Raw genomic sequence first — 72,089 nt, forward strand, 5'->3', positions numbered from 1 at the left:
ACACTGGTTACTATAGAAAGTTTATTAAGAGCTATGCACAAATCACAACACCAATGGAACAGTTATTGAAAAAGGATGCTACATATTGTTGGAATGATGATTGTAAGAAAAGTTTGGATGTTCTCAAGGAAAAAATGGCATCCGCTCCCATTTTGGTCTTCCCAAAATGGGACATTGAATTTCATGTACATGTTGATGCGTCGTGTATCGCGCTGGGCATTGTACTTATGCAGGAAAGCGCGGAAGGCATGGATCACCTGATCACGTTTGCAATTAGATCGCTGTCCAAAGAAGAAAAGAACTATTCTACTATTGAGTGTGAAGGCTTAGCCATGGTATACGTGCTCCAAAAATACCACCACTATCTACTTGGGGTGCACTTCAAGATGTATACCGATCATTTTGCGTTGAAATACCTGGTGAATAAGCTTGTGTTGGGGGGGCGCATATGTAGATGGCTGTTTTTGTTTCAAGAATATGACTTCGAGGTCATCGTGAAGCCGGGACGCCTAAATGCAGGACCAGATCACCTATCACAAATTGAGACCGGCGAGGAACCAAGAAATTTGGAGGAAGGACTACCTGTTGCACAACTCTTTGCAGTGCGTGTTGCGAATGGCCACTTCGAAGATATAATCCATTTCTTAACCACAGGGATTGTGCCACAGGGATATTCATTCCAATAGAAGAAGGAATTGGTGGTACGAGCAACAGATTTTTTGTCATCGCAGGGCACCTCTACAAAATGGGAAATGATGAGATATTACGAAGATATGTACCTGAATTTGAACGAGGATAGATCCTCACGGAAGCACATGGGGGGGATGCAGGAGGACACTATGTGGGACAGGTGATGGCATAGAAGATTCTTTGCATCGGACTATGGTGGCCAACCCTCCATCGGCCTACCCATGGTGCACGAACCATGGGAATGTATAAATAGAGTGAGGCTTTAAGTGTAGAAGTGAGTTTTGAGTTTTGATCTTAAGTGATATGGGTCTTTGAAAGCGATATTCACTCTGAGTCTGTAAGTCCGAGTCTTGGGTTGTAGGAATAGGAATAGGCTCTGCAAGTGTGTGCGCAGAGGCCTGGTAGGGTCCGAAATTGTGTGCACGGACCCTTGCAGCTGAGTGCGCAGGGCTGAGTTGGGATTATAATGGAACATAAGTTTAATAAAAGCTAAGTTGATTATGAAATATTGTGCATCTATTCATAGATCTGTATGTTTGTGCTTCTGTTATATATTTATGCATCTTCTTACAGTTTATGATTGTGCACACTTGTTATGAATGTTGAATCATTGATAAGAATATCGGGCCCACAAAATTAAGTTAAGATTTATAATAATAATGCAGTAAGGATAAAAGATCTAGACCACGCCTCTTTGCACTCTATATAGAGCTACACGAAGGTCAGACATCTATAGTGCGAGCACGTAGGATAAGTACTCAAACTTCCCAGACTTCATCAAGGCATCCCTAGGGTGCAGAAACCTAGTTCTAGCACCCTCCCGTACCCTCCCGTACTACCTCGGGTGAGACCTCAGTCCACGCACCGCGGACTGTTGCCGAAAGGGCCAGTAGTTTCAGGATTTGTTTAGCTAAATCACTTGGACCAGGATCTGCCTAAGGGATGTCTGATGTCGAAACACTAAACACTAGAATCCTACGAAGAAGGAAATTGAAGATTGGATGGATCAGAAGCTTCACGAGTTCGTGACACAGGAAAACAGAACTCCGCAGATATCTAAGAAGAGGTGGCTGGATCGCTACGTATATACAGAAATCCACGAGATATTCTTTGCATCCTTCTCTTCAGAGCTGTATGATTAGATCGCAAGGTTAGCTGACATCCAGGGGAGGTATAAGCTCGATCAACCGATAGTGTGGACTCCGGAGTTAGTGCACAGACAAGAGGCATCAGAAGATAAGATCGTGCGAACCGTGGACCATTGGCTCGACCGGATAATAGGGGGATTTATCACTGATTTCACGATAGACCGTGAGCTATAGTGAATCAAAATGATGTTTTCTCAAGGGACTGTGAGGTAGGTACATCAAATCCCTGAATACCTGGATTAAGATGTTGTTATGTGAAAGGCAGGTTATGCGAATACATTAATGATAGGAATGACATGGAGTGGAAAGATATACAAAGGGATCGAAGGATTAGGGAAAAGTCCTTTAATTTCACCTTCGCGAGAAAGCGAGGAAGAGCATGCTCGGGTTTCTCCGAGAAGTGCGGTCAGTTTGATAAAGCAGCGCATTCCACAATTATCACCTCCACTTATGCCATCACCTGCTTCACTTACTTCACCTCCATCTTCACCCACCCCACCTCCATCACCCCCATGGTTTAGGATGGCGAGTGCGATCAAGCTACCTGTATTCAGAGGAATAGGGAATGAGGATCCAGACTAGTTTTGGTTCGTGGTAAGAGCAATGTGGGAAGCACAAGGGGTCATGGACGACAACATTAAGGAGGCCACATTGGTGAGTGTGCTACAGGATTGTGCCCTGACATGGTATATCAAGCACTCGAATGATCACCCAAATGCAGGAATAGTAGAGATCCAGATTGTGTTGAACAAAGAATTTAGCCGGTCAAAATTAGAGACTCAGTCAATCATTGGATTTAAAGAGATCGTGATGCTTCCAGGCGAGACCCCGTGGGATCTGGATTAGAGGTTGAAAATTACGATCTGCGAGGCTTATATGATACTAACGGATGTGCAACACCGCACGTGGTTTGTGGCATCTCTGACACCACATCTAAGGATGGCGCTGTCACAACAGAAGCTTTCAACCTAGGCCGAAGCATTGGAAATGGTGATGAGGTTGCATGAAACACCGATACAGGATCCAGGGTTGGAATTCCAACAAATCCACATGCAACTACAAAATCTATGCTTGGAGATGCAGAGCTTGAAGCAGGATAGGGTACCCCGGCTCAAGACGCGCGAGGAATTGTGGTGCATAAAATGTAAAGGCCATGTCCATGACAAGGATCAATGTCCAGTATTTGCGAACTACTTGGTAGGAGGGGGACCAATTCCGTTGAGACTAGAGGCACAAGCAAGGCCAAGTAGGGCACCCATGCTCTGGTGCACGATCTGTCAGGTGGGAGGAAAGCACACAACGGACAACTGTCATTTGTTGCAAAAGTATACACAGACTCCCCAACAGCTGTTTTGCAATTTTTGTAGATCGGTGGGCCATGACGAGTGTACTTGTCGTAGCTACAAGTTGATGATGGAGCGAACCCCAGCATATAGAATGCAGACAAAAACACGAGGCCTTGACCCAGCCGTGGGGATGACGTGCGTTGGATTTCAAGGGTGATGTCAGGGACGAGGAGGAATGGGGCCAAGAAGGGGTCGTGGACAATTAATCTATTACAATTGTAGAGGGTCAGGGCACTACACTCGCGATTGTACCAACCTAATGAGAATATCTTGTTCATACTATTCTCAGTTTGATCACGAAATGGTAGATTGTCCTATGTTGATTGCACAGATGCATGAGAAAGGGGTACTACAGCCTACTTTGATGCAGAATATTCAAATGATGACATCCAAACCACGCGAAGAAGACCCAAATATGAATATGGTGCTCAAAAGTGGTGCGACCACAGGGGAAGATAAGGGGAAGCAGCCGGAGGGAGATACATGGGTTCTCAAGGTGCCTACAAAGGAACCTGAGTTTGACTTGGATCGTGCAAAGGAGACATTTATGGAAGCTAAGAAGAGCTTCACGGAGGCTTATACTTCAGGTAGTAAGGATCAACCAGAACTGGGAATGGATCCTTCTATGCTTACTACCTTTTTAGAGACATGCATGAAATTTATGCGCGATAATCAGAACCTGACTAAGGATTCTAGTGTTGCACAAAAATTTCCTTCTTCGTAGGATTCTATTGTTGCACAACAATTTCCTTCTTCGTAGGATTCCAGTGTTCCGACATTAGACATCCCTTAGGTAGATCCTAATCCCGGCAATGGAACTTGGGTCAGGTCGCAACAAGCCAATAGCACAATATATGGTTAGAAAGATATATCTGAGAACTACAACTTTGGGAAGAGAAACATCAGTCTATGGACCCGTGGTGCTCCCATTTTTCCAAAAAAACGTCGTTTAGGGCCTCAAAATGGCTTCGGAATTTCAGGACCCAAAAAACTGCTAAAAATAGTAAACTGTGCTATAATTAAGGAAACTGAAAAGCTGAAAGAAACAATGGTGGGGGTCCAAGTGGACTTGGTGGGTGGCCACCAATATCCACCTAGATCATTCCTCCCCCCTTAGGAAGCAATGGCCCCCATTGCGTTGAGTTCCTCCATGAGATGAGGAAATTTCTACTGAACTTGGTCTCTGGTGAGCCACTTGCCCTGGTGAAGGAGTTGGCCTACTTTGACAACTCGATACAATTGATATGTTGTTGGTAAGTGTGCTTGATCTATGTGTCCATGAGCCGATCAGTTGCAACTTGTTCCATGCAATCTGGATTTAACTCTGTGGGTGTGAGTTGTTAAGCAATGTCGGATGTGTCTAGTAATGGTGGAAAGTATGGCCGAAGGTGGTCCACATTGAACACTGGGTGCAGGCCAAGGAATGGGGGAATGTTGAGCTCAAATGCATTGTCTCCCACAACCTTGGTAATGGTGTAAGGACTATATCAGAGTGGTCTAATTTTTCGATAGGCTCCAGTAAAGCATTCCTTTTGCAAATGCAACCAAACTTTGCCACCCACCTCAAACTTGTGTGGCACCCAATGTTTATCATGTCGCTGCTTGTACTTGTTATTTGATTTCTCCATAATTTCATGGAACTACTGGCAAATATGTTGGATGTGCTCAATGAAGCTATTGGCCTTATATGTTTTGGACTGGACATGAGCCGAATTTGTGTAAGTAGCTGCAAATGGCATGGCCACATCAATGGGACATAGTAGCTAGAATCCCAAGATCACCTGAAAAGGGTTGTGGCCACTCTAGATGTGGAGAGCCCGGTTGTAGCTATGTTGAACATAAGGGAGGCTCTCTTCCCATGTGCGTGGATGCTTTGAGTTGTACATGTGCAAAATGTGTATAATCATCATGTTGACAACCTCTGTCTTGCCATCAGTTTGAGGATGGAAGGTTGTGGACTTATTGAGTTTGGTGTCTAGCATCGACTAGAGACTGGACCAAAATGTATTGAGGAACCTGCTGTCCCGATTTGAGATGATAGACTGTGGGATCCCAAAGTGTACCCACACTTATTCAAAGAAGAGTTTAGTAGTGGCTTTTGCTGTGATATTCTTCTTTTAGGCCACCATAATGGCCATCTTCGAGAACCTATCGCCGACCACAAAAACACAGCCTTTTTTATGCTTAGTGGAAGGAAGGTCTGACATGTAATCCATGGAGATGGATTCCCAACGTCGACTCGGGGTAGGTAGTGGGGTATAGAGGCCTTGCTTCTTGATGGTCGGTTTGGCAATGGCATAGGCAGTGCATGATCCGATGTACTTCCCGACATCCTGTCGAAGATTTGGCTAATAGAAATACTTCTGCAATACTGCCACCATTTTCTCGACCCTAAAATTCCCAGTAGCCTAACTGTAGTGTGCTTCCCAAATCATCTTGGCACGCTCGCTTGAAGGAACACAAAGGTGACCTAGGTGGCATAACAGGGCATCCTGGAGGTGAAAATCGGGAACCTGCTGACCCTCTAAGAGTGTCTGGTATGTGTGGCCGAATTTTGGGTCACTTTTGTAGAGAAGTGGCTAATCATAAGTCTCGTGCCCACAAGAGTTGAGCACGGTGGTTAATGTCATGATCGGTGGTCGACTAACGCAATCTGCAACAATATTGGTGCTTCCCTTCTTATACTTGATATTCAAATGGAACTATTGTAGGTATGTGGACCACTTCTAATGGTGATCATTATACAATTTCCCTTGGGTATGTATGAACTTTAGGGGTCGGTGGTCTTTGTGGATGACCGTTTCCTTCCCAAAATGTAATGCTTCCATTATCGGCAAGCCTGCATAATGGAATACATCTCTTTGTCATAAGTGGGATACTTTCAGACTGTGTCTAAAAGTGTCTCACTGTGATATGCCACTGGATGCCCGTGTTGAGTAAGGACTGCCCCAATAGCATAGTCAGAGGCATCTGTCTCCACCTCAAATGGTTGTTGCAAGTCTGGTAATGCGAGCACTAGTGCCGAGCAGAGGCAATCTTTCAACTTTGTGAATGCCTTCTGTCAAGATTCCAACCAAAAGAATTTTTCTTTTGCTCCTCTTTTGGTGACTTGACTCAAGGGTCAAGTGATATGAGAAAATACCAACACGAACTTGTGGTAGAAGTTGGCAAGACCTAGAAAGTTGTGGAGTTCTATTAGAGTGGATGGAGATGGCCAATCCCGAACGACTTGGACCTTGGCTGGATCCACATGCACCCTCTATTCATCAATAATGTATCTCATATACTGAACTTGGGTCATGCCAAAAGTGTATTTCTCCAAATTGACACATAGCGTGTGTTGCCGCAGTGTTTGGAGAACCTGTCAGATGTGGTGGAGGTGCTCTTCCCAACTCTGGCTGAAGATTAAGATGTAATCCAAGTATGCCACTACAAATGAGTTGGTGAATGGCTACAAGATGTCATCCATTAGCCTCATGAAGGTTTCAGGAGCATTCGTCAGTCCGAAAGGCATAACCAACCATTCGAAAAGACCCTCCTTGGCTTTGAAGGCAGTCTTCCACACATTGGAGGGTTCAATTGGTACCTGGTGATATCCTGACTTCAAATCAATCTTGCTGAAATATTTTTCCCCCTTCAGTTGGTCTAGGAGGTCATCAATCCATGGGATCGGGTACCTATTATGGACTGTGATCTTGTTCAGTGCCCAATAGTCAATACATAGTCTCCAAGTCCCATCCTTCTTTTGTACCAACACTATCGGGCTCCCACAAGGTGACGAACTCGAACGGATGTGACCTTTCTATAGTCGCTCCTGAATCTGCCTCTTGATTTCATCGTTCTCCAGAACGGAGTGCTGATAAATTGGCCCATTGGGTAGCGGCGCACCTGGGATCAGATCGATGGAGTGCTTGACATGACAGTGTAGAGGAACCTTTGTGGGGGAGGTAAAGATGTCCTTGTACTCCTTCACGACCTTGTCCATCTATAGTTGTCATGCAGAGGGGCCCTGTCTAGAGGTCATGGCCACCATCTTCTTCTTTCCTTGAGGGTGTATCATCAGGAAAACAAATTTCCCAGTTTTGGAAATGAGCTTACTGAATTGTTTTGTAGTAACCAAAGAGATGGTGGTAGGCGGTGCTACGTTTGGTATCTTGTACAACTTATTTCCCAAAGTAACAATAACAACACAAGGCCTTGATTCATACACAACATGTCACTTCCACAAGTATGGTTGTCCTAATAATACATCACAAACTTCAAGGGGAGCAATGTCACATAATACCTCATCCGTGAAGGGCTTGATGTTGTATGGAAGGAGACATTGTTGGCTCACGCGAAGATCCCGTCCTTGTTGAAGCCACCCGATGGTGTATGGTTGTGGATGTGTTGTGGTCGGTAAGCCCATCCACTTCATGACCTCTGCTGAAATGAGGTTCTTTTGGTTCCTATTGTTGACAATGAACTGTAACAGGGAGCCCTTTACCCACATCTAGGAGTGGAAGAGACGCTCCTCCTCCTCTAGATCTTCGGGTTCCTCCTTCTAGATCTTTGTGGTGGCAACAATGGCATTGGGCTCTGCATCGATAATCTACTTCCCTTTGTCATTCCCCTTGTTGGGTTCTGACCCAGAGTCAAAACATGCACCTGATTCTAAAACTTTAGCTCAACCACTAGTGATTGCTTTGCCCGACACTCACTTGTGTTGTGAGTGGAGCTCTTATGGAACTCACACCACTTTCCCGTGTCCTTTTTTGGCTTCACGGCGTTGTTCTTTTCTTGCAGATTGGGCAGGTTGTCTTGGGCTACCCTGCCTTGGCTTTGTCCTTTGTTCTGTGGTTTGGGGGCACCTTTCCCTCGCTTCGGATTCTCAGATCCAAAGTCTTGGTTCTTCTGTTTAAACTTTTGCTCGACCTTCACGGCATATCGATATGCCATGTTGAGCGAGGAGATGTTTAGGAATTCTATTTCTTCCTGGATGTACTTGTGCAGGTAGCCGCAATATTTGAGTACCAAATGCTGCTCTGAATCCTTGATAACCAACTTTATGCGAAGGGTAAGAAAAATATTGGTAAACTCTAGCACGTCTTGGTCCCTTCCCTGCTGTAGCATGGTCCACCTTATGTATTGATCCTCATAGCTTCCGATAGGGTACTACTACTCCTTGATGGCATCCTAGAATGAATTCCAAGTGGGTGCGGCTGAAATTAGCGAGCCTATGCTTTCATCCTTCTGCTCACAGTAGGTTTCCCACCAGTCCTTGACATGGGGGGCTCCTTTGAGAAGAGCAAAAATAATATTTTCCTGACTGGAAAAACCATGAATAGAAAAATAACCCTCTAGCAGATTTAACCATTTATCGACGGCATCTACATCTATCTAGCCCTCGAATATGGGGATTTCAAAATTAACTTGAACCTTAAACGGTGTGGCGTTTCCAGAGTAGCTGTTGCAAGAAGATGCATCGCCTTTGGGTAGCCGCTGAAGGATTTGGGCAAAGCTATCCATCATCGCGTTTCTTTGTCGCTTGAGGGCTTCTTCGAGCAAGATTTTGATAGGATCTCCTACCCCCTCATCTTTCTTTTCATCCGCCATGGGAGTCCGTCAGGATTTGTGAGGCTGGTCTTGCAAAGGTTCGACCAGTTCAAGCCCTAACTCCTTATATCTCGACCTTGTTGGGGACATGCAAAGAAAAAATAGAGAAAATGCAGACCGCTTTGATACCACTAATCCATATTTAAATAGGAATGCAACAAATTAGAAAGATAACCATAAACACAAAGATTCAGTGGAAATAATACTTCATTTTATTAATGTAAAATACTGAAATACACTTACAAACAGAAATGGAAATAAACCAGCTAGGGCGATGGTAGCTTATCTCTGAGAAGAGATGTGGCGGCGACATGCCTTTGAACTATGTTATACTGAGGCTCAAAGACCTATTTAGTGTTTAGAAACAATGGAAGACGCTAAACATCCAAAAACCTAACCCTAGAAGATGAAATGCCAAGCTGTGGGCCGCGTTTGGGTAAATTGGTGCATCAACTTCCCGAGGTCATAAATTTGGCATACGATCTTCGTTTGATGCACACAATATCTCGTTAGAAAGATCTATCTGAGAAATACAACTTTGGGAGGAGAAACATCGGTCCATGGACCCATATTGCACCCAGTTTTCCCAAAAAAAGTCGTTTAGTGCCTCAAAACGGCTCTGGAAGTTCAGGCCCCAAAAAACTGCTAAAAATAGTAAACTGTGCTACAATTAAGGAAACTGAAAAGCTAAAAGAAACAATGGTGGGGGTCCAAGTGGACTTGGTGGGTGGCCACCATATCCATCTAGATCAATAGTACCTTCACAAACTGTAAATACAACCTCATTCAGTACCACCCCACCTATAATATCCACCACAGTTCACTCCACAAAGTTAGTTATACCTAAACTTCCTCTCCAACCTAACCTTCCAAGTTCATCTTCTAGCACTTCTGCTACATTTTCTAGCACTTTAAGTTCATCTTCAAGCACTACCACTTTACCTCCTAGCCAAGCTACAATATTAGCCACGGCTGCCAGATATGCTCCTTTGACCTTACCAACTCAAGTGCATGCCATGCCCCAAGACTACCAAAGTAAAATCTTTCAGTTTGATGGTACTGGTCAATATACTGCACAACAACATGTAAATAAAATGAATGATTATTTTGAATTACATGAAATTGATGAAGAAGATGTACAAATGAGATTATTTGCACAAATACTAGTAGGAGATGTCGAGAAATGGTTTAAATCTCTACCTGCTGGTCATATTGCTCATTTAACTGTTTTCCATATATTGTTTATCAATAGATGGGAAAGAAAGAAAATTCCTTTACAAATATTGTTTGAATATGAAAACATTAGAAGAGCTCCTAATGAATCTGTTCATGACAATTGTACTATGTTTAACAGTATTTATAATGCAATCCTTGCAAATATCAAACCTCCACCAGACTTGGCACTAATCAAATTTCCTGATGTTTTTGACACTGATATGTCTTACCAATTGAGAGAAAGAAACCATCGAACTTTAGAACAGATGCAAAGTGATGCAGTTAGTGTAGAAGCTAACTCTTTGGATAAAAGAGCTAGAATGAGGAATGATAGGAGAGTTACCATTAAGGAAGAACCACCCACTTCAGATGTTAAGATAGATATTTTAGCTAAAAGTTTAGAAAAGTTAGTGGATAGATTAGAGAATATGGAAAGAAAAACTCAGTGGGAAAATCAGCAAGGACCTCAAATTAGAAATCCTAACTTTAGGAAAAACCCTAATACTGGAAAATAAAAAGAAGGTACACCTGATCAACAAATTAGGCCACCTTTCCAGGAAAATTATGCTGAAAGTTCACAACAGCTTGAAGAAGACCAGGACACCCTGATAAACTTGATGGGAGTAAACAATGAGGATGCCATTTCCCTTACCCAGGAAGAACAAGAATTGTGCATGTTACAACAATTACAATTAGAATCTGAAGAGTCCTTTGACTTAAAAAAAGGCTATGAATCTGCTATCTATAAATTCCACAAACAATATAGCCTTAGAAGAAAAAAGAACACAGAAGTTCCTACTAAGAAATCACTCCAAACCAAAACTAAGAAAATAGCAAAAGCTCCTATGATGAAAGTTCTACAAATTCTACCTAGAGGAACTCATGAGCCTTCCAGCCAAAAATTGTAAACATGAATTCAGCTGAAACTCAAACTTCAACTTCTACTCAAACTATTCCTAACAAGAAAATTGAAAGCAAAACGGTTGATACACAAACTGAATTACCAAGTGCTAGTAAAGAAGACAAAAACACACAAACCCAAATTGCTAAAGATGAAATCATTCAACTAGGCAAAACTCAAATGCCATTCAATATCAAAATTGAGATAGCCAAATTGAAAATACTAGTTCCTTTAACAGAGCTGGTGAAAAATGAATCATACAAAGCAAAAATTACTAAAACACTTGACATAAGTGAAGGCGAAGATGTTGTAAACCTTAATGATGATCAACCTAAGTTATTATTTGGTCCATAAGTGAATGGAAAACATCAACAAAGGGGTATTCCTCCATTCTACATTAGCTTAAACGTTCATGATAAAATCCTACATAATGTTATGTTAGATTCAGGAGCATCTCATAACCTAATGCCTAAAGCAGTCATGGAAAGATTAAACTTAGACATCACTAGACCCTACAAGGACCCCTTTTCCTTTGATTCTAGTCAAGTCAAATGCCTAGGCCTAATAAAAGATCTGTGTGTAACTCTAGTCCAATGCCCAGCAAAAGTATTGTTATGGACATAATAGTTGTTGATATTCTACCTAAATATGGTATGTTTCTATCTTGCTCATGGGGAGAAAAATTACAAATATCTCTGCAATTAGACATGTCATATGCTACCATTTCTGTATTTGGACAACAAAGAAAGCTTTACAGAGAAACCTTGATGAAATACATGGTAAGTAGTTCAGAAAGACCACATAATTACCCTATTTATTCCATGCATTCTGATCCAGACTCGTTTGTCTTGTATAATTCAGACAATGGCAAAGATGAAATCACAACATTGGAAGAAAAACATAAAGAACCTGACAATGATAATATATTTCATGAATCTAGGTGGCACCTATATTTTGATGGTTCAGTGAACAGATTAGGACCAGGTGCAGGAGTTCGGATTCATAACATGGAAAATAATCATTCTAAAGGTCATGCCTTGAGATTAAACTTCAAATGCACCAATAACATGGCAGAGTATGAAGCTTTAATCTTAGGATTGCAAATTGTAAGAAATATTGGAGCCAAGAGAGTTTCTATCATGGGAGACTCGGAATTGATCATAAAACAAATTAAAGGAGAGTATTATGTGAATAATCCTAGACTTAGTCAATACAGAGAAACTGTTCTAGATCTGATTAAAGAACTTCTTGAAATTGATTTTGCTATTATTCCTAGGAAACAAAACAACAAGCTCACATTTTGGCTACTTTTGCTAGCACTTGTAGATTAACTTTTCAGCGCAATCACTAGTACACTGCAGAAGTAAGACACAGGCCTGTTATACCTGATAATCTGAAATATTGGCATATTTTTTCACAAGATTCTCAAATCTATAATTTTATGAATGCTGAGGGAGAATTCCAAAACTGTAACATAGATATTGATTGTACAATAGATGACATCATAAATAGTGAGATAGATATAAATGTTGTAGATATAAATAAACCCACTAAATTCACTAAAGTAGAAATATATAACTTAGAAAAAGTAGAAATAGAAGAAATAGTTACTGATGATTTTAAGATTTTAAACCTTAAAAATAACTTTTTTGCTAAGGGATTAGCCCCATTATAAGATTTGTTTGATTCAAATGATGTAGCTAGAAAACAAAAAATGGAGCCTTTAAGATCAGACATAGAAAAATGTAATATAGGAATAGAAGGAAAACCTAAGTTGATTAAATTATCCAAAGCATTACCTCCAGCTGAAAAGTTGAAATACATAAGTATGTTTAAAGAATTTCAAGATATCTTTGCCTGGAGTTATGAAGACCTCAAATCTTATGACACGAGCATTATTCAACATAAAATACCCATCAAAGAAGATCAAAAACCATTTAAACAAAATTTTAGGAGGATTAATCCAATTCTTATGCCATTGATTGAAAAAGAAGTAAAAAGATGTATGAGGCACAAATCATAGCACCAATTAGATATTCAAATTGGTTTTCTAACTTAGTTCCCACTAGGAAAAAAGACAGGGGAAATAAGACTTTGTGTTGATTTCGAAATTTAAACAAAGTGTCACTAAAAGATAACTATCCTCTCCCCAAAATGGACCACATTTTACAGAAGGTGGTAGGATCATCTAGAATCTCATTACTTGATGGGTTTTCTTGGTACAATCAAGTCCTAGTCCAACCCAAAGATCAAGCAAAGACTGCATTTACCACTCCCTGGGGTACTTTCATGCATTTGAAAATTCCCTTTGGATTGTTGAATGCTGGAGCAACATTCCAAAGAGCAATGGACATAGCTTTTGCAAAAGAAATCCATGACATTTTAGTCATTTACCAAGATGATATCATAGTATTTTCCAAATCAGATAATGAACATCTTGATCACCTAAGAAGAGTATTCATAAAATACAGAAAATTTGGCATATCCTTAAACCCTAAAAAGACACTCTTTGCACTAGAAGAAGGTAAACTCTTCGGACACATAATTTCAAAAGATGGAATTAGAATTGATCAAGATAGAATAGAAGCAATCCTAAACATCAGTCATCCTAGGAACATTAAAGAATTGCAATCATTCTTAGGTAAAATAAATGTTCTTAGAAGATTCATTTCTAACTTAGCAGAACTAATTAGATATTTGAATAACATTTTGAAACAGGATTCAACACTTAAGTGGATAGTAGAGGCTAAGCAGTCTTTTGAAGCAATCCAAGAAGCCCTTACTAAAACACCTGTCCTCATAAGTCCTAATTTCAACAAAGACTTCATAATTTTTTCATTTGCTTCAGAACACAATATTGTAGCAGTCTTGTTGTAAAATAATTATGAGGGTTATGAACGACCCATTGCCTTCTTCAATAAAGCTTTGAGAGATGCTACACTAAAGTATAATATAATGGAAAAAAAGATCTTTCTTTAGTGAAAGCCATGAAGGTTTCACAGTATATATTTTGTACTCTCACATAATAGCATATGTTCCAAACTCAGTTGTAAAGGACATACTAACTCAGAATGGGCTGATGGAAGAAGAGGCAAATGATTGCCACCATACTAGAATATGACATTGAGATCAAGCCTACAAAATTGATTAAGGGCTAAGGTTTAGCCAAACTCATGGCTGAATCAAACTGTCGAGCCTTAAAAATAAATTTCATTGCTGCTATAGATGATCAGGAAGAGATGGAAAATCCACAAATCAGTGAATCTTTCATAGATTCACCTTGGTATGCAGACATTATTTTCGTTCTACTCAACTTATAAGCTCCTCCTGGCTTTTCTAGAACTAAAAGTAGATTCCTAAAGATGAAAGCAATGAAATATTGTATCTTAGAAAATGTTTTATTTTGGAAAGATAATGGTGGCATTCTGTTAAATTGTTTATTAAAAGATGAAGCTGACAAAGTCATGCAGGAGATTGTGGGGGACACCTATACTGGAAAACAACTGTTGATAAGATTTTAAGGGCAAGTTTTTTGCTGGCCCACCCATTTTGTAGATGTCAGAAAATATGTGACCTCCTGTCACAAATGCCATATATTTGAAGGAAAGAAAAAACTATTACCTTTACCCCTCACACCAATCTCCACAAAAATTTCGTTTCAGCAATGGGGTCTAGACTTCATTTGTGAAATTCACCCACCATCCTCTGCCTAACATAAATGGATTTTGAAAGCCACTGGTTATTTCACCAAGTGGATAGAAGCCATCCCTTCTAGACAGGCCACAAATTATGTCATCATTTCATTACTTGAGAACACCATCCTTTCTAGATTTGGATTCCCACAAAATCTCATCACTGATAATGTTGTTGCCTTCAAATCCAAGAAAATGGTAGACTTTTGTAACCGATACCACATTACCCTTGGCCATTCCACGACCTATTACCCTCAAGGTAATGGACTTGCAGAATCCTCAAACAAAAGCCTTGTTAATATCATCAAGAAATTGTTAGAAGACAATAAGAAGACCTGGAACAAAAAGTTGGTTAATTCCTTATGGGTAGACAGACTAACTACAAAAAAGTCCATTGGCACATCTCCTTATCAACTAGTATATGGAATGGATGTTTTTTTTCCATCCTCTTTAAGAGTACCAGTGATGAAGATGATCCAGGAACTGCAGGTAGAATCCAATGATATCCAAAGGAGGATAAATTAGACAACACATTTGCAGCAAACTAGGGAAGAAGTCTATGACAAATCCCAAGTGATCCAAGATAAAATCAAAAGTATTTTTGACAAGAAAGCCAAAGATGATGATTTTTACATAGGTGAAAAAGTACTCAAATGGGATTCCAGAAGAGAAGAAAAAGGTAAACATGGGAAATTTGATTTCCTATGGCAAGGCCCTTACATCATTTATGGTTACAGAGGTAACAATGCATTTTTCTTGAAGTAGTTAGATGGAACAGATCTACCAAGTGGACCAGTCAATGGTAGAATGCTGAAGCATTACTTTTCCCCAGATTAACATTAGTTCATTTGTTTACTTTTCTCATTGTACATAACATTGCAAAGTTTAGATTGGATTGGATGATTACCTTTTGAGGTTGAAGCCCGAAGAGAAGGCCCTAAGCTTTGAAAGGTGTAACATCAAATGTATGAATAAAGCAGATAACATAAAAGTAGTTACAAGGTAGGCACAATCAAAGTTTCAAAGGCTACTAATCTTAAATTTCTTGACATTTCACCAAGAAATGCCATTCCCATGTGGAGCCACTATTAGGGTCCTATAATAATAGGGTTCATAATTTTGAATTGGCTATGATCATCTTGTAATATTGTACATACTTTTTCTTTCTACAAAATGTTTTCCCATATTAAAAATAAAAAATGTAAAGAGGGTAAGTCTTAAAAGATAAATCAAAGGACTAAAAGAAAAGGATCAAAAAAGAAAATAAAATATGAACCCCACCAAAAAGAGATAAAAAATAGATTATGAAAGTGATGCAAATTCAAATGCCACTACTTGCAGCTTGTAAAAAGTGCCACAATCCATGATGGTCAAATATTTTAATCTTGATTCGTTCATGCTTTAAATTTCATGTTGATCGATAGAGAATAAAGATCTAGCCAAACTGTTTAATCTTGGCAGATCAGTAGTTAAGTAGAGAATAATAATGAGCTCAATAGTTTAATCTGAGCCATTGGAAAGTCATAAGGTTAGAATTAGATAGTTTGCTTACAAAAGAAAAAGAAATAAAGGGTCAACAAGCTTAAATGCACCTAGTAAATGAAGAAAAAATGTTAGGGTGAATGATGGGTAGGCAGAAGCAGTTTTCACAAGGCATGGAGAGCATCAATTCGCTCATTTTATATTACTAACTTCCTTCCAAACTCATTTTCCCTTGTAAGAAAACCCCTTCCCTATTCATTTTCCCTTGTTCTAACACATTCTCCTTCCTGATTTTCCCCTTATTCTAACCCTTTCCCTTTCCTAAAAACCATTTCCTTAGCTTAAAAACCCATTCCCATCATTAAAACCCTTCGCTTAAGGTAATCAGTAGGCCCCATGCAAAAATTCCCCCCCCCCCGATATTATTTAACTCATCCCTAATGTTTTTCTAACATTCGCTCTCATATTTCCCCACAACCCCTTTATATTATTTTAACCTATAGTTTTGATATGTTTATTCCCCGCCATATAACCCTAACCCCCACTATATTAAACCTTTGAAATATGTATTATACCCCTCCACATACAATATCCCCAGGTCCCATTTCATTTAAACTCTCGCTATCATTTAAACCTTCGCCTATCTATAACCCAACCCCACACCCCGACTCATCCCTCACAACTCCAGCACGTGATAACCCTTCGATCACCCACCTCCAGATCCAATGGCCTGCATTCCATATCGCGCACTTTGATGTCTGACTCTTAACATCACAAAAGCACATGAGATTAGCAGTTTTCCCCCCCCCGCCTTTTTGCTATGTGGCAGCCCCACATTATATTGCGTCCTCCTAAATAATACCACCCTACCACTCGAAAGTGGTGTGATAAACCACCTTATCACCTCCTCGCGACAGATGAAACCACCCTGCTATTTAAACTTAACCCCACACCTAAATATTAACTACTGATTAGTTAAAAACAAAAGAAGTTGCCCTTTTCAATCTTTTCACTATTATTCTATTAGAAGTTGTAGACAGAACCCTGCCGACCTATTCTAAAGCCCAGAAAATCTGTTGAACTGTTTTAAGCCATTTACGACCAAAAGACGTTGCAGAATCCGATTTGAAGTAGCATAAAGACCATTGAAGCCTCATAAAGCCTCCCCTGCCCTCAAAGAACCCTTATGCATACTAAAGCTTCATTTTCTAGGTGTTCCTGAAGTGTCGAAGTCCTGTACTTAAGGCTTTGCACAACATTTTTAATAGGTTAATCTTTTAAACGAATTAAAATCCTTGCCAACCTAAAGAAAACCATTGTTGCATCCAAAACCATTTCGACAGACTGTATTCATCTTTTCACACTATTCAGAGGTCCTAAGCCTACGTTTTAAGCTAGATAGTGATAAATTGAATAAAATAAACTAATCTATGGCTTCCTAGAGCATTTTGGATGCAAAACCCCTACAAACTCCTCACCTAAATATTGGCCACCTCCCATTGGCCAATAAAGATTTTCAGATCAAAGACACAACCTCCCCTAGCAATCTGTTAAAACTCCACTGCTTGAGAAAAGATAAATTCCTCAACTAGAATGATGAAATTCAGCTATGGGAGTCAAATTTACCCAAATACTTGTTCCCACATGTATACCAATTCCCTAAAATAATCCACCTATGCCAACTCTACTATATCCCAATTCGAAGAGACATAGTCTCTCCTAACCATCAAATTTTGTTCACAAGCACTATAGGATGAATAAATGAAATGTTGCAGATCCATTCAAAGCCTAACGAAACCCCATTTTCTATTGAAAACCTTATTGATCTGTACCTAAATTTGGACCTTCCCAAGAGATGCCAAACTTTTCAAACTTTCCTCCTAGAAAAAGTTCAAGTTCCTATAGACAACCCTCCATATTCTGCCACCCTTTTCTCTGAGAGAGACAGATAGATTGTAACCATGATGTTCTGTATTCTAGTATATACCACTAATGAACATGTAGATAAGCCTATACTTGGTTTCCGTTCTATTTTTTATCCAGGCATGCCTCCAACTACAATTTTCAATTTTTCCCAATTCCTAGCAGACATAATCCATGATCAATTGATCAGATTGCCAGATGAAAGAGTATTCAAATACTATTTAGTATTGTTCCATATGTTTCTATACTTCCAGTCAAAAAGGTTTACAGTTAACATCCAAAAACTGGACACTAAGGGCAATCCTAGATTTGTTATCTTTTGGACACCCTTAATCCAAAAATATTCCACTGTTTTCAACTACAAGGATTTCATTGATTCATTTGTTCACCTAGTGGTTAACATGCTAAGCAGTAGCAATCAACCCAGGATCAGTGTTGAAATAAAGAGAGTTTTACAGTTTTCAAAACACAGTAGAACAGGAGACTGGTATTTATACTAGAACTACACTAAAATTAGGGTATATGGATGTCAACTCACTCCATATAAACTGTCTAAATATCTCCCCACGAGGATATTTGCACTAGAATATATCAGGAAGATCATAAATTCAGATGATGTTAATTTTCTATTAGCCAGGAAGAAAACACAGTTTAAAATCAAGAACCAACTTTGTTCCTTTTATCTACAATAATAGGGAGGCTAGAGAGGAAGTAGAAAGATGTTTACAAGAAATGAAGTTCAGTGATATTTTCAAATAGCAGTATGATTCTTTGGGTGTCATAAAGAAACTAAGACTCAAGTTTAAATTGAGTTGTTTTATGTATGAGTCCAAGCCAGAGATTGAAAGATATGCCAACCAGTCAGAGTGGTTGGAAAACACCTTACTAGATATGGAGCAGGTGGATACTAGTTCCATTCTACCTACTCTAGCCCTCTAAGACAGAAATGAAAAAAGGACTAGAGAAGAAGGTTCTTGCTCAAACAAAGATACAACAGATAACAAATTTGAAATAATGTATAGTAAAAGAACAAAGCTGAATCCAGTAAATGAGCAAGAAGAATTAATTGATACAATTCAGATCATTGATACAGACACTGAAATTAAAGAAAATGCACTTCCACCAGTTTCAAAGGAAACTCAATAGCCTTCAACTTCTAGCGCTCAGATCATACATAAGCAGCGTAGTGTTGAAATCCTTTCATGAAGTGAACTAATGAACAATTAAATAAACATCAAAGAGAAATACAAAGATATTAAGGCCAGAAATGAAGAAATAAAAGCTGAAATATATTCACAGTATTTGAAGTAGACTCCTGGCGGCCACGACAGATTGCTTTGTACATTTGATTATAAGACAGGAAAAATGCAGATGACCTTTTTGCGGCCTACAGTACAACATCCTAAGTTAGCAACATAGTACAAAAAGACAGATTATGAGATTTCTGCCAAAGATGTTCATCCTATAGACTAAATAGAATTTCATAAGCAAGTAGGAGAAATGCTATACTCGACTATGACCGAAAAGGGTATGAGTGAAAAAAATCTTCACAATTATTTGGAAAATGTAAAAGTATAGTTGAAACTAGAAAAAGCATCCTCATAGGCTAAAGATAACAAAATTAAATCCCTTGAAGATTTGGTTATTGAAATGGGATATGATCCAATGAATGTAAAAGGCACAAAAGAACTTATTAAGAAAAAGAATGCAGGCATTGTTGCATTGAAGAAGAAACTAAAATTGCCTCCTACTGAACATCCACAGACCAAGGAAGTTCTAGAGAATCAAAACTGAAAAGATGAGATGATGAACTTGATTCTTAAGTTAACTGCTCAATTAATAGAAATGGAAAATGAGATGGATAAGTTAGTGAAGGAGAAAAAGGCCAGCATGGAAGCAGTGACTTTCACTACTATTCCTACAGATACTACAACAGTTCCTTCTACTCTAGCAACTTCAGTAGCCACAACAGTTCCAGTAGCTACAACACTTCCCACTACATCAGTTACAGAATCATCTACAACAATAGCTCATCCTAGTGATGAAGCAGGTAAATTAATAAAATCTATGCAGGATATGTCCATCCAAACAAATGAAATAAATAGACTTAAATATCAAATAAAAAGTCTAGATGGTGAAAAGAAACTAGTTCAAATCATGCATAAGGATGAAACACAGAAGTAAAACAGATTGATTGAGAGAATACAAAAGTTAGAGAAGGAATTGACATTGAAATAACCACTTGCCCAAGCAAAGCAGCAGATGTGGGCCAATATCATTAACTCTGTTAATGATATTTGGCCATCCATCCAAGTCATCTTTGAGTGAAAGGATTTAATCAAGGAAGCAACTGAAGCTATTCAAAAGGTTAAGAACTTGGTAAGAAGCTAGAGGAGGCCAATGAAATCTTTAAGTTTCTTAATTCCAAGAACAAACAGGAATTGGAAGAGATTGGCATAAGTGATAGGATTGAAACAGTTCTAGAAGTAAAGAAAGTAATCACCAAGAGGAACTTGATGGTGCAACTTGAAGACACATGTCAAAACATGGAGCTTGCAATAACTAGATTTATGGTGAAATTTGATGTTTTGAGGCATAAAGGTCTGCCTAATCCATTGGTCATTAATGACAGGTTGATGAGGCATGAAGACTATGATAAGAAAATAAGAGAAGTGGCAAAGGAACAAGCAAACAATTCAGCCATGAAAGGAATTCCAACAGGAAAAGTTCCCTATTAGACTTTTGAGAATCTCCTGTACCTCCAACATGAGGTAAAATATCTCTTTATCAACAAACCTACATTTGCCAAATATACAGAGGCTGATGAAATCTTCAGAAGAATGGTAAAAATTAAATTACCAAATGTAGAGTCTTGGGAAAAGTTGAATGATTTACTGTAAAAGTGAAAGGTAAAACAGAGTAACACATCAGTCAAAGAGTATCAGATGAAAGACATAGTTTAAAAGTCAGAGGCAGATTAAAGGGACAACCAGCGTAGAGCAAAAACAAAAGAGAGAAAGCAACAAAAGATCAAAACAAAAAACAACAAAATCAGTAAAAGTAAGGAAGAAAAGGCTTTTGTCTCCTAGGTGTCTCTATCTTCTTGCCTGAAGATATTTCTTTTTCCTTGAATAATTCCTAAATCAGTTTAGGATATTTTGTAATATTTTTTGTATAAATACTTCACAATTCGAAGTATTGAGTGTGGATTGCTGAACCTTTCTATATTTGTATTGATTTGAAACCTAAGGGTTTACTGTAACATTTTCAAGTCAGCAGACTGGACTAAGTAATAAAGGCATTGCATTACAGGATTGATGTGTTGGGCCACTTCAATGAAGTATCTTTCATTTGTTAAATTGTTATCTTCTTAAGTATTTCACATACTCACATGTTTTCCAAATTTGGATGTAATTCCTCAACCAAAATGATGATATTCAGCTATGGGAGTCAAATTTACCCAAATACTTGTTCCCACAGGTATACCAACTCCCTGCAAACATCCACCTATGCCAACTCTGTTATATCCCAAGTCAAAGAGCCATAGTCTCTCCTAACCAGCAAATTTTGTTCACAATCACTACAGGATCAATTAATGAAATGTTGCAGATCCAACCAAAGCATAATGAAACCCCATTTTCTATTGAAAACCTAATTGATTTGTACCTAAATCTGGACCTTCCCAAGAGATCCCAAAATTTTCAGACTTTCCTCCTAGGAAAATTTCAAGTTCCTACAAACAGCCCTCCATATTCTGCCACCATTTTCTTTGAGAGAGCCAAATAGATTGTAAACATGTTGTCCTATATTCTAGGATCTACCACTGATGAACATGTAGATGAACCTATACTTGGTTTCCTTTCTATTTTTCCCAAGCAAGCCTCTAGCTACAGTTTTCAATTTTGTCCAATTCGTAGCAGACAAAATCCATTTGTTTCTATACTTCCAATCAGAAAGGTTTACAGTTAACATCCAAAAACTAGACACTAAGGGTAATCCTAGATATGTTATCTTTTGGACACCCTTAATCCAAAAATATTCCACTGTTTTCAACTACAAGGATTTCATTGATTCATTTGTTCACCCAGTGGTTAACATGCTAAGCAGTAGCAATCAACCCAGGACTAGTGATGAAATAAAGAGAGTTTTACAATTGTCAAAACACAGTAGAATAGGAGACTAGTATTTATACCAGAACTACATTGAAATTAGGGTATATGGATGTCAACTCACTCCATATAAGCTGCCCAAATATCTCCTCATGAGGATATTTGCACTAGAATATATCAGGAAGATCATAAATTTAGATCATGTTAATTTTCTATTAGCTAGGAATAAAACACAGTTTAAAATCAAGAACTAGCTTGGTCCTTTTATCTACAATAATAGGGAGGCTGGAGAGGAAGCAGGAAGATGTTTACAAGAATGAAGTTCAGTGATAGTTTCAAATGGCAGTGTGATCCTTTCGGTGTCATAAATAAACTGAGACTCAATTTTAAATTGAGTTGTTTTATGCATGAGTCCAAGCCAGAGATTGAAAGATATGCCAACCAGTCAGAGTGGTTGGAAAACACCTTACTAGATATGGAGGAGCAGGTGGATACTAGTTCCATTCTACATACTCCAACCCTATAGGACAGAAATGCAAAAAGGACTAGAGAAGAAGGTTCTTTCTTAAACAACGATACAACAGATAACAAATTTGAAATAATTTCTAGTAAAAGAACAAAGCTGAAACCAATAAATGAGCAAGAAGAAGTAATTGATACAATTGAGATCATTAATATAGACACTATAATTAAAGAAAATGCACTTCCATCTATTTCAAAGGAAACTCAATAGGCTTCAACTTCTAGTGCTCAAATCATCCAGAAGTAGCATAGTGTTGAAATATCTTCATCAAGTGAACCAATGGACAAAGAAAGAAACATCAAAGAGAAATGAAAAGATATTAAGGCCAAAAACAAAGAAATAAAATATGAAATATATTCACAGTATTTGAAGCAGACTCTTGGTAGCCACAACAGATTGCTTTCTACATTTGATTATAAGACAGGAAAAATGCTGATGACCTTTTTGCAACCTACAGACAACATCCTAAGTCAGCAATAGATTACAAAAAGATAGATTATGAGATTTTTGCCAAAGATGTTCGTCCTATAGACCAAATAGAATTTCATAAGAATGAAAGAGAAATGCTATACTCAACTATGACCGACAAATCTATGAGGGCCCAAAAGCTTCATAATTCTTTGGAAAATGTAAAAGTACAGTTGAAACTAGAAAAATCATCCTCACAGGCTAAATATAACAAAATTAAATCCCTTGAATATTTGGTTATTGAAATAGGATATGATCCAAAGAATGTAAAAGGTACATAAGAACTCATTAAGAAAAAGAATGCAGACATTGCTGCATTGAAGAAGCAGCTAAAATTGCCTCCTACAGAACATCGACAGGCCAAGGAAGTTCTAGAGAATCAAAACCAAAAATATGAGATGATGAACTTCATTCTTAAGTTAACTGCTCAATTAATAGAAATGGAAAGTGAGATGGATAAGTTAGTGAAGGAGAAAAAGCCCAGCATGGAAGCAGTGACTGTCACTACTATTCCTATAGCTACTACAACAGTTCCTTCTACTCTAGCAGCTTCAGTAGCCACAACAGTTACAGTAGCTACAACACTTCCCACTACATCAGTTACAGAATCATGTACAGCAGCAACTCATCCTATTGATGAAGTAGGTAAATTAATCAAAGCTATGCAGGATATGTCCATCCAAACAAATGAAATAAATAGACTTAAAGATCAAATAAAAAGTCTAGAGGATGAAAAGAAACTAGTTCAAATCATGCATAAGGATGAAACACATAAGTCAAATAGATTGGCTGAGAGAATACAAAAGTTAGAGAAGGAGTTGAAATTGAAAGAACCACTTGCCCAAGCAAAGCAACACCTGTGGGCTAATATCATTAACTCTGTTAATGATATTTGGCCATCCATCCAGGTCATCTTTGAACATAAGGATTTAATCAAGGAAGCAACTAAAGCTATTCAAAAGGTTAAGGAAGAACTTGGTAAGAAGCGAGAGGAGGTCAATGAAATCATTAAGTTTCTTAATTCCAATAACAAACAGGAATTGGAAGAGATTGGCATAAGTGATAGGAATGAAACAATTCTAGAAGTAAAGAAAGTAATCATCAAGAGGAACTTGATGGTGCAACTTGAAGACAAGTGTCAAAAAATGAAGCTTGCAATAACCAAATTTATGGTGAAATTTGATGTTTTGAGGCAGAAAGGTCTACCTAATCCATTGGTCATTAATGATAGGTTGATGAGGCATGAAGGCTATGATAATAAAATAAGAGAAGTGGCAAAGGAACAAGCAAACAGTTCAGCCATGAAAGGAATTCCAATAGGAAAAGTGCTATATTAGACTTTTGAGAATATATTTTACCTCGAGCATGAGGTAAAATATCTCTTTATCAACAAACCTACATTTTCCAAATACAAAGAGGCTGATGAAATCTTCAGAAGAATGGTAAAAATTAAATTACGAGATGCAAAGTCTTGGGAAAAGTTGAATGATTTACTGTAAAAATGAAAGGTAAAACAAAGTAACAGATCAATCAAAGAGTATCAGATGAAAGACAGAGTTTAAAAGTCAAAGGCAGAGGAAAGGGATAACCAGTGTAGAGCAAAAACAAAATAAAGAAAGCAGCAAAAGATCAAAACAACAAACAACAAAATCAGTAAAAGCAAGGACAACAAGGCTTTTATCTCCTAGGTGTCTCTATCTTCTTTCCTGAAGATATTTATTTTTCCTTGAATAATTCCTAAATCAGTTTAGGATATTTTGTAATAGTTTTTGTATAAACACTTCACAATTCGAAGTATTGAGTGTGGATTGTTGAACCTTTCTACATTTTTATTGATCTGAAACCTAAGGGTTTATTGTAACATTTTCAAGTCAGCAGACTGGACTGAGTATAAAGGCATTGCATTACAAGATTCATGTGTTGGGCCACTTTAGTGAAGTATCTTTCATTTGTGTTATAGCTCCATTTCAAGGAAAATTTTAAGGATGGAAAATTTTCTTGAATTTTAAAAACTTTGGCGAATCTCACTAATCCCTAATATACAAACTATAAAATGTTTATTGATATATTTGTAAAATTATTCAAATTTATAATGATTTTATATATAGTCTCTATATAATCTTGGCTATTTTTAAGGTAAAATGGTTTTATATTCTAAAATTTGGGCGAATAATCTTTTATAAAAATTGGAAATTGGCGAATATTTTTTGTGGAAAATCATGCAAAATTAGCCCACTGGGCGAACATTAGCCCCTAAAATTTTCCATCCTCCATTTACCACCCTTGGTACTTATGATGCTTGAATTATGGCCTAGTGCAACCCCTCCTTCCAGACTTGGTCCAAATATTTTAAAAATAGTGTTTTATTCCCTGTACGCTACTTTTCCCTAAGATAAAAGCATGTACACACAGGTTAGTCAATACCCAACCCGCGTATATGTCTTAAAACACTTTAAAAAATTAAATTTCCTTAATTATGGGTAGAGTTCACGGGTTTTACCTATTGTTTACGTCCTAGTGCTCATGGCCCAACTGTTTCCCAACTAAAAAACTAATTGGGAGAAGTATAAATAGACTTCTATGGGAAGGCCTTAAGGAGGAGAAGAGATAGAATTATTATACTGAGATTATCCCTAACCGAGTCTGAATTATCCCTGTGCTTCATGCACTTCCCCAAGTTTCAGGAAACCCTTGTTTCCTTGAGTGTTGATATTGTCCCACTTGCTTGAGATATCATGGTATTGGTTATGGAAGGAGGTTGTTGAAGACTGGGACTGGACAGATCCCGCTTCGAGCCGGAAGAAGAAGACTCATGTGAATTCTCTCCGTGTTAGTTATAGCTTTCTACAATAAAAGGAAGCGTTGTCTTGTTCCTGAGATTGACTTTGTTTATGCATCAGATACTGTTGTAATTCATGTATGAATGTTATTTTGATGTATAACTAATCATTTGCTTATATGATATAAAGTTGATTTCATTAAAATGCTTTATCTATATGCTGCTATGTATGTTTGAATTGGTTGATTTGTAGATTCAAAGATCATCAAGAGTTGCAGAGGGTCTGAACCCTACTGGAACTACCCAAATGAAGGACATCCGGGTATGGTCGCTATCGCATATTTTGTTTATATAAGTATGTTGCCTAAGTTGTATGAGTGTTTCTTACTGTAGTTTGCACTTTCTCTATTGGGGTTCCAACCCAAATCCCTAGGGTACTTATTCCCATAACAGAATTGGCGACTCCACTGGGGATAACAATCTTGTTGTTCCTAGTTTGGGTTGTTCAGTGTCAATCAGGGTTCAGTTCTTGGTTTGCTTACTGTGACAATATTATTTCGTCCAGTAGAAACTCAGACCTTAAGTCTCATCTTTTTGATCTGGCTTTGTTTTTTATTTTTCTTGCAGAACTCAGTATACACACTTTAGTTTGTTTACAGTAGCGTACACATGCTTGTTTCTGTGAAGTGAACCTATGTATACACAAGTTTCCTTTATCAGAAGTGCATGTACATGCCTCTGTGCTTGAACACAATTGCGTATACCCTTTTTTGCATGCTTTTTTCAAATCTCTCTGCCTAGAAAGATTTGTTTCTTGGTCTGTTTGGTCTCTGAGTGGTCAATTTCTGTCTTTAGAATTTTATTATTCAGTGAGCTTACTGTTTTGAATTCTCTTCCGCTTTAAAAAGTTTTGGCCAAGGTTTGCTTTTGAGTGAGTTTTATGGTTTGTGTTTTGACACACAAGACTTCTTATAGAGGTTCTTGATTGTTCTGGTCCTCCAGAACAACAAATTGTTTCAATCTTAGTGTTAAGCCTGACTGTTGGTTTACTTTCTTTGCTTTCCATCATTTTGTGGCCTTACACCTTTTCTTGCTTTTTGAAAGTTTCTTTTGACGAATTTGAAAGTGTTTCTTTCCTGACTTCTTGGTTAGTTTTTCAAAGCTCTTTGCTGTTGTTTGGGTTGTTTAGTGCAAGTTGGAGCCTTTTTTGTTCAAGTTCTCATTCGTTGTCGAATTTGAAACTTGCAAAGTTTCCTTGTGCTTTTCTTTCGGTTTTTGAGTCTTAAGTTGCATTTAGAGTTCTTTCGAAAGGTTGTTTTCATTGCTTCTTGAAAAAGAAAAGTCCTTAAAAAACATTGTTTTTGTTTTCTTTTGCTGAGTTTGATTTTGGTTTCTTTTGATTCTTTGAAAGTGAATTGTGACCTTTTTTTATTTGTCCTTATTGTTTGGAGAAGATTTTGCATTCTTTTAAAACACTTAAGTTGGCTTATTAAAGTTATAAACAATTGCTTTCATTTCTTTTTAGAGTAATCTAGGATCTTGCATCTTCATGTACACCTTGCATTAGGGTAGTTTTGCATTATTAAAGCATCTATAGTCTTTTTAGTTTTTGTGAGTGTGAAGTTTGCTTTAAGAAAAGAAAAGAAAAAGCTTTTGCTTTATAGAAGTTTCGTAGAACCCAAGTAGAAATTTCTTTTCATCGAAGAACAAACGATTGCATTCATATAAGTTAGTTTTTCAATAATTTCTTTTGCGTCATATAAACACCATTGGTTTCATTTCATTTTATCCCTTTGACTTAAAAGAACGGCCATTTAAAATCAAGTGCTTCATAAAATAAACTAGAACTTTTTGAATTGTCATCAGAATACACCAACAAGTTTAGGTTTATTTAGGGCCTTGGATTAGGCGAGAGGAGAGTGAACTCTCTAAGGCCGCTCTAAATTGTAAAATATAGAAGTTTGATTAAAGAGAAAAATCCAATAATGTTAGGGAGACCGGGAAAGCTCCGTGACTGGGAGTTAAGCACGAGGGTTCGTGAAGATAAGGATGAGAGATACCCCATCTCTTACTTGTCGGATCCTACCTCATGACTGTTCCGCTCGGCTTCTGATATGAGTTGGTGTCCATAGTTTCCTATCCTAGGGATCCACATAGGTGGCTGTGGAAGGGAATCCCTTGGCACCTGAGGTTGACATTGCATCACATTCAGCAGTACTTCTAGAGGGCACCCTTATGAAGCTTGGGGGCTTGCATTGGCAAAGGTTGTTTTCTGGAGGTCAGCGTAACTACCTCTGATACCTTTGCTAGTAGGCCTGGGACATAATTACCCCAATCTATTTTCAGAAGGCCCTTATTATTAACTTTCTTGTATTTTGGTGTCCGGACCTAATCACCTGGAGCGGAAATACTTAGAAATTTTTTGATTGTTAATATCTTTAGGGAAATTTTAGTGAGTGTTCTGTGCTCCTAGTTGGCCTATCTTTTAATTTTCTTGAGTCTTTAAGTAGATTTTATAAAAATAATTCAAAGTGGCTGATCGACCATCTCGACGGCCTTGGAGACTTCATGGGATTTCACCTACGAGTCCAGAGCCTTCTCCTTGAAGGCATAAGAGCGATTCTACCAGTGGTTTCCAACCAATGGCAGCAGGCGCATTAGAGATTGATCCTCTACTTCGGGGCATTAGTTCACAAGATAGACCTGGTACTACTACAGAGTTAGAGAGGAACACACCAGTTCTTTCTCGAGTGCTCTTCCAGTTGTAAGATAGTATTGAAGTAGAAGAGATTTTAGAGTCAGTTGCAGCTCCGAATTCTCCTCTCCCTCTTGATCATCCAGACGTATCGTTATACGTTGGAACTCCAACTCACAGGCCTTCGAGCCTAGGTCCACACACATCTATCCCTTCGATGACCATTGCTGGAAGCATGGCATCCACAATGAGTGTTGCGAGCATGCAGACTCCCATATCTGTGTAAGGAGGAGGAACTATTTCCATCCCTTCTAACACTCCCAACACATCTATATTTGGGTCTACTTCTATTCCATCAACAAGTGGAATTTCTCAGCCTAATGCATCCAGTTTTGGATTTTTCCCTTTTGGAATCCCCTCTCAAGGTATTCCTTTGGTTCCTTTGAATATACCATCAACCGCCTCCACATCCATGATGAGTGGATCAGCTTCTTTTCAGGGTTTCCCATTTGGAAGTGGTCATATACCACATTCCAATCCGACAATAGGGTCAATGCCTTTTCCTTTTACAAGTCAAGGTAGTAACCCCTTTCAGAGTTGGACAAACCCTGTGATTAGTGGGATAGGAGTTGGGAATCAATTTTTCGGCCAACAAGGGAATGTGTCATATTCCTTGGTTAATTCATTTCAAAGTTTTTCACCCTTTGCTAACGCTTGGAACCCTTATCAGGGGCTATTAGCTCCTTTCAATACTTCGTTAGGGGGTAACTTCACCAGTTACGGAGGATTTTCGGCAGGAGTTGGTCAAAATCTGAATTTTGCTGGACCACAAGGATCACCCTTTGGTTCAGTAGGTTCTACAAGTTACTTCGGGAAATCTGGTGCCTTTCAAAATTCAGGTCATTCTTTTTAGACCTATGGGAACCCCGCCCACTTCGGATGGAATTCCGAAGGTCCTCCACGACTTCCTTTCCTGACCACCTTAATCTGCTAGACTTGACTAAATTGACGAATGATCCAATTAGGTACAATCTGGCTTGGCCTCCGATCCCAACTAAACTTCCATCAGATATTCCAAAATTCGAAGGGAAGAATGGTGAAGACTCGGGAGACCATGTGACCATGTTCCACTTATGGTGCTCATCCAACTCCTTGATTGATGATTCGATCAGGTTGAGGTTATTTCAGTGAACCCTAACCAAGAATGTGGCCAAATGGTATATAGAGTTTCCAGGGGGCACCTTTACTTCTTTCACTGATTTGGCTAATATTTTCTTGAACTGTTTTCAGTTGCCTATCCGCTATGAAGCCGAAACTGAGCTTCTGGCCAATTTTCATCAAGTCACAACAACGCACATTTCGGATCATATCCAGGAATGGAGATGGAGAAAGAGTCTTATCAAAGCCGAAATTATACTAGAGTTATGTCTCTAATGGTTTCTCAAATCTTTGCAACCTGAGATCTCCAAGGATGTTTCTCTTTCCGGTGTTTATTCGGAAGTGCAGGCTATTTTTCGAGCCCAGCAATTAGAACTGATATATTCTCAATCTAGGACTCTTTAGAAAATCCTACCTTATGTTCTTAGATCCAAGGTTGATTTGGCCAAACTGAAGCCAAGCCCTCACATGATGGTATAGTTGGATCAATTGACGCAAATACGGTGAACCTTTTGAACCAATTGCGGTTGTTGTCTCTACAAACTACTTCTTCTAACCAGGTAACACCATCTACACCTTCACCTTCCCAACCTACCTCCATAAACGCCATCCAGACTTCTAACCCCAAAGAAGGGACAGGTCGAAGAAGAAGGGACGAGGTAAGAAGAAGAACCAAGAAGGGAAGGGTAATGCGAACAAGCCCGACAATAGTGTCGGTGAAGGTAGAAAAGAGTCCAAAAAGAAGGTTAAATTTCCATGCAAGTTATGCAATGGAGATTATTTGACTCACCTCTGCCCCAAGATTCAAGATGCTCAGTGCTTGTTAGTGCAACAAGGGTCCTCTAGCTCCCAAGCTATCCTGACCAACCCTTTTCCCCAAGGACAACAGTTACTTGCTGGCGTGAACTCGAATGCTGGTACCTCCACAGGGGGCAACCAGGAAGGGGAAAATTCCTAAAATGTTTATATGATGAACTCTCGTGTTGACGTTTCCACACGAGCACGCGATTATGGTGAAATGGAAACATCTAAGGGTAAATCTATTCCCGAAACCATAGACCCACATCATATTGGGAGACCCTCTACTGAGTCTATACCTGGATGCCAAAAGGTTCCGCAAAGTTCTCGACTATTAACCCTAATGCTAGGGCAGCCCAGAACTACTCGATTGTAGAAGATCTGGCTCAAACTCCTCATGTTGTGTTTGCATTGGAAGTACTCCAGTCATGTCCTACTAAGATAAGTGCTTTGCTTTTGGCAATCGGGGTAGTGGATCCAAAAAATTCTTTAGTGCTCACTTTTGATATGCTGAATGTCAAAAAGAGACTTCCTCACCATATGGATTTCTAGATAAATTCTACTTACTGAAAAACCAATATTTTTTGGACAGTTATAGTTGAGAGAGATTCCACATGCGTAACGTCTATGTCATGTTGGAAGGCAATTGGATCACCTTTAGTTGTTTCTTCTTCAACTCTCTTAACAACATTTGATGGTCATTCTCATAGGCCACACAGGATTATCCCGGCTTTTCCTATATGTGTTGGAGGAAAGGTCGTTAATATTGAAGTAGAAATCATTGATGCAAACCTGGATTACAACCTCCTCTTAGGAAAAAATTGGATTTATGAGATGGATGCCATAGTTTCATCTTTATTATGCATCCTCTATTTCCCTCATGAGGGGAGAATTGTTAAAATTGATCAGTTAGATTACTCTCTAGGTGACTCTCGAGCAACTTCGGATTCTACCATTCCATTGGTGGATAATCCCCGTCAACTTATAGAGAATTTAGGAGTTGGGATGTACTCTTCCTTGATGGGTGTATTTGACCTTCCCCCTCCTACATCTAGAATCGATGCAATTTCATCCTCCAAGGGGCCTTAATGGAAAGAGTTCTTTCGAACTCACTATTTTTTCGACCCTTGGACCTTACCTTTATCTACGACCACATTAGATGGAGGGCAAGTTGGTGGAATAGCATTTCCTATGTCTGTAGTAGAACTTAGATATGAATTTATCGATAAATCTACAAAAAACCATCCTACTTTTTTTTTTAGAGGAGGAGTTAGATGGTGATGTGGCTTCAGCTTGGACCATTGACTCCACTTCTGCTCTGGATTGCTTAGATACAGTTTTACCATCTAACGAAGCAATTTTTGAAGCAATGACGGTTGTATATCAACCATGGGAATATTTACATCATCATTCATATTTTCATCCTCCTTTGCATGAAGTCGAATATAGGTTCTCCAATCTGCTTACTAGCAATGTTTGTACAGTGTCAAACCCTTCACCTCTAGCACAATTATCTGCCGAAGGTAATATGTCAATTATCTCAAGAACTGTACCTATAAACATCTCTAGGAACAAGCTGGCAGAGCCCCTAGATGGGCTCTACCTTAAAAAGTATTTTTCTTAGGTTACGACCATTGCTTGTTTGTATATATTTTATTTTCGTACATATTTTGTCGGGCGGTTTGCGATATCAACATTTCATTTTTTTTATCTACTTTGGTAGGTGTTGATGGATGACTTGATATATTTCGGATTCACCGATGGTGCTAGTCGACACACTCGGAATCTTGCTTCTGCAGCTTCGGTGATCTATTATCCATCTGGCCAATTGATGGTGTCAAGGGGAGTATGTATTGGTCCTGCTTCAAATAACATTGCCAAATATACTGCCATTATTAATTTACTATCCGAAGCAATTTCTTATGGAATTTATTCGTTGGTAGTGTATCTTGACTCACAACTGGTAGTGTCACAATTAAATAACATTTATCGGGTTCGTGATCCTTATTTATATCGCCAATTTTTTAGAGTGAGGGTGTTGCAACGATCATTTGTTTATATTACATATGTGCACATTCCACGATCTGAAAATTCATTAATGGACTCTATCACTAATCAAGCATTAGATTGACATATCAATCATTCATCAAATTAAGCAAACATAAAAAATTTGGATCTGTATATATATCATAAAACTTCCTGTGTATACATAAAGTGTTCAAAAAATAATATACAAAATTGGGACTAAATGCCCATAATCATGTCCAGTATGTCTATCGACCTGGATCAGGATGAGTGGCTAAGAAGTTAACTACTGCATTGGCCACACGCCAAATTATGCAAACCCAGTCCCGAGGTACTCCTACCACGCGATGTTGCATCTCCTCAGGCAAGTCCTCTATGGCTATCATCAGTACCTGCTGAGTCAATCTCACCAAGTTTCTTTGGACTACATATAGGACCCTCTCTGTCTCAGTTGCTGCCTCTTTGGCACCTCTTCCACGATGTCTGTGCCTCAGAATCCATCTGGTCTCACTGGACCCACATCTGGAACATGATCATTTTGTCGGTATTTTGTCCCATCAAAAATATTTCTAATTTCATTTCATATTTAAAAAAGAAAAAAAATATTAAAAATTTACAAAAACATAAAAAATTGTTACCTATGTCTCCCCATGCTACGTTTTTGGTGGCAACACCAAGTCTGGATCTACTCGGAAATCCATGCCAGCATACGCGTAGTCGTCGACTGTGATGATCTGTTGGTCCCACTAGGTGAAAAACTCATCATTGAAAGTCATACTAGGCACGTCCCCACCTCCAAGGCGTTTCATCAAGTCAGCCCATCTACCCATCCGAGGATCTCGTGGGCTGCTGATAGAGATAGATACCTTGGGATGTAGCTCAGGTACCTTCTCGAAGAAGAAGGAGTAGCAAAAAATAGTCACATATCCATAGTTCTTTTTCTAACCACTTCTGAATGGAGGTCAGCTGACTCTTCATGTTGGTCAGAAGAGGTGTGCATTAGTCGAAAACCATGGTTAGGCATTCCACTGCCAGGCTCATGGACACCCATGAAGCCTGATGTAGTGAAGCTGATATGTTGACCCTAGCAATTGTAAACAACATAATCCTCAAAGATAAACTATCCATGTGTTTGATTGGAATCTGACTTCCAATCTTTTCCGGATGTCCAGGACAGTATATATGTACATAGCCTTCTACTGAAAGACTACTCCTTGTCCTACTGGTCGAATGCACAACCTCCCCTCTTCGGGATAGACCTATAATAAAGTAGATGTATTCCACCTCAATCCTAAGAGGCATATGATCTATCATGAAGGCATCATCCTTTACACTCCAGTAGTGGATCAGTAATTCGAGTAGGGGTGTGTTGGCCTTCATGTTCGAAAAATTGAAGAATTTCAACAAGTCGCACCCTCTCAGTGCATCTAGTGCATTTTGGTCGCTCATTACCTAATTTTCAATTGTGGTATGCTCTCTCTCTCTCCATGTGATGGTCATCCTGAAAAAAATGAGTTTCAACCGTGTTTGAATTTCAACTCGCGTACACACGGGTTCCCTTTACACACAGTCGCGTGTAGGGCCGTTGTATATGTGGGTTGGTCATAGCCAACCCGCGTGTATGCAGAGTTGGATTTTTTGACATGAATTCCCATGATCAAATCTTAATCAAAACTTCTAAAAACAATCATAAAACATTGCAAGCATGATTTGAGAGTTACCTGGTAACTTTGGCAGATTTGAACAACCGAATTGTTTAGAGGCAAGTTTGCTCCTTTTTTGATCCATAACTTTTTTCCAAATAGAAATGAAAAATTTGTGAGTCTAAAAGTCAATATATAGCTTTGAAATTTCAAAATTTTTTCTTAAAACTTGATTTTTCATCTCATGAATTTTTGACTTGTGGGCTTGGATTGTCGAGAATGGGTTATTGTTTCAGGATATTTTGGACACTTCTTCAAGATCCTATTTCGGTCCCATGATCGCTGACCCATCATGGCAGGTATCGTTCACTTACTGGCATATAGGTTAGGGAAACCATTTTTTCCATTGCATATTGCATACTAGCCTTCGTTCAGCAATACATGAGCCATAGGGTCGACCCCATCATGTCTTGGTTAGCAAACCATGTTCACTCGCTAATTTTTTAAATCATGATGCAATGGTAGAGTCATCCTTTACATGGGCATCGTAGTTAGAACCTCACTGACACTGGTTGCCCATGTTGTTATATTGAGTAGGCTCGGGAGTCCTCTTTAGTCCCACCATGGCTTGTGTGTTGAAGACATATTCTCCTTGCTTCTATGCTTATTTTTGGCCTTATACCCTAGAGGCTCCTATGTGTTGAGTTGTACTGTTGCATTGCATTTTGACTATTTTCACCTTTTGGCCTTGATTCGGCTTCACTTGGACTCATGTTTAAGCCACTTATTTGACCATGTATTCTACAAAATCAACCATGCAATCACTTAGCTTATGCAACTTGACACACCCTTTGACCCGTGGAAGAAACATCCCTTTGAGTGTCCTTGACCAGTTTCGCCTCCCTGCATTGAGCATAGCATTGTTCCCATCCCAAGAACTAGATCATCTGTTTCTCTGACACTCATTCTTTCCACTGTACTATAGCATTCTTTTATTCTTTTTCCAGCTTAAAGAAAAAGAAAAAGAAAAATTATATATTCAAAAAAGAGCGGGAACGAGACAACATTTCCATATATTGTTGGTAGTTAGAGTCAGTCGTGTCGTCCTTGAACAAAGCACTCAAAAGAAAGTCTCTCCTCCATTTTGGGCGGGGTTTAGTTTGACTTAGGTACGTCTTAACCTTGTTATTGAGTCAGTTCTCCTCCGATTGGTTACCTCTTCCAATCATATGGAGAGTTTTCTCGTGCCTCCTGCATGACAAACTTATACATAGTTATCATATGATGCCATATAGTCATCATTGAGTCGTGCTTTTGTTCAAGGGAAGTAAGCTTGAGTCGGCCTCTCTGCGGTGTCCCTTAACCTATTTTTCAGTCAGCCATCCCTTGTTGTCAGCATCATGTTTGTCATCACATCAGTTATATTGGTGCTTTGCTCGTGCCAGTTTTAGAAGGTCTCCATTGAATTCTTGTTGGTGGGTCTTGTCCTTATCAATGATGACATATTGCTCTGAGGGCAGGCCTAGAGCCGCACCCTGGCCGTATTTTCATTATTGATAGGTCACCTTGTGCTCAGCATCTATCAATATCATGGGTCTTTGACTGAGTGGTTTCCCTTATGTTTGACATCAGCTTTCATTATCACACATTGGGATTCATGCAGTGCCTTGGTTTCCATTTGACCCTATTGGTGGATTCCTCACCTCTATATTAGCTTTCATTATTGGTTGGTTCAGAGGGTTTCTATCATGCTCTAGCTACATCTTGTGTACACCGGAAACGTGCTTTGGTCGGGTTACTACTTCTTTTTCATTCGATTCCTTCTACATTATTGGACTATGGGTTACACCCGCACTAGATTGATGAAGGATGCCTTAATGCATTCCTTCTAGTGGATCTTTTCCTATCGACTATGGCTCATTGCTCTGGGACAAAGATCTAGAGTCCATTTGGCAGTACCTTGGGGTTTGCAGTCATCAGTGGTAGATTCCTTCACTATCGACAGTGGGAAACCATAATTGTCCCCTGATTGATAGATTCTTCCACGTGTTTGACTTCAGCTCATTCATTCGCACTTGTTAGATTATACTAGGTACCTTGACTCTCATTATCATTATTGGTGAGTAGTTTTGCGTTTGTTAACGGTATACATCAATGACTGGTAATAAAATGATTTCTCACGTGGTTGACCTCAGATCATTTATTCCCATTGTGTATAAATGTATCATGGTGGTCGGTGAAGACCTCGGGTTGCATCAACATGTTTTGGTTCACTTGTCAGTTGCTCTTGTTACTGCTAGCCGACACCATCCACCTTATATGTTGCAGTCCTTCACAACGACATCTTATATGCTGGCATCCGAGTTGCGATGTAGTATCATTTTATTCCATCATGTTCATTTGGTACTATTGGGATCAGTTTTTGACATTAGTGATCAGCTTCATCTTTCAGCTTCATTGATCATCTTCTTATATGTGATATTTAGACATGTACTTTTTCGATCAGATGATCCATTATGTACTTTCAGTTCTTTATACTTGTATACATAGTGGATCCGCTTGTATTGGATATGCGGACATGCTTTACTTTCTCTGAGCATGGGTATGCTCGCCTCAGACAACAGTTTCTTTCTTATCTCTTTTTGATGGCTTGGCAGGCTGAAATATGGTGAAGTCCTTCTCAGTCTCGACAAGATTCCTTTCCATATGCTTAAAACATTTTGGCCATCATGTACCCCTTCTGACCTCATATATTAGGGGGCATCTGTTATAGCTCCATTTACCACCCTAGGTACTTGTGATGCTTGGTTTATGGCCTAGGGCAACCCTCCTTCCAAACTTTGTCCAAATATTTTAAAAATAGTGTTTTATTCCCTGTATGCTACTTTGCCCTGAGATAAAAGTGTGTACATGTGGGTTAGTCAATACCAAACCTGCGTATGTATTAAAAAACTTAAAAAAATGAATTTTCCTTAATTATGGGCGGAGTTCACGAGTTTTACTTGTTGTTTACCTCCTAATGCCTATGGCTCAATTGTTTTCCAACTAAAAAAGTAATTGGGAGAAGTATAAATAGACTTCTATGGGAAGGCCTTAAGGAGGAGAAGAGATAGAATTATTATACTGAGATTATCCCTAACTGAGTCTGAAGTATCCCTGTGCTTCAAGCACTTCCGCAAGTTTTAGGAAACCCTTGTTTCCTTAAGCGTTGATGTTCTCCCACTTGCTTGAGATATCATGGTATTGGTTATGGAAGGAGGTTGTTGAAGACTGGGACTGGATGGATTTGGAGAACGGTTATGGTTGGAGCCAGAAGAAGAAGACTCAGGTGAATTTTGTCCACGTTAGTTATAGCTTTCTACAACAAAAAGAAGCGTTGTCTTGTTACTGAGATTGACTTTGTTTATGCATCAGATACTGTTGTAATTCATGTATGAATGTTATTTTGATGTATAACTAATCATTTTCTTATATGATATAAAGTTGATTTCATTCAAATGCTTTATACATATGCTGCTATGTATGTTCGAATTGGTTGATTTGTAGATTCTAAGATCATCAGGAGTTGCAGAGGGTCTAAACCCTGCTGGAACTACCCAAATGAAGGACATCCGGGTATGGTCGCTATCGCATAGTTTGTTTATATAAGCATGCTTCCTCAGTTGTATGAGTGTTTCTCACTGTATTTTTCTCTTGCTCTATTGGGGTTCCAACCCAAAACCCTAGGGTACTTATTCCCGTAACAATTTGTTAAATTGTTATTTTCTTAAGTATTTCACATACTTACATGTTTTCCAAATTTGGATGTAATCACTGGAATATTATTACATCATTTATTTAAGTACACTCTGTCTTGAACAATTATTCATTTTGATGTTTTCTTCTGATATCTAGAGTAGGGAATTCTTCATTGCTCCCTAGTTTCAATTGAACTCTTTCATTGCCCTCATTATCCGGTTTCAGGAATCCTTTGTTGGAAATAATACTGAGAGGGGGGGGGGGGGGGGGGGGGGGGGTGAATCAGTATTATCAGATCAGTAAAACCTTTCTCAATTTCATACTCAGAAACATATACGCTACTTCAATTAAGTGAACCCGCGTGTACACGCTACTGTGTCTAATGCAACTAGCGTATATCCAGAGATCTTATGATTCAGTTAGCTTAATCTTCAGTAAATGAATCAGAACATTATTAAGCATATTTAACAGTAAACAGGTGCAGTATAACAGAACAGAACATCACACAAGAGCCACACACATGAACACCATGATATAAGGTGGAAACCCAATGTGGGTGAAAACCACCTGCTGCAAATCGTCTCTTTCTTCTTTAATAAGAAACTTCTTTTACAATGTACTGGTGCAGTCCTTTACCAGTACGCAGGCTACAACCTGCAGAGGGCTACAACCCTCTCTCATTTTCCAACTACTTCTGGAAGGGAGCTACAACCCCCTCAGCTCTTGTACTAGCCGATCCATTTACTACTACGTAGGTGCTGACCCTACAACCTTCTTTCCTTCAGGGACCACGTTTCATCAATTTTCAGACTGGATCCAAGAGTACAAAACAAACATTACTGCAATACAATCATCAACTTATACTTGCATCATAATTCATTAAACAACCCAATACTGAATCACTGAAACCCTGTCATCAAGAACACAGAACCCAAACCAGAGCCCAGAACTCTGCAACAACCACCAGAATCAACAGCAACCTGAAATATCAAATCTTATTATGCATACGCTACTTCACTGTACCAAAACCGCGTGTATACGCGCTTTCTCCAAAGGCAACCCGCGTGCAGATCTAGAAATAATTACTTATGCCTTCGCTGTCAGATCCGACCCTTGCCAAGCGTCCCGAACAGATAAACAGTGATACCAGATATTCTCACTTCGTCAGACACACAATGCTTGCTTCCACTTGCCTAATGATCTTCTCCTTATATAGCCTTAGGCCCTTTACAATACCACGGTCTAAAACCATAGTAACCCAATACCATCAGCTTCAAGACTAGGGATCAACACGTTCGTTGAGACATCAAGGTCCAAAACCATAGGCACAACTTCCAAGGAATAACCGCCGTGGACCAAAGATAAGTTTTCCACATACACGTGCTTTTACTGAAGCCAACCAGCGTGTACACGCGACTTGATATATAGAGAACCTGCGTATACGCGACTTGGTATATAGTGAACCTGCTTGTATACGCGACTTGGGCTTAACGAACCTGCGTGTATGAACTTTCTTGGCATGCTGTACTAAGATCTATCCTCTGATTAAGTTGCCATCACTTGTACCAACCTCTGAGCACTTGTACCAACCTCTGAGTGAGTTGCCATCAAGGACAACACTTGAATCATAATGCCAACAATCTCCCCCTTTGGACTTGATGGCAACCACCACACCAAGTCACTCTCCCCCTTTGACATCAAGGGCAAAGGGCGGACCAAGATATTCTCTTCTTTGGTATACCTTTTACTGTCCATACTGCTGTCCATACTCCCGCTGAGTACATGCTGAAGTTTCTGATTTGGATCCCCCTTTGTATATGCCAAGTTGTATCAATCCATCCATGCTCCCCCTGAGCAGATGCAGGTTCTAAGACCAGCCATTCAGATCTGTACCATAAGCATCAGCCTGCAATACTATTCCTTTGATCAAACAACAAGATGTATCATTTAGTTTCATCAGCAACTTCTAACCATAATGCCAACAATGAATTATTTGAAGTATATGCTCCCCCTGAGTGTGAGCCAACCATGACTGAACCATTTCCTGAGTCTGTTCTGCTCCCCCTGAGCCTGAGCCAACCATGACTGAACCTGGGTCTGTTCTGCTGCCCTTTCTTCATATACGCGACTTTGCAGCCTGTAACTCGCGTATATACGCGACTTGCCTTCATTATATCAGCGTATGCAGGATGGAATACTGAATTTCATCACTTTCAGATTCCCCTGTGTCTGTTATGTCAGCTGTCTGAATTATGCCACACCTTTCTGTCTCTGTCTTCTTCAGTTCCTGGAACTGTGATGATGTATGGTCCTCTTGTTTTGAATTTTGAAATCTACTCCTGCATTCCCTTGCTTTATGTCCATAGTTGTTGCATGTATAACACCTTACATATTTCATGTTCCTTCTATCGCAATCAATTGCTTTGTGTCCATATGCATTGCAGGTAAAGCAATATCCTCTGAAATACCTGGGATGCGATGATCTTTTGTAATGGTCTTGAACCATTCTACTTCTACATTTGGCTGCAACATGTCCAAGATTATGACATACATAACATTCAACATTATTCAGTGGAGGAAATAATCGTCTATCACGTCCATAGTTAGGATTAAAGGATCTTCCTTGTTGAGCATTTCAGGTTTCTCCTTAGAATTTCTTGCCTCACCTTGTGAACTAGATTCACCTTCAACATATTCATGAAAACCAAGACCAGTTTTGATAGCAGGAGACCTTTGGCTATTAAGAATATCATCCAAGACTTTAGTACTAGCTTGAAATCGTAAAAGCTTATCCTTTTCTTCTAGTTTACCTTTCAAGATATTTACCTCAACTTGATGTTGTTCTTCCTTTTTCAGATACTGATTCCTTAGGTCTTCTTCAACTTTTCTACCTTCTTCTACTTGTCGCTTTAGTTTGATCACTTCATGTTCTTGATATTCAAGAGCTTCTCTGTTCTGTTCTCTTGATTTTTTAAGATCTTCTTTTAGAGAGAGGATCTTTGATTCAAGCCTTTGAATAGTTATGCTCTGATCCTTTACTACATCCTGCAATTGCTCCCTTACCCTGGTTACTGTCTCCAATTGTTCATTTAATTTGGTAACTTCTTCAGTTTCTGCATTCTTCTTTTCATGTGCCATGAGACTTCTAATATCTTCACTATCATTGAATGAACTTGTAATATGGGTATAATAGCTTCTACCATCTTCTTCAGATATCTTTCCTTTGTTATGAGGGCATCTAGCAGCATAGTGACCAACTCTACCACATAGAAAACATTTGAAAGGTAGCTTACCTTTGAACCGTCCAGTTCCCCGTTCAAGATTCTTGACAAAATTTACCTCATCTTCTTCCTCTGACACTTCGAATGCGGCTTCTGGTGGTACCTCTTGTCGCATTTCAAAAGCAGTTAAGATCCCGTGAAGCTGTGACATGGTGATTTTCTGCACATTCTCCTTTTCTTCTATGGCAGACACTTTGGAATCAAATTTAGCAGACAGAGATCTCAAAACCTTTTCAACTAAGACAACTTCCTCAAATTCTTCACCCAGATCCCTCATATAGTTCACAATCTCATCCATACGCAGGAAATAATTAGCTATGCTTTCATTACTATGCATCTTAAGAGTTTCATACCGGATTTTGAGAGTTTGAAGCTTTGCTCTTTTTACCTGATCATCTCCTTCGTAGCTTGTGACGATTTTGTCCCATATTTCCTTAGCTGATTTGAAATGCATGATCTTCATAAATTCTGATTGTGTCAAACTACTCAATAGGACAGTAACAGCTTTGGCATTGAGCTCATATTGCTTTTTCTCTGTTGGATCTGTAGGAGTTGCTGATGGGAATTTGTATCCTCCTTCTACGATTCCCCAAATTTCTGCTCCAAGAGATTGTAGATATGCAGTGGTTCTTATCTTCCAGTGAGTAAAATTGTTCCCGTCAAAAACTGGTGGCCTGATGTGTGCCTCTCTTTCTGGATTAGCCATTCTGATGGATCTTTTCCTTCAAGCGATCAAGCTTCCTCTGAAGGACCTGCTCTGATACCAATTGTTGGAAATAATACTGAGAGGGGGGGGGGGGGGTGAATCAGTATTATCAGATCAGTAAAACCTTTCTCAATTTCATACTCAGAAACATATACGCTACTTCAATTAAGTGAACCTGCGTGTACACGCTACTGTGTCTAATGCAACTAGCGTATATCCAGAGATCTTATGATTCAGTTAGCTTAATCTTCAGTAAATGCATCAGAACATTATTAAGCATATTTAACAGTAAACAGGTGCAGTATAACAGAACAGAACATCACACAAGAGCCACACACATGAACACCATGATATAAGGTGGAAACCCAATGTGGGTGAAAACCACCTGCTGCAAATCGTCTCTTTCTTCTTTAATAAGAAACTTCTTTTACAATGTACTGGTGCAGTCCTTTACCAGTACGCAGGCTACAACCTGCAGAGGGCTACAACCCTCTCTCATTTTCCAACTACTTCTGGAAGGGAGCTACAACCCCCTCAGCTCTTGTACTAGCTGATCCATTTACTAGTACGTAGGTGCTGACCCTACAACCTTCTCTCCTTCAGGGACCACGTTTCATCAATTTTCAGATTGGATCCAAGAGTACAAAACAAACATTACTGCAATACAATCATCAACTTATACTTGCATCATAATTCATTAAACAACCCAATACTGAATCACTGAAACTCTGTCATCAAGAACACAGAACCCAAACCAGAGCCCAGAACTCTGCAACAACCACCAGAATCAACAGCAACCTGAAATATCAAATCTTATTATGCATACGCTACTTCACTGTACCAAAACCGCATGTATACGCGCTTTCTCCAAAGGCAACCCGCGTGCAGATCTAGAAATAATTACTTATGCCTTCGCTGTCAGATCCGACCCTTGCCAAGCGTCCCGAACAGATAAACAGTGATACTAGATATTCTCACTTCGTCAAACACACAATGCTTGCTTCCACTTGCCTAATGATCTTCTCCTTATATAGCCTTAGGCCCTTTACAATACCACAGTCTAGAACCATAGTAACCCAATACCATCAGCTTCAAGACTAGGGATCAATACGTTCGTCGAGACATCAAGGTCCAAAACCATAGGCACAACTTCCAAGGAATAACCGCCGTGGACCAAAGATAAGTTTTCCACATACACGCGCTTTTACTGAAGCCAACCAGCGTGTACACGCGACTTGATATATAGAGAACCTGCGTATACGCGACTTGGTATATAGTGAACCTGCTTGTATACGCGACTTGGGCTTAACGAACCTGCGTGTATGAACTTTCTTGGCATGCTGTACTAAGATCTATCCTCTGATTAAGTTGCCATCACTTGTACCAACCTCTGAGCACCTGTACCAACCTCTGAGTGAGTTGCCATCAAGGACAACACTTGAATCATAATGCCAACATCCTTAACTTCTCCTTAATCTCGATTGAAAAGAACTTCACCCTTCAACCTAACAGATCTGAATTTTCTCAGCTACCTTGCCCTATGGACACTTCCTTTAGAACTTGATTCACTCCTGTTTGCTTAACACATTGACTCCATAGCCCAATGAAAAATAGACAGTCTTCTATCCATCTAAGTCAATAATTCCACCAACAAATCAAATCAAAACCAAATCAAGCTTACATAACTAGCCTAAAATCAATTAACTCAACAAAGTTAAATCATTAAGAGAGAGCCCTCTCTGAGCATTAGGAAGGCTAGATCCTGATCTCAAAAGTAGGTTTATGGTCACCTCTACTATTTCTTTAAACATAATATGACAACCCTAGGAAAATTTTAGAGTGATAACACATCTAACAAGAACTTTTTCCATATTTTCCATAGCTTCTTCAATAGTAGCACCATAAACAGTAAAATCATCCATGTACACTTCTACACAATCATGAATTAGATTAGAAAAATACCTAAGACTACTCTTTGAAATGTGGAAAGTGGATTACATAATCCAAAGGGAAGAACCCTATAGGCATATTTTCCGCATGGGCATGTAAAAGTAGTTTTATCTTGATCTTCTGGTGCTAGTTGGATTTGATTATATCCACTAAAACCATATAAAGATGAAAAATAATTCTTTCAAGCCAAGGTATCTAATACTTGATCTATAAAAGGTAGTGGAAAATGATCTTTTAAAGTAGCTTTATTTAATTCTTTATAATCAATGCACACTCTCCATTTTATATTTTTCTTAAGAAAAATCACTAAAGGTGACACCCATTGACTATTTGGCATTGGATAGATGGAATTCACATTAAGTGTTTTTTGTAATTCCTCCTTAACAATTTCTTTCAAATTAAGATTCATCCTCCTCTAAGGTTGTTTAACTGGTTTGGAATTTTCTTGAATATAAATATGATGCATAAAAGTTTTAGGATCAATCCATTTCATGTCAGTGTAATCCCATGCATAAGAAAAAGAGTGTTTTTGTAGCATCTATATCAATTTTCTCTTTTGAAATTCTTCCAAATGATTTTTAATGTTAAATGTTTTATCGAGAAAAATTTCTACTTGAGAATGGCCAAAATTTTCCATAGAATGTAAGTCCATTTGGTGAGATGATAAATATTCAATATTGCATTTTTCCTCAAAACTCTGATCTTTCTCATAGTGTGAAGAATGTTATCACTCACTACTTTATAAGGTTATCAATTGCCTACAGTGTAGAAAAGCAATGAAGTTTGAAGCCATTTCCAACATGAAAAAATATCTCAGAGATAAATCATACCCTCTCCATTTCCTAGTGCTCGGAAAAATCTTTCCAACAGTATATGGAAGTCCAAAAATGGACTTTTGGAGCAAAAGTTAGAGCATGTTAGAGTTTCCCTTGGAAAAGATGGAAAACAAAGAGAAAACACCAAAGGAACAAGGAAAATTACAATCGAAGATCCGAGGAAAATCACATTTACAATTGGCCATCAGCGAGGTCCTGGGGCATAGACTTAAGGTTATCAGCATTTATGGTACCGATCGCCGATATCGCAGTCCTGCATCATCGGCACACCGGCATATTGGCCCACCAACATATCGACGATTGGCGGGGTCCTAACTTTAAAGCCTCATGGTATTGCGATTTTCAATATCGTGTAACATCATTGGGGGAGGACGAAAAGAGTTTATAAAAGAAATGTGGGAAAAAATCGAGGTAGGGTCTCCCATTCTCTCTCCTCCATGTGGCTATACGACTTATTGGCAATTGGAAGTGGGCAGTCCTACAGTCCCACATATTGGCCATGTCGCATCCTGCAGTCTCGCATATTCACAGTCCCGCATATTGGGCACAGTACATCCTGCAACCACACAACTCATGATCCCCTAGACCCGCAGTCTCGTAATCCCGCAAACCCATAGTCCCGCGATCTCGTAGTCCTGTAGTCATGTAGTCTTGTAGTCCCATAGTCCTACAATCCTGCAGTACCATAGTCCTGCAGTACTACAGTCCCACATGTCCGGCATACCACATCCCACAATATCGCTATATCGCAATCCCACAATCCCACATCTCGAAACATCGCAGTCCCGCACACTCCAAACCTTGCGTTATCACCGATTTGCAATATAATGTTAAATTGTTGGGGATTGCCGAAAATTCTTAACAAAGGAATTCAAGAAAAAACCAAGGATGGGTGGGCCATTTACTCTCTCCTCTAAGGGGACACATGGTGCAATCCCATTGGCCCGTAATGTATGACATGGAAGCTGACATCACCAATGATGTGGTAGTACGGAAGTGACGTGCTAGTATGGAGGACACGTGGCATTCAAATTCAGAATTTTCGAGGGTCTTATAGGGGCAATTTTAGGTGACACATGTCAACACTCACATGGTGACACGTGGCAGTGATGACGTCACCCCCCCCCGTAGGTCAGCAATCGACAATCGCAAACAAAATGTTCATTCTTCCGCCGAAGTTCCTTCCCGGCCCATGATTGCGATATGCGGGAACTCCCCGGATGCGATATTTTATACACTAGATTTATAGGGATGTTGGGTCCATCCCTTTCAAAAGCCTCACTATCATTCAACATTCTATCCCTTAGATCGACGATCGCAAGTGTCAAGGGGAAAAGGCTAAAGGTAAAATGCTATCAAGCTTCAGGATGTGGGATTCCAGAAAACAAAGGAATAGGGGCCCTGGAACGGGAGCCTGAAAGCTTTAGAAGCCGAGGGCTAAGCCCCTTGTCATAGCCCCCTGGTCATCTGAAGGAAGTCTTAGAAAAGGGTTGAAAGCATGAGGGCTTAAAGGGAAGTTGGAACTTGCCTATTTCGTCTCATTTCTGTGTTAAAGGCCCGCACCCAACATACTATTTGTTACATCATAAAATGCATCCCATGTGTATCAGAGCACTAAAAAGGATTGCATAAAGCTTTAAAGGACGTATGGGTTGGCAGTCGGGGTGGTGAATGGAATTTTGGAGCATTCAAGCTAGGTATGGGTGCATTAAAGATAAGGCCCTCTCGTAGCACGCATCCAGAGTCATCACTGAAGGCATTTAAGGGAGAATAGACAGTGAACCACCTCAGCAGTAGAAAAGAGCATGACGACAGAGACGTGGCTTGATCAGGGGCCTCCAGTGGAACAATAGGGGGACACCTCCTCCTTCGTCTTTCCTTTTTCCTCCTTTTTTTTCATTAGTTCTGCAATTAGCATTTATTTCCAAGAAAGGGAGCAAATCCTTATTGTAATCATTGGGTAGTAGGAGTTATCACAGGCCAGGGAAGCTAGTACATCAGACAATTGGTCTTTGGTTGAGATATTTTGTAACAACTATTCCAGCTCCCCCTCTTCATATAAAGATGGGGAAGCAATATTATACAAGCGTTCCATAATTTCTCACCCACTGGGTCTGAACTCTGAGAGGCCAATTTGGTTCTAATTGTTTACTCATGGGGCCTTCACTGATATCGTGATGAATGTATGGACTAGTTATTTGGACCCTTTGAGATAATTGGCATTTCCCTGTTGATTCCAAGCATGATTAATATGCAACATGTTCCTCTCGGTAATCTCATTTCATTTGTGTTTTTCCTCCTTTGAAATAGTATAATGAATGCAATTGGTTCCTCTTCAATCTATGGATTTATCTTAGCTACTCATAGAAGACAGTACCTGTGCTTATCACAGAGCTACATGTGTTATTCAATAGAATTGCAGTACCTGTGAAATTATAGATTTACTTGTGTATTTAATTAGCCTGTAGGACCTATATTAGCCTAGATCTATGTTAGATTTGGCAGAGAATGATAGCCATGTCGTGTTTGATCTGAAACCTTCTTTCATATGCCTCTATTTCTATCATTCCACCGGAAAACCGTGGTTTATGATTCTGTCTTTTTTACAACCCTATCCATCGAATTCCACTTTCTATTGGAAAATTGTTGCTTAGGATTCTATTTGTAACAGTCCTATGCATATTTTTCCCTCCTTCCTTTCCTCCTCTCCATCATTACTACGTCTTCAATTTTAAGCTATCACATTTCTGTGTGTCATCCACCATCGGAAGAAACCATTTATCTTTGAGATTACCCCAATGTATCCCCAACATTTGGATCCATGAGTTGGCTTGAATCTACCTCAATGAAGGCTTATTGAACCAAGCCCCTCCTATTACCTCTTTATAGGAAAATTGGAGTGTTGATAAACCCTCACTTCTTAAGCACTCATCTATTTAATATGTCCTAGGAACTGGAATACGATCAACCCAGAGGCTGTCTCTAGGAGGATTTCTATCTCTCATGCAACACTTGTGATGTTGGTGCGATTTGAAGCGACAACATCTTTCTGGTGCCATTGCTAGGGAACAGATTAGAATATTTTTTCCTGGGTACAACAAAATTTTACATTTCCGCAAGGGAAGTGTGGGTTGAAGATCTCTCACCTTCGCGACTCCACTGTCAATTTCATTATAAACACTCTGGAGAATCCACTGTCTGAATATTAATTGTAAACACTCCTACAGCTACATTTGTCAAGAAATGGAAGAGACAATGGAAGAGATGGAAAGCTCAATAAAGAACTCCTTATATAGACTGATAAAAATGGAGTTAGAAAATATAAACCTTCGACAACATTATTCCTCTTTCTCTGATGAAGAACAAGAAGTCAGGACACATGAAGAACATGATTTTTGATCATCTAGAAAGACATCAATGGGTCACGACCAAAAATAAGGCACTTCCTTCGAAGAGCCTCCTAGGCTAGCTGACAAGGGGAAGGGACTTTTAGATCTAAATTTCTTTAAGCCTGAAGTCCTCAAAGAAGAGAAGTCACCCTCCCCTTCCTAGCCCATCTGTGAAGAAGGAAAAGAGCCAAGCAATGTTTGTGGATGCCTTGGCCAAGAGGATACTAGTCAGTAGAATACTCATGAAAAAGAGGCAACTGCAATATTTCCTTGTGAATTCCATGACCCTGTGGCTAAGTACATGAGCCTATTTTCAAGCTAGCAACAGAGTTTGTATCAACAGCATGTATCAGGTTCTTTATTTCAATACTTTTCATGGTGCATGTTTGTTTTAATTTTTATTTTTCAATAGTGTGAAGGCATAAGGCCTAATAATACAATGCTAGCCTGGCTCCATTGGAGGGTTGAACTCACTTAGGTGAATTGAGCCCTATGCATAAGTAGGAATGTATATAAATAAGGTCACTAGCTAAGCATTTACTTTCCAGTTGGTAGGATTTATTTTTTTGCATTGTAGATGTATGAGGAAATCCCCATGGAGATTTCCTGGATGCAAAGTTCCATTATATTTATAACTCCATCACAATGGTGAATGATACTGGTCTGCATGTTCTCAACACCTTGCCAGCAAGGCACTGTCCCCAGTTGGATTCAATGTTGTCACTCACTGCTTTATAAGGTTATCAGTTGCCCAAAGTGAAGAAAAGGAGTGAAGTTTGAAGCCATTTACAACACTGAAAAATCTCTCAGAGATAAATCATACCTTCTCCATTGCCTAGTGCTCAGAAGAGCTTTCCAACGGTATATGGAAGTCCAAAAATAGACTCCTGGAGCAGAAGTTAGAGCATGTTGAAGTTACCCTTGGAAAAGCTAGAAAACAAAGAGTAAACACCAAAGGAGCAAGGAAAACTGCAATCGGAGATCTTGGGGAAAATCACAATCACAATCAGCCATCGGTGGGGTCTCAGAATACAGACTTAAGGTTATCGGCAGTTATGGTACCGATCACTGATATCGTAGTCCTACCCCTGTAGTCCCGCATCATTGGCACACAGGTATATCGACGTATCAGCGATCTATAGGGTCCTAACTTTAAAACCTCGTGATGTTACGATTTGCAATATAGTGTAACATCACTAGGGGAGGCCGAAAAGAGTTTATAAAGGAAATGTGGGAAAAAATCAAGGCAAGGCTGCCCCTTCTCTCTCCTCCATGTGGCGGTACGACTTATCGGCGATTGGTGATGGGCAGTGTCGTAGTCCTGCATATCGACCATGTCGCATCCCGTAGCACTGCATATTCACAGTCCCACATATCGGGCACAGTACATCATGCAACCCCACATCTCGTGATCCCATAGACCTGCAGTCCCCCGATCTCGTAGACCCGTAGTCCCGCAATCCCAGAGTACCACTGTACAACAGTCTTGCAGTCCCGCAGTCCTGCAGTCTCACAGTCCGTAGTACCGCGATCTCGAAATCATGTAGTCTCATAGTCTTGCAGGTCCCGCATACCGCATCCCACAATATCGCTATATCGCAATCCCTCGATCCTGCATCTCGCAACATCACAGTCCCGCACACTCCAAAACCTTGCATTATCGTCAATTTGTGATATAATGTTAAATCACCAGGGATCACTGAAAAGGCTTAACAAAGGAATTCACAAAAAAACCAAGCCCAGGTGGGCCATTTTCTCTCTCCTCCAAGGGGACACATGGCACAATCCCATTGGCCTGTAATGTATGACATGGCAGTTAATGTCATCAATGATGTGGCATTACAGAAGTGACATGCCAGTACAAAAGACACGTGGCATTCAAATTCGGCATTTTCGGGGGTCCTATAGGGGCATTTATGGGCAACGCATGTCACCACTCACAGGGTGACACGTGGCAGCAGTGATGTCACCCCCCCCTCAAATTGACAATTTGTGATCGCATACAACAAAGTTCATTCTTCCTCTGAAGTTCCTTCCCGGCCCGCGATTGTGATATGCAGGAACTCCCCAGATGCGATATTTTATACATTGGTGTTATAGGGATGTCAGGTTTGTCCCTTTCAAAAGCCTCATGCTCATTCAACACTCTATGCCATAGATCGGCGATCGCAGGTGTCAAGGGGAAAAGGATAAAGGTAAAATGCTATCAAACACCAAAATGCGAGATTCCAAGTAACAAAGGAAAAGGACCCTCAGGACGGAAGCCTGACATCCTTAGCGCCCGAGGGCTAAGCCCCTGGTCATATGAAGGAAGTCATAGAAAGGAGTTGAAACCATGAGGGCTTAAAGGGAAGTTGGAACTTGCATGTTTCATCTCATTTCTGTGTTAAAGGCCCGCACCCAACATACTGCTTGTTACATCATAAAACACATCCCCAAGTGTATCAGAGCATCAAAAAGGATTGCGTGGAACTTTAAAGGATGTATGGGTCAAAAACTGGGGTGGTGAATGGAAGTATGGAGCATTCAAGCCAGATATGGGCACATTCAAGATAAGTCCCTCTCATAGCACGAATCCAGAGTCGGCGCCGAAGGAATTTAAGGGAGAATGGACAGTGAATTGCCTCAGCAGCAGAAAAGAGCATGATGATAGAGATGTGGCTTGATCAGGGGCCTCCACTCGAATAGCACGGGGACACCTCCTCGTTCATCTTTCCTTTTTCCTCCCTTTTTCATTAGCTATGTAATGATCATTTATTTCCAAGATAGGGAGCAGATCCCTATTGTAATCATTGGGCAACAGGAGCTATCATAGGCCGGGGCAGCTAGTACATCAGACAACTGACCTTTGGCTAAGATATTTTGTAACATCTATTCCAGCTCCCCCTCTTCATATAACAAGGGGGAAGCAATATTATACAAGGGTTCCAGAATTTGTCACCCACTAGGTCTGAACTCTGAGAGGCCAATTTGGTTCTAATTTGTTTACTCATGGGGGCTTCACTGATATCGTGTTGAATATATGGACTGGTTATTTGGACCCTTTGAGATAAATGGAATTTCCTTGTTGATCCCAAGCATGATTAATATGCAGCATGTTCCTCTCGGTAATCTCATTTCATTTGTGTTTTTCCTCCTTTGAAATAGTATAATGAATGTAGTTGGTTCCTCTTTAATCTATGGATTTATATTAGCTACTCATAGAAGACAATACCTATGCTTATCACAGACCTACATGTGTTATTCACTAGCATTGTAGTACCTGTGAAATTATAGATTTACTTGTGTATTTGATTAACCTGTAGGACCTGTATTAGCCCAAATCTACGTTAGCATTGGTAGAGAATGATACCCACGTCGTGTTTGATCTGAAACCTTCTTTCGCAAGCCTCTATTTCTATCATTCCATCGGAAAACTGTGGTTTAGGATTCTGTGTTGTTTATAACCCTATCCATCGAATTCCACTTTTTGCTAGAACATTGTTGCTTAGGATTCTGTTTGTTAAAACCTTATGCATGTTTTTCCCTCCTTCCTTTCTTCCTCTCCATCATTACTACGACTTCAGTTTTAAGCTGTCTTATTTTTGTGTGTCAGCCACCAGAGGAAGAAGGCATTTGTCTTTGAGATTACCCTAATATACCCCTAGCATTTGGATCCATGAGTTGGATTGAATCTACCTCAATGAAGGCTTATTGAACCAAGCCCCTCTTGTTACCTTTTGTAGATGACAATTGGAGTGATGATAACCCCTCACAAATAATCTCTTAAGCACTCCTCTATTTAAGATGTCCTAGGCACTAGTCTACAATCAACCCAGAGGTTGTCTCTAGGAGGATTTCTATCTCTCCTGCAGCACCTGTGTTGTTGGTGCTATTTGAAGCAATAACAAAGAAGAAGCATTATTATTCATTAAATTTGTCAATTTATCTTCTTCATCTAATTGTGAAAAAGTATAAAATGGTTGCAAATCATTAACGTCTTCATTATCATCATCTATCCAAATCTCACTTTCTACTTCATTTATTGTTTGTGTAGGAGGATACAAGGTAAAATTCTTAGTGGAATTTCCATCAGAGATATACATATCACTAGATCTACAACTTATGAATGCATCAGTTGTAGCTATCCAAGGTCTACCAAGGATCAATGGATGACCTCCTAAATTATTCTTGGGAGTTAAAATCATGAAATCTACAGGATATTCCCAAGAATATAGAGAAACAGACACATATTCTTAGTACTCCATCTAGTTTGATAACATATCTATCTGCTAATTGTAATAATGTAGGAGTATATTGAAGATTAGGAAGCTTAAGTTGCCCCATTGTTTATTTACTCATGATGTTAATGGCTACTCCTAAATCAATTAAAGTGTTTGCAATATCAATACCATTGATATGAATTTTCACAATGGGACTACCAGGATCTAGATATTTTTGAACAATAGGTTTTCCCATCATGATATCAACAATTTTCCCTACCAAATGAATTTTTTTAATATTTTTTATTTTTCTTCTTGGTTATCTAATGCATAGCTCCTTGATAGTTTATTCAAATATTGGTATTTCCTTTATAGCCTGTAATAAAGGAATTTTCATCAGGAAAAATTTCCTCATAAATGATTTCTTCCTCACAAGGAAACTCTGAGTTCAACTCTGCAAATACTAAAGATTTCTTAGACATAGCCGACATGAATTCGAGATGGAATTCTTGTAAAATGAAAATCCATCTACGGTATTTGGCCCTAATCACTCTCCTACTGAGAACAAACTAAAATGGATTGACGACTGCTAAGATGAAAGTTTTCCGAAATAGAATATAATGTCTAAGTCGTTGGACAACATGGATAGCCAAATCTAATTTCTCAATGGGATAATAGTGTAGTTTAATTAGGATCTACCAAGCCTCATCTTAGATAATAGATTACGTGCTCACAGAGAGCATCATCCTCCTGAACCAAAACCCTACCAATAGTCGATTCTGCTGCAGCGAGATATAAAAGGAAGTCCCTGTTATAATCAGGTGGACTCAACAAAGGAGCAGAGGTTAATGCTTATTTCAAAGCATCAAAGGAGCGTTGTGTGAAATCATCCCATAGGAATGGGACCCCTTTCTTAAGCAATCTCATAAATCCTTTTGTGATCTCGGTGTAATTAGTTATAAATCTCCTTAAGAAATTGGCTTTTCCTTGGAGGCTCTGAAGTTGACGTATAGAGGACAGGGGACACAACTGAAGTATTGCCTCAACCTTGAAGGGAAATACCCGAATCCCTTCAGTACCAGATGTGACAACGAAAACACACTTATTCGGATTCAACCGGATTTTATGAAAATGATATCATTCAAAAATCAATTGAAGATGTTTAGGATGATCTATTCTCTTTCAAGAATGAGCATCTAAATTGTCCAAATAAGCTTCGATAATATGTTTGATATCGTGAAAAGCATATGACATGGCCCGCTGAAAGGTATCTCTAGCATTTTTAAGGCCAAAAGGCATCTTTTTATATATAAATGTACCCCAGGGGAAAATAAAACCTGTCTTATGTTGATCTTCTAGGTGAATAGTAATTTGATTATAACCAGAAAATTTGTCCATAAATGAGAAAATTTCATTATCCGCACATTCATCAATAATCTAATCAATAAAGGGCATGGGTTAAATATCCTTAGGACAAATTTTATTTAGGTCCCTAAAGTCAATGCATACACGTATCATTCCTTGCTTTTTGTCTACAGGGATTGGATTAGAAACCCACTCAGTTAAAGGAACGGGGTATATGAAACCCGCCTTGAGCAACTTTTCAACCTTAACTTTGACAACTGCTGCTTTTCTAGGGTTTACCAGCCGAAGTTTCTAACAAATAGGTTTTTCATTTTCATACATCTTGATCTCATGTTGGACTATAGATAGATATATACTAGGAATTTCCTCATAAGACCAAGCGAGCACATCTTAAAACTCTTTAAAGAGATTGGTATATGTTTGAATTTCTTTAGGGGAACAATCAGCTCCAATGAAGATATTTTCAATAATGTTGGGATTCCTAGAGATATTCACTGGAAAAGTTTGTGAAATGACAGACATGTTACCTTCAACGGAAAACTGTGTTGGAGCCAAAGGATTTAAAACTGCATGAACATCACTGGTAGATGAAGAACTGGACATGCTTGATTCTACTTCTCTTAAATGAGGGAGAAAATATTACCGATGATGCAAATCATTCCACAGTCTTTCAACACCTGTCATTGCTTCTAGGATAGCTTCTTCAGATGGAAAAATAGTATCTAATCAATCCATATAAAAAGTTGAATCTAGAGTCCATGACTGGGCCATGTCCCCATCTAGCTCCTCTAGTGAAAAAGGAGTAGGATCGGAGTTTGTAGTGTTAACAATAGAATAATAATCAATTTCAGTTGTAGGAATAGGAAATTCCATTCCACCTACCTTCCCCTCATCTAATGTGGTGGTAGACGAGGGTAAGGGCCAAGGATCCGAAAAATAATGAGTTCTAAAGAACTCTCTTTGAGAAGGTGCCTTGGAGGATGAAATAGCATTAATTCTAGCTATAGGAGCAGGAAAATCAAAGGTACCCATTAAGGAAGAGTACATTCCAACTCGTAAATTCCCTATAGGCTATTTGGGATTGTTCACTAATGGAAAAGTAGATTCAGAAGATGCATTGGACTCACCTGGAGAATAATCCATCTGATCAACCTTTACAATTCTCCCTTCATGAGGAAAACAAAGGATGTGGAATAACGATGATACAATAGCATCCATCTTGTAAATCCAATTTCTACCTAAAAGGAGATTGTAGTCCAAATTTTCATCAACTATTTCTACTTCAATATTTACAACCTTACACCCAACACAGACGGGAAGGGTTGGAATAATCCCATGCAGTCTATGAGAATGTCCTTCAAATGTTGTTAATAGAGTGGGTGAAGGAACAACCTAAGGTGATCCAATAACCTTCCAACATGATATAGAAATTACACATGTGGAAGCTCCCTCATCAACTATAGTTCGAAATATATTAGTCTTCCGAAATGTAGACTTGATTTGAAAATCCATATGATGTGAGAGTCTCTTCTTGGTGTTTGACATATCGAATGTAAGAACAAGAGAGTTTTTTTGTATCAACTGCTCCGATCGCAGTGGGAAATGAACTCCTTTGTACTGGGCATGACTGGCGTACCTCTAATGCTGACATAACACAAGGACTCTGAGCCAGATCTTCTATAATAGAGTAGTTCAGGGTTTCCTTAGTATTGGGGTTAATGGTCAAGCATTTTGGGGAGCCTTTCGATATCCGAGGTATGGACTCAATTACGGGCCTCTCGATATGGAGTGGATCTGAAACATCAGGAGTAGACTTAGCCTTGGATGATTCTGATTCACCATAATCACGTGACTGAGTAGAAATGTCAATATGTGAACTCATCATGTAAAACTTTGATGTATTTTCCCCTTCCTGGTTGGCCCTAGCGGGGGTACCGGAACTAGAATTTGCTCCAGCAAGTAACTTTTGCCCTTGGGGAAAAGGGTTAGTTAGCACATCCTGGGAGCTATAAGACCCTTGTTGAACCAACAAGTGCTGAGCATCTTGAATCTTAGGGCAAATATGAGTCAAATGGTCACCATTGCATAACTTGCATGGAAATTTTACTTTCTTCTTAGACTCTTTTTTACCCCCTCCAACATCATTGTTGGGTTTGTTTGCATTACCCTTCCCATCCTTATTACTTTTCCTACCATGTACTTTATTCTTCCTATTGGATTGTTGGTTTCCTTTGGGGTTTGAATTTTGAACAAAATTTATAGATGAAGGTTGAGAAGGCATAGGCACTGATGGCAATGCCTGCATATAAGAAGCAGTTTGTAAAGATAATTGCTGCAATTGATTTAGTGGATTGGTCGTGTTACTATCAATTGATCTGACTAGCTCGTTGGCATGGGGACCTGGCTTCAGCTTGGCTAAATCAATCTTGGACCTAGGAGCATCAAGCAGATTTTTATAAAGAACCCCAGATTGAGAACATATAAGTTCTAACTGTTGGGATCTAAAAATAGGTTGTTCTTCGGTGAATACATCGGAGAGTGATACGTCCTTAGAAATATTAGGTTGCAAAGATTTGAGAAACCATTCAAGAAGGAATTCTTGCTGAATATCAGCTTTAATGAGCCTATTCCTTCTCCTCCATTCCTGGATATGATCCAAAATGTGGGTTGCCCAGTTTTGGTATACATTAGCCAATAGCTCAATTCCAACATCATAATGAACGTGCAACTGAAAATGGTTTAAACATATAGTAGAAAAATCACCGAACGAAGTGAAGGTGCCCCCTGGGAGTTCAATGTACCATTTAGCCGCATTCCCAGTTAAGGTGCGTTGAAATAATCTCAACTTGATTGAATCATCTATTAGGGAGTTTGACGAAAACCATAAGTGGAAAGTGGTTATATGGTCTCCCGGATCTTCACCAGCCTTCCCTTCCAATTTGGGTATATTCGACGGAAGTTTAGTTGGAACCGGAGGCTAGGCTGGATTATATCAGATCGAGTCATTAGTCAATTTGGATAGATTTGGAACGTTTAATGTTGCCAAGAAAGGTAAGCGCGGAGGACCTTAAGGATTCGACACAGTCTAGGTATATTTCCAACGTTCTGAAAAGAATACCCTAGATTTGTGAAGGCACCAGATTACCTGAAGTAATTTGTAGAAAAGCCTGAACCATAAGGAGAACCTTGTGGCCCAAAAAAAATCAGAGTTTGTCCAACTCTTGCCAAACAATTTCCATATCCAGTGAAATTTCCCCCAAGAGAGGTGTTGAATGGAGCAGAGATCACTTGGTAAGGGTTCCATGCATGAGCATAGGGAGAAAAACTCTAGAATGAACTCACGGAGGAATACATCATATTCCCTTGTTGGCTGAAAGAGAATTGATTCCCTTCTCTAAGTTCGCTAACAACTGGGTTATTCCATCCTTGGAAAGGAAAGGTATTGATCCTAAAGATGGGTTAGAATGTGGTATATGACCACTCCCAAAAGGGAAACCTTGAAAAGAAGCTGACCCACTTTCCATGGAAGTCATAGACGTGGAGGCAGTTGATGGAAAACTTAATGGAACCGAAGGAATTGTGTTGGTCAGAATTCCAAAGGGGAAAGAACCAGCGCCGAAGGCAAAATCTTGGGTGCTCCCACTCGAAGATGGAATAGAGGTATAGTTGAAAATTACAGTGCTAGGAGTGATTGAAGGTATGGAAATCATACCTCCTCCTTGTACTGATAAAGGAGTTTGCACACTAGTAGCACTCACAGTTGAAACCATGCTCCCAATAGTGGCCATCGAAGGAATAGATCGATATAGACCGGGGCTTGAAGGCCTGTGGTTCAAAGTCCCGACGTATAATAAAATATCCAGATGATCAGGAGGAAGAGGAGAATTAGGAGTCAAAGGAGACTCAGAAAGTTCTTCAACCTCTATGACGTCTTCTGACTGGAAGAGGACTCTAGAAAGGATTGGAGTGTTCCTCTCCAACTCTCTACTTATACCAGGTCTATTATGTAAATCAATAACTTCAATCAGAGGATCAATCTCCACTACGCCTACTGCCACTGATTGGAAATCACTGGCAGAAATGATCCTACGCCTTTTAGGAGAAGGCTCAACACTGGTAGGTGGAATTCCATGAATGCTCCTAGACCGACAAACTGGTCAATCAACCACTTTTAATTATTTTTAAGAGAACTAATTAAAGACTAAAATTTTTTATAAAGCTAGGCCTACTAGGAGCAAATGTCACTCTCTAATAAAGTCCCTAAGGGATACATTCAATCAAGCTACTTCCAAGTATTTTCGCTCTGGGTGATTAGGACCAGACACCAAAATACAAGAAAGTGAAAATCAAGGACCTTCCGAAAATAGTTAGGGATAATGACGACCCAGGCCTACTAGCGAAGGTAATAGAAACAGTTGCGCTGACCTCCAGACAAAAGCCTTTGTCGGTGCAAGCACCCAAGCTTCACAAGGGTACCCTCTAGAAGTACTAATGAATGTGATACAACGTCTGCCTCAGGTGCCACAGGATTCCCCTCCGCAGTAACCTATGTGATCCCTAAGAATAGCAACTAAAGGCAACAGTTCATAACAAAATCCAGGCAGAAAAGTCTCTAGGCAGGATCCAACAAGTAGGAGAGGGGGCATCTCTCTTCCTTTCCTTCACTCTCCCTCGTTCTTGACTCCCAGTCATGGAGCTTTCCCAGTCTTTCTAACAACACTGGATTTCACTAATTATTCAACATCTATGTTTGATGATTTAATTGGCCTTGGAGAGTTAACTCTCCACTCACCTATTCCAAGGCCCTAAAGAACTTAAACTTGTTGGTGTTGTTAATGACAAAGTAAACAAGTTCTATTTCTCATTAACTTTTTATTTAATTATTATTAATAATATTGTATTCTTATTAATTGATGGTTACTAAAGTCTCCCCCCTTTCCTTTTATTAGATTTAATTTCCTATAGTCTTACCTTTACCTAGGTTTTATTATTTGTGATACATATAAAACTTTAATATAGACATATTAACTAATTTGTGGGTTATTTAATAAACTTTTAGACCATGATACCTTTAATATTTAATTTAACTAATTATTTATATTCAATTTATCCGATAAATCTTCAAATAATTTACCCTTATTTTATTTCTTAGGTAGTTACATATATAGTAAAAGTAAATAAATAATTGAACTTATGATCATGTTAACTAATTAACTAACTATTTATTAATTTTATAATAGTCCTTTAATAATAGGGTAGTTTTAAAATATTAAAGATGATATAAAAATATTTAGGTCTTAGGTTATGTGTTTAAGTTCTTTAACGCATTTAGTTAATTATAAACAAATTTGTTGGTTAAAAAATAAAAATAGCAATGAATTGTTTTAACAAACTAAATATTTAACTAATAAATTAAATAATTTTTACTTCTTTCTGTGTCTCTTAGTCCAGTTAATTGTAGTTGATGCCCTGTCCTTTGTAGTTGTTTCCTTGGTCAAAAGTAGTCATTGAATGATGGATCTCTATATTTAACTTGGGACCATGATCTGATTTTTCATCTCATCCTGACGATGAACCATACTTGTTGGTTCGAAACACGTCGAAAAATGAATTTCGATGTGATTATTGCCAAAAACCATCTTAATAATAGTTCTCGTTATTTTTATTAAAGCGCTTGATTTTAGATGGTTGTTCTTTAAGTCAAAGGTATAATGAGAGTGAAACTTATGGTGTTTTCTATGCAAAAGAAATCAATAGAAACTTAACTATATGCATGCAATTATTTTCTTCAATAAAAAAGGATTTCTACTTGGTTTTATAAAAAACTTATATAAGCAACATATTTCTTTTTCTTTTTCAGAAGTACTCTCCACACACACTCAAAATCTAACAAAAAGACTAAAAGTGCTTATTGTACAAGCCAACCTAATGCAAACTAAATGATGATGCAAGATACTATGAATGCTCTTACAATAAGAAAATGTGTTTCTTTACAACACCAATAAGCCAACTTGAAAATAAAGAGGGCAAAAATTCAATAACAAATTTCCCTCAAAACCATTCAAAACCAATTGAAAAAGTTCACAATTGCCTAAAAACAAAACAAAAGAAACCAAAAACGAAAACTAGAAAAGAAAAAGAAAGGAAAAAGCTATGTTTTTTGTCTTTTTCTTTTAAAAACCAAAAGAAATTTTTGAGGTCATGAAAGACTACTAAACTTCAAAGATCAAGAAACAAGCATAAAGAGTCCCTGAACTTCGCAAGTTATGCAACTCATCAATAAAATGAAACTTGAAATGAGAAAGGACTACAAACTTGCATTAATTGATTTGAATAATAGCATAAAAGACTTCAGAAAACCAACAGAATGTCAAGAAAGGCTCTCAAGATTGCCAAGGAGAAACTCAAAATCCACGAAAAACAAAATAGCTCAACCAAAAAAGGAAAGCAAAGCAAAGAAATATGAAAGTTGGGTTATAAATGAAACTAAAACCAATTTCTTGTTCTAGAAATCTAGAATAATCAAGAACTTCTGACAGAATCCTTGAACCCAAAACACAAACTGAAATCTCACTCAAAAAGAAATCCTAGGTCAACTAGGTTTTTCAACGAAAAGAAGATTCAAATTGAAAACTTGCAAGAGAGCATAGTTCTACTAATAGTGAATGACTAGAAAATAACAAAAGTCACCAGGCAACAGACTTAACTGAGCAAAATATTTTGAAAAATTAATTCAAAATTAGGTATAAGCAATTGTGTAAAGGCACAGAGGCATGCACATGTGTTTCAAATAGAGGAAACTCGCATATACGCGAGTCTATTTGAGGAAACAAGCGTGTATATGCTACTATATCCCTAGAAAAACGTGTATAAAAATCTCAATTAAGAAAAAATAAAAAATCAAGGCCTGATCCAAAAGATTAGACTTGATGCCTAGAAGCCAATAAGTCACTGACACTGTAAAAACAAGAAATCGTGAAAATAAAACCTGATCAAGAACAAACAACCCAACTAGGAAAACCAAGAATGTTTTCCCCAGTGGAATTTCCAACTCTGTTGCGGGTGGAAACACCCTAGGGTATTGGGTTGAAAACCCTAATAGAGTGGAGGGCAGACAACATGAAGAAACACACAGACAAAAAATCTAAATTCTTAAACTATTGAAGTAGGAAGAAGAGGTGTTAAAAAAACAAACGTGCATATGCTACTTTATCCCTAAACAAACACGTATAAAAAGCTCAATTAAGAAAATAAAAAAATAAAGGCATGATCCAAAAGATCTGACTTAATTCCTGGGAAGCCAATATAACACTGAAACTATAAAAAAAAGAAATCAAGAAAACAAAACATGATCAAGAACAAACAACCCAAACTAGGAAAAACAAGAATGTTTTCCCCATTGGAGTTGCCAATTCTATTGTGGGTGGAAACACCCTAGGGTCTTGGGTTGAAAACCCCAACAGAGAGGAGGGAATACAACATAAAGAAACACATAGACAAATAGTCTAAATTCTTAAACTACTGAAGTAGGAAGAAGAAATATTACCCAGAGGTCCTACGTTCAAGGTCGATCCTGCAGAGTCTAAACCCTTTACTCCTTCCAATGCCTTTAGAACCTGTAACTTATCCAAGAAAATCATATACAACAACAGTAATAGAAAGCATGTTCATGATATAGGTGTTAAATCGTATATGTTGACTTGTTGGGGCCAGACCCAGGTTCGGAAGAGTTATTAGCGAAACAAATCCCCCACTACTGGCCCTTTCGGCAACAGTCTGCGGAGTGCGGACTGAAGTCTCACCCAAGGTAGTAGGGGAGGTGCTGGAACTAGGTTTTCGTACCCTTGGGATGTCTTGATGTGGTCTGGATAGGTTGCGAACCGATTTGTGGCCTCACGCCACTCTGTAATTCTATCTGGCTTCCACGTAGATCCACGCTGATGCGCTTTCTTATTAATGAGTTTATTACAAATCTAATCTCCTTCTTACAGTCTTTAAGCAAACATTTAACAGTAAAACCCAATGTGCACAATCATAAATCTTAGAGACAGTCATAAACTCATAAAACAGATGCATAAACCAGAATATAAACAGATCCACAATATTTTAGAACCAACTTATCTTTATTAATATCTTTGTTTTAGTACAATCTACTTCCTACCCTATGCACATAGCTTCAAGGGTCTGCGCACATAGCTGCGGAGCCTCTATCTAACCACTAACACCCTCGACCCAAACGTACAAACTCAGAGCTACTATTCCTTTTTCAAGCCCATAATACATCATATCCTCCCAAAATGCTACCTCTATCCTTAGAACCTCGCTCTATTTATACATTCCCATGGTCTGCGGACCATGTGCAGGCCGACTCACTTCCTATTTTTTTACATTATTTTCGGGCGGACAACCCTTTGACTCGACCTATTTCATTTCACGCTCCATGTACTTTGCGGAACTTTTTACCATATCATTACCCTAACTTATGGGCTTTAAGCCCCAAAAATGTTACTCGGGGCCTCCACTACCCAACAGGCCCCCAACACAATCATCGTGACTCATCCCGAGTCACTTGTCAGTGCGGCGATACGCGCTGCCAAGGCTTCACAGTCCACCATCCCTGTGAGTGACACACTATGGTCTATTGCTTCCCCTTTGTCTCCTCTAACTCTTCTTCAAGCTCCTACTCCATTGCCTCTACTAATTCATGCAACTGATGATGCTCACTCTGCTCTGCTCGGTTAACACAGAGCACCCCCTAATAGGATTTTAGCTCAAGCTGGGGTGCCACATGTGGGAACTCTTCGTGCCAACGCAATAAGGTTCCAATTTCTGGTCTACTATACTCACTGTCTGCTGCAACTTGTGTTGCATTTTTTCAAGAAAGATGCTACTGTCCGCGAGATCCCAATCTTCAAGGTGCATCATAGACGAACTATTAACTGCAATTCCTTCATTTGTCTCACTATTCATGGTCTTTGCCTTATCTTTCATGGGTCACCGGCTAGCTCGTGGTTTAGGCAGTGGCATCCGGACCAGTTCTACTTTGTGTATAAGAAATTCCGGTACATCCCCTACCATTGGTGCTGACCTTGCCGCAGCATCTGCGGCCGTCAACACCACACTTTCCAGTAGCCATATTACAACCCCGGGGCTTACTCCTTTAGCAACAATGATCAACAGTTTCATACTGTTGGGAAGGCACAATAGCTCACTTTTCTCGATACCACAAATCGTGTGATGGATGCCCCCCTGCGATTTATAAGCGTGATGAGATTCAAATTCAGTCATTCCCTCCTTTTTTGGTGCTTTAATGTTACATCTACATAGATTGTTCCGAATCTGGCTCGTACTTTATATCTTAATTTCCTGCCGCCTGCTCCTTTTCGCCTTAGCTCAGACATCTTGTCATGAATAGTGATAGCAACGGTCACCTTCATGTGTATCCACACAGCAGCGCAACCCCTTCTATGCAACTGCGACCCTTGTGACATACCGATTCTACGTGCATCCTTGTTGTCGCGCAGTTTTCTCACAGGCTGCTTTATCATCCCGCGCTCTCTTTCAACTGTCTGGAGTGGTGAGACTATACTTTGGTCAGTTAGTCAGGCCGTCAGCTCACCCGTGTAGAGCTTCAGGCGACTGCCATTTACTCTGCCCGGGAAGGGTTCTCCATTAAGCTTGCCAAGCTAGAATGCGCCTCCATCTGTAACTTCTTTGAATACATAAGGTCCCAACCAATGCATTCAGAGCTTTCCCGGGAATTTATTGAACTTCCTATCATATAGTAATACTAGATCATTTTCTTTGAATGTGCGCAACTTGATATGGCGATCATGCCAAGCTTTTTCCCGTTGCTTCTGTACCTGCTGATGGAATCCTACCAAAAACCATTCCTCCTCAAGTTCTTGCAGTTGCATGAGCCTCTCTTCCAAATCCCCGCAGTCTGCCATGCCTGTCATCACTACTATTCGCAAACTAGGTACAATATATTCCATTGGCATGACAGCTTCCATGCCATAAACTAACCGGAAAGGTGTCCGGCCTGTTAACTTCTTGCACGTTGTTCGGTATGCCATAGCACAAAAAGTACGCGCAAATCCCAATCGTTTCGTTGCACATTACATACCTTGGTCAACTCAGTCTCCAAAATCTTGTTGAAAACTTCAACACTCCCATTCGCTTGTGGATGGTACAGCGTACTCTGTTGATGATATATCTAGAATTCCTTAGTGAGCGCATTGATAGTCTCATTTAGGAAGTGCATTCCATGGTCACTCATTTTAATTTTTGGACATCCCAACTGTGTCAACACATTTTCAAACAAAACTTTCGCAGATGTAGCAGTCATGTAGTCCTTAACTGGCTGTGCTTCCCCCCATCGACTCAACTATTCTGTCGTGGTAATGATATAGCACGCACCCGTCTTTCCTTGAGGTGTGATAGGCCTCACAAAGTCGATCGCCCATTTCTCGAATGGTTGCAGCATCATCTATGGCTTGAGCGGCATTTTCATCCCTTCGCGATGGTTTCCCAGTCCATTGACATATGTTGTAGGCCCAACAGTATGCTTTTGAGTCTTGATGTAGAGTTGGCCACCATAGTCCAGCGCGAAGAATCTTCTGTGTTGTGGCACATCCCGCATAATTTCCTTCTGCAACCCCCCCATGTGCTTTGGCAAGGATCTGTCCTCTCTCAAATTTAGGTACATATCTTCGTAATATTTCATCGTCGCCCATTTTGTAGAGGTGCCCCGCAATAACAGTAAAGTCTACTATGTGTATCACCAGTTCTTTCTTCTGTTGAACTGAATACCCTTGCGGCGCGGTCCCTGTGGTTAAGTAGTGGATTATGTCCTCAAAGTGGTCATCTGCGACACGCATTGCATAAATATGTGCATCAAGTAGTCCTTCTTCTAAATTTGTGGTCTCTTCACCATTCTCAATTCGGGACAGGTGATCTGGGCCTTGTTACACTAAAAAATGTCACCTTGACTACTTACAGTTAGTATGGCTCAAATCAACAAGTCATGCTACCCTCTTAGGCAAGTCTCATGCCTCTGTTATCCATCTCAAACTCAAAGAAGAGAGAAAGTCTTGTAAAAATCATGTTTATCTCTGGGGTCGCAGGTTCTCTCTAGCCTTACCTGCGGGGACGCTGACCATGTTCACAAAATCTGCGTCCATGGACGCTCTGTATGTTAAGGGACAGGTGCGTCCCTCTGTAAAAGGCAAAATGCGCGAGTTTTATCTTGAAAAATTTACTTGTGGTTACTTCTAGAACATTCTAGAGGTCGGTTTGATGAAATGGATGCGCCTCCAGTTGGTTCATGTATCTCTATTAAGGGGGAACTTATCCCATCAATAAGGGAGCTATCCCACCCAAAGAGGGGGATGATCCCATTGATAGTGGACCTGAATAACCTCTTTACAGCACTATAAATAAAGGCATTGAGCCAGAAGGAGAGGAGGTTGGAGCTATACATTTTCTTTGGGTAAATGCTGTAGGATTTAGGTCTTCCATTAGAGCCTTTGTGAGGAGAGATTGTCTTCACTTGATTCTACTTGGGAGAGGGTGAGCTTTGTCAAAGTAGAGGAAAACCCTTGATGGACCCTGGGAGGAACTTGCACAACACCAAGGCCAGGTTGTAAGAGTTTCTTTGTTTCGTTATTAATACAAACTGGTTTATTTTTCTCAATAGCTTGTGTTAATGAGTTATTTCATGTGTTCCTTGGTCTGCATGTTGAATATATGTTTTATTATATGAAATGCAAGTGCTTGGTAATTGTTTGATTGTTTGTGGTTGCAGGAATTGACTTGAAGGAGGAGCTCATCCGGATCGTCAAGAACGGACTTCAACAACAGCGTTTTGGAATAAGGTAAGCCTAAACACTTGTAGTTTTCATGTTGTAAAAGGTGTATTTAGAGAAAGATCACTCCATTTTGTCTTGTTTGTCATTAGAATGTCTTAGACTTCTAGGAAGGTCAGTCGTGTCCGCACCCTTGACAGATTCCGTGTGACAAATTGGCGACTCCGCTGGGGAATCCATTAATGAGAGAGTCTTTTCCTTTATATGAACTTTGCTTTGAGAAAATCATTTTTATTTTCTGGTTTTTGACTGTGAGAATTAGTATTTGGGTGGCTTAGCTGTAGATTTAGTTGGCTTTAGTTTTTCTTCCTTTTTCCAGAAAGACGCAGTCTCTGTGTGCTGCACAGTGCGTCCTTGGACGCGCTGTTGTCGACTGCACAGTGCGGGGCCGCACCTGTGACAACGGGTGGCCTGCGTCTTCCTGTAAAAGTTAAGAAAATTCCATTTTTGCCTTAAATTACTTTTAGATTTTGTTTTTTCTTAGTGTTTTCTGCCCAGATCCTTTAGTACCCTGTCAAGAATTCTCACCTGAACTCGTTTTGTGAGCTTTGAGTGTTTTAGTGGTTTTCAACGAAGTTTAGACCTAGGGTTTGATTTTTGGAAAGGCTTTGTAGTGACTTTGAGCTTAGAAAGTTGTCCAGCCTTAGATATCTCTGGTTAGTCAACCTTCTTAGAAGTTGAGCCTGCCGTAAAGTCTCCTTGTTTGAGCAACTTGTCATTTGAGTTGTTTTGGGTCAAATTTCGAATTGCTTGTTTTTAAAGTATTGATTTCCATTTTCAAAAAGGACAAAAAGATTAGAATTTTGTTTTGACTAGTTTTTGGTTCTGCAATAAGCTAGTCCTTGATTTGATTGTGATCAAGTAAAACACCTTAGAAATAATCATTGTTAGTTTTGGCCTCGTTAAGATTGCTTAGAGTAAATTTGCCTTTAGTTTGCTTATGAGTGCATTTTCATAGATTTTAAGAGTTGTTAAGATTGTTTTTTGGTTATATTAGATTTATTTGCTTTATTAAAAGAAAAATACAAAAACATCTTCTTAAAAAGTCTTGTTTCAAGTAGCTTTTTGTTTTCAAAAGAAGAAAAGAGTTTTTTTTTCGTGCATGTAAAGAGAAGTTATGTTTTTATGCTTGGAAAAGAAAAACGAATTGTTTCTTTGATTGTCTTCAATTAAGAAGTTGCTTTTATAAAGATTGCATTCTCTCAACTTTTTAGTTAAGCAATTCATCGAAAAAGTAAAGTAGTGGATAAATCATTTTAGGTGCATTTTTTAGTGGTTTCGAGTCGAGTCAACACACCACTAGTTTCACTTCCATCGCCTTTTGACTTAAGAAACAACCTTAAAAGTAACGCTTAAATTAAAATCAATCTAGTAATCTTTATTTTTCTAGGGCTCTGAAGCACCAACATAGCTTAGGCTAGGGTCTTGGAGTAGGTGAGTACTTAACTCTCCAAGACTACAAAACCAAACAGATAGTCTATCTTGAGTAGAACAAATCCAATTGTTTCGGTTACATTCTGGGAAAGCTCCTCTTAAAGGAGAAACACGAGCTCGTGTCCGAACCAGTGAGGGGATCATTCCTCCCTCGTTGGGAACGACGCCAGGCAGTACGTATTACAAACGGTAAACCTCGGATTAACCATTGTCGAGGAGCCAGGGGTCACTTATCGGTAAACCTTGGATTGTTGTCAAGGAGCCGGTAAGGGGATTGGAGCTTGCTACTCTGCCCTTGCGTGCTGTCGGAGTTTAGACTGTTCCCCCAGGTGTAATTGTTGTGATTGGTAACCTTAGTGGCCATAATATCTAGGATTCTACCCAAGGTGACGGTGGAGGGAAGGTCCCACTGTACCTGGAGCAGACGTCGGTTATACTCACTTGGATTTTCTGGGGGTTCGCTTCACTTCGAGACGGTTAAAGTGGAGGAACTTGGTCCAGTCTATTCATTAAGCAGGTTGCCGGGGTAACTGTTCCACCCACTATTTCTGTACTGAATCCTGCGAGGTTGGGCCTAATCACCAACTAGCGCTTTTGGTCCGGAAGACTTCTGTTTGTGTGTGGTTTGACGCTCTAGATTATTTAGGCGTGTGCTTCAAATTTGATTGGTTCTTTAGAAGACTTTAGGTGGTTTGATTTGAAATTTTTTACTTTGATTTCGTGTGTTGTAGTTAAAATCTTTAATTGTGGCGGAATTACCGAGAAGGTCCCGTCGCATTGCGGGCCAGTCTCCTGAAGTTGTTTCTGTGGCCGAATTGTTGAGAAGATCCCGTGAACTTAGGGGTTCACCTCCTCGAGACGACCCCAGTTATTTAGAGGGTTTAAAGGTCCTTGTAACTCCTCCTAGTGGCAGTAGAGTAGGTTCACCTGAAGAAGGAGAATCTTCCTTGGTAGTCCATCCAGATTACCAAAGATTAGAAACAGGTTACAATCCCGAAGCTGTTACAGTATCCGAGCTTGCTGGTAGTTTTTCATCTGCCAGTGAAACAGGCGAAGAACCTGAAATTTCAGAACCTGTTACTCCAACTCCTAGTGTTCCTGATTCACCAAGAATAGAAAGAATTATCACCGAAAATCTTCCTGTTGGATTAATTGCTATAGAAGAACTTGTTCCAGAGGAAGAAATAGGCGTTTCTGATTCTGAAGATCTAATTACCCTTGATCTAAGGGAGCGTGAATCCATCTTTTACAGTCCTCCTAGAAGTGAATCTTGGTACCTTGCATTAACCAATTTTTTAGACAACTCAGTAGGTTTTTCTACACCTCGTACTCCGGTTCCACCTAGAGGAATTCATTCTCCTGTAAATATGTCTGGTCAGTCATCTGTGTTTTCACCAAGTCCTGAATCATTTTTACATGGCGGTCCTTCTGTTCCTACTGGGTATCAATCACTTTCTGGTACCTTTGCGGGAGCATCTCCTCAACCTGTTGATCATGGGTTATTAGTTGGAAACAGTGGTAATGTACCATTGAGTATAGGTGAAGTTTATATGATGTCAGGTTCAGCTCCCATTAACCAACCTCAAGGTGGCCAATTACCGTATGGGGGGCAACCTCAAGGTACTTCATTTGTGACTGGGGGGCAACCTCAAGGGTATCAACCCCAAGGGTATCAACCCCAGCCTCAATACGTACCCCAAAGTCAACCTCAGTATCAGTATCAACCTCAAGGATGGCAACCTCAAGGATGGCAACCTCAAGGATGGCAACCCCAAGGGTATCAACCCCAAGGGTATCAACCTCAAGGATACCAACCTCAAGGTCAAGGTCAACCCCAGTATTCGTATTTACCTCAAGGTTATCAACCTACGGGTCAATACCCTGGTCAAGGTTATCAACCACCTCAAGGGCAATCATATGGGACTACACCTTACAGTTATCAACCCTATCCTCAATACGGCTATGGATCTCAGTATCCTCAACCTGTTACGAGTCAATACCCTGGAATGTTAACATGGGATCCGTCACAGGGTCAACAGATGTCGCAACCAAGTATACAGTCGGTACCTCAAGCAGGACAACCTGCAGTTCCTGGTCCACCCCAGCAACCGCAACCTGTCCAGTCAAGTGTTCAGACCCCTGTAACTTCTGTAGTTACTCAGCCGCCAATTGCACCGAGTACTCCACCTCACACGGCTGCAGCAACTACCGCTTCATCTACCATGCTTACATCTGGAGTATCGGCAGCTCCGGTTTCTACTGTCCCTGTAACCGCTCCTCAGACATCTGTACCGTTGTCTGGACCCACAGTTCAAACCACAGTCCAGATGCCTGCAGGCCAACCTGGTACAAGTACGGTTGTTACTACTCAACCTCAATTTGTTCAACCTCCGTACCAGGGACAGTATCAACCTGGGCAAGCTGCCCAACAACCGGTTTACCAGTATCAACCGTATCCTAAACAGAACGTACAATTCTTTTGGGACGAGATTGCTCAACAATCTTTTGATGCACTGAAACACGCGTTGACCCATGCACCGTTATTGCATCCTCCCAACGACAACCAGGACTACTTCTTATACCTCGCAGCTTCGCATTCCACCATTGGAATGGTGTTAGTTCAAGAAGATGAATTCAAGGCAGAGCATGTGATATATTACCTTAGCAGAACCTTAAGTCCAACTGAGTTAAAATATTCACATGTGGAGAAATTGGCCCTGGCAGCCGTTCAAGCTGTCCAGCGTTTTCGTCACTACATTCTTCTCCGCAAAACTACTGTTATTTCGGATTGCAACCCTATGATTTATATATTGACAAAACAACTGCTAGGGGGCAAGTACTCTAAATGGATCGTCATCCTGCAAGAGTTCGACTTGGAGTTTGAGAAGTCCAAGTCTAAGAAATCTTTAGTCTTCGCGGAATTGATGTGTGATTTCCCGAGTGCTGACACAGAGACTGTGGCAGAGGAGTCCATTGCGGACGAATCTTTGTTTCTTATTAGCACTGTAGATCCGTGGTATGGGGATATAATCATCTATCTCCAAACCCAAACCTTTCGGCCTGAAACTTCCAAGGAAAACCGTCGAAAAATTCGGTTTCAATCCCAGCAATACAGAATTATTGGAGATACACTTTATCGCCTGGGGGCAGACTTAGTTTTTCGACGTTGTTTAACTCACGATGAGGCTGAGAGAGTTTTGAATGATTGTCACTCTGGAGCATGTGGCGGTCATATGTCTGGGTATGCCACAGCTCAGAAGGTGTTGCGCGCTGGCTATTTCTGGCCGTCTATGTTTAAAGATTGTATCCTTGCCGTCAGAAAATGCCACAACTGTCAAGTGTTTGATCGCAAGATGCGCGCTCCACCTGCTCCTCTCCACCCTATAATTGCCGCTGGTCCATTCGCCAAATGGGGCATTGACTTTATTACTTGTAACCCTCACTCGGCCGGGGGGCATGCGTATATCATCCTTGCGGTTGATTATTTTACTAAGTGGGCCGAGGCGATGCCTACATTCGACGCAAGCGGCAAGACAGCTGCACTTTTCGTATTCAATCATATCATAACTAGGTTTGGTGTCCCACAAGCAATCATTACGGACCATGGAAGCCATTTTCGAAATGTCATGATGACTGAGCTTACAAGCCAGCTTGGTTTGCGCCACGATAGCTCTACACCTTATTATCCGCAAGCCAACGGTTTGGTTGAGTCAATCAACAAAGTTCTAGTCGTCATGATTCGACGGATCATTGGTATCCATCGAACGAATTGGCATAACATGTTATTTTCGGCGCTATGGGCATATCGAACTTCAGTGAAAAATTCAACAGGTTTCACCCCTTTTCAGCTAGTTTATGGCTTAGAAGCTGTGTTACCTATTGAGTGCGAAATCCCATCACTTCAAATGGCTGTCGAATTACTTCCAGCTACTTCCGAAGAGGAGAAACGGTTGTTATACTTAGCTAAATTAGATGAGACTCGACGTGACGCTACTTTAGCTATCGAGACTCACGCGAAACGAATGAAAGCTCAGTACGATAAAAATGTAACCCCTAGAAGTTTTTCGGAAGGAGACCTAGTACTATTATATGATCAAGCGAACGATAAGCTAGGTGCTGGAAAATTCGTTCCCATGTGGCATGGGCCCTACATTGTAAAGCGAAAGCTAGCAAAAGGGGCTTATGAGTTAGTGGATTTTGATGGGGACTCTTTGGGCAAACCCAGAAATGGACTTTACCTAAAGAGGTATTATGCTTAAAATGATGGATGGAGAAATTTTTAGATAGGTTAGATTTCCTTTCTAGCTAGCAAGTGTGTTAGTTTAGTCAGTGTGCTTAGCTTAGCAAGTGTGGTTTTTCGTCATTATTTTGGCTCATCTTGGTTTTACTTTTGATATTGTAGATGTCGACGCCTCTCCAAACATACATTGGATTTGCTGATGGTGCTTTTCGTAGTACACGGAATATCTCTTCCGCAGCTTGGGTTATCTATTCACCCTCTGACGAGTTAGTTTCTATGCATGGGGTAAGCCTCGGTCAAACAACGAATAACATTGCAGAATACAGTGCAGTGATTGAATTATTATCCGAATCTATTTCATTTGGAATTCGACGTTTGATAGTGAGGTTAGATTCTGAACTTGTTGTATTACAGCTTAATAGAGTTTATGCCATTAGAAATCCTGTGTTATTAAGGTTGTTTTTGAGAGTGCGTCTCTTGGAACGTGAATTTGATTACATTGAATATCAACATATTCCAAGGTCTTTGAATACATTAGCAGATGCAATTGCTTCTCGAGTGTTGGACAGACATTTATAATAATCATGCAAGTAAATTTAAAGACATTTCATCATACATGTTAAACAAGATAAGCCGGTAATAGTGATATATAGATATAGATAGAAGTGTGTCCAAAATATATACATCGTCTTCGATCATAGGTTTAACACACCTTATGATCGGCAAAATGATAGTGCAAAAAGTCAAAAATGTCACATGTGACTACAAAAGTGACTAGTCAATCACTGGTGGTGCTCTCTGTACGACACCACTGCGCGGGCTATCTTGCGCAGAAATCTCCTAAACGGTCCAGGGACCGCGACCACGAAGCGCTGAAGCCTCATTGGAATA

This window comes from Pinus tabuliformis, chromosome X, assembly GCF_031772625.1.
Source record: "Pinus tabuliformis cultivar Carrire ecotype Pingquan chromosome X, CPIR1, whole genome shotgun sequence".
NCBI classification, from domain to species: Eukaryota; Viridiplantae; Streptophyta; class Pinopsida; order Pinales; family Pinaceae; genus Pinus; species Pinus tabuliformis.